The following is a 72089-nucleotide window of genomic DNA, read 5'->3' as shown; positions in this document are numbered from 1 at the left end:
CAAGAAGAAAGACATTTCTTAAAGATATCCATAAAAAGTGTCATTTAAAGTTTGCCACAAGCCACCTGGGAGACACACCAAACATGTGGAAGAAGGTGCTCTGGTCAGATGAAACCAAAATTGAACTTTTTGGCAACAATGCAAAACGTTATGCTTGGCGTAAAAGCAACACAGCTCATCACAATGAACAGACCATCCCCACTGTCAAACATGGTGGTGGCAGCATCATGGTTTTGGCCTGCTTTTCTTCAGCAGGGACAGGGAAGATGGTTAAAATTGATGGGAAGATGGATGGAGCCAAATACAGGACCATTCTGGAAGAAAACATGATGGAGTCTGCAAAAGACCTGAAACTGGGACGGAGATTTGTCTTCCAACAAGACAATGATCCAAAACATAAAGCAAAATCTACAATGGAATGGTTCAAAAATAAACACATCCAGGTGTTAGAATGGCCAAGTCAAAGTCCAGACCTGAATCCAATCGAGAATCTGTGGAAAGAACTGAAAACTGCTGTTCAACAATGCTCTCCATCCAACCTCACTGAGCTCGAGCTGTTTTGCAAGGAGGAATGGGAAAAAATTTCAGTCTCTCGATGTGCAAAACTGATAGAGACATACCCCAAGCGACTTACAGCTGTAATCGCAGCAAAAGGTGGCGCTACAAAGTATTAACTTAAGGGGGCTGAATAATTTTGCACAACCAATTTTTCAGTTTTTGATTTGTTAAAAAAGTTTGAAATATCCAATGAATGTCATTCCACTTCATGATTGTGTCCTACTTGTTGTTGATTCTTCACAAAAAAATACAGTTTTATATCTTTATGTTTGAAGCCTGAAATGTGGCAAAAGGTCGCAAAGTTCAAGGGGGCCGAATACTTTCGCAAGGCACTGTATATATTCTACAATGCAGGTGAATTGTTTGTCATATTAGAAATTGCAACATTCTTCAGACATTTGGAGACTGTGTGAATCAGAGGAGACTGCGTGAATCAGGCCTTCATGGTCGAATTACTGCAAAGAACCCACTACTAAAGGACACCAATAATAAGAAGATACTTGCTTGGGCCAACAAATACGAGCAATAGACATTAGACTGGTTGAAATCAATCCTTTGGTCTGATGAGTCCAAATTGGAGATTTTTGGTTCTAACCGCCGTCTTTGTGAGATGCAGAATTGGTGAACGGAGGATCTCTGTATGTGTAGTTCCCACTGTGAAGCATGGAAGAGGAGGAGGTTTGATGGTGCGGGGGTGCTTTGCTGGTGACAATGTCAGTGATTTATTTAGAATTCAAGGCACGCTTAACTCGCATGGCTACCGCAGCGATACGCCATCCCATCTGTTTTGCGCTTAGTGGTACTATCATTTCTTTTTGAACAGGACAATGACCCAACACATCTCCAGGCTGTTTAAGGGTTACTTTACCAAGACGGAGAGTGATCACAATCACCTGACCTCAACCCAATTGAGATAGTTTGGGATGAGTTGGACCGCAGAGTGAAGGAAAAGCAGCCAGAATTGCTCTGCATATTTGGGAACTCCTTCAAGACTGTTGGAAAAGCATTCCAGGTGAAGCTGGTTGAGAGAATGCCAAGCATGTGCAAAGCTGTCATCAAGGCAAAGGGTGGCTACTTTGAAGAATCTAAAATCTAAAATATATTTAGATTTGTTTTACACTTTTTTGGTTACTACATGATTCCAGTGGGAGCTGTTGTCGGGATCTTCATGAAATGGGTTTCCATGGCCGAGCAACCACACACAGGGGAAAACGCTCAGCTCTGCCTCTGTATGGACAAATACTTCTTGTTTTGTTGCACGCAACTTCCTTGACACCATCAACACTTGGGGGAAGAAAGTCCCATATTTCATATCCTTTTAAAGAGGAGTTGCACAATCTTGGGCTTGGCAGTCAGAATGGCAAAAAAGGAAACTGAACTGGTATCATTATCTGATGCTCATGCTTAGTACCCCAGTGATCATCACTTTGGAAGTTATACCCTCTTTCTGTTGACTGGTAACTGATTTTGAATGACAGACAATCAGATAATGTAACCAGCCATGACAGTGGCCTTACAGGTCCTGATTGGAGCCCTGGGGGATGGGGAAGAAACCCAAATGGTACAATCCAGACTTGATTCACTTTAGGGCTCTGAAAGAGCTGAGTGTTTCTGTCAGAGCTGCAGATAAAGACACACGACCCGTGAGGAGTTAGCGTGAGCTGGGCCTATATTGAATTATGCTTTGCCTGAAATGAACAGAGGCAAGGAAAAGAAAGTAGACCGATTTGGCTTGCTAAATCACAGACATGTGACTAGTGCGCTTGAAGGAACTCGGTGTAGAGAGTTGGCTGTTTGTTGAAGGCCCTCCCCACTGGTATTAGTTTTAAGATGGCTTTTCAAATTGAGAATGTTGAAGAAATTCTCAAAACCCACATATAGACAGTTGCTCAACTACTCAGAGAAAAAGAGAGCACTTTTGGAAAAGCTACTTGGAAAATATAGTTTACCAAGATACCAATGACTTTATGCTGGGAGAAGATAAAGGAAAATGTTTTGAAGCTGTAACTTTCAAAATACAGAAATCATCCCTGTGTGATGCATTTTGCATTATGTGATGCTGCGTTTTGCAGAATGTGATGCTGCGTTTTGCAGAATGTGATGCTGCGTTTTGCAGAATGTGATGCTGCGTTTTGCAGAATGTGATGCTGCGTTTTGCAGAATGTGATGCTGCGTTTTGCAGAATGCAGAACTTATCTATCTTGAAAAATTAATTTGTTGCCAAGCAAAACAGTTTGGGACTATGTCAACAATGGACTAATGAAACAAATATGTACAGATGGTTTTAGGGTGGAATTTCCCTTTAAGCTACGCTCAAGCTACCCACTAGAAAAAGATAGCTTATAACTGAAGTTACTTTGAAAAAGTAGTTCACTACATCCAAACTACTTTGTGGAGTATTTTCACATCTTAAGTCGGAACTATTATAGAAATCAAAATGCAAAAACATATGTGAATGTGTAATTTAGCCTATTAAACACAATAACAATGTTTCAAGTGACAATTAAGCAGGTCTGATGCCAAACAAGAATGGACATTATTGCCTACTTCACATATATTTTATTTTTGCAAAAACATATCGTGTAGTTTCAGTAGTTAGCTACAGTACAGCGCTACATGGAAAAAAAAGTCATTAATTACTGATGAAAACACTACCTAGATTTGAAGCTACTGCAAAATGTAGTTTTATTACTTATAGTTCACTACTCCCCAACACTGCTTTTGACAGACTGTAGAATTTACCCCACTGTCTGTCACCCACCCTCTAGCCTGTTTACTCAGTGGTGATTGAGGAGTGACCGCTTTCATAAAATAACACCACGGCACTCTACAATAAATTTCCCATAAATACCTGCAAAACACACCAACATGGGTTATCTCATACCCTGACACTTCTTTAAACACGAGATCACTTTTAAACCGAGAGAAACAGTCTACATGGTATACAGTACCGTTCATAACATATATGAGTTACATTGTATTAGATAAAGCATAATTAGTCATGCACAACTCTGTAGTTACCTTCTGCACGAGTAAGAAAGTGGTGTCGAACTTCTGTTGTTGTTGCACCCTCGCTGGCGGCAGGGCAAAGTGAAAGGGGAAGAGAGGCACATGGCCTTTAATTCACTTCTCTGAACCAGGAAGAGTTGTTTGAGAAATGCATTTACTGAGACTACCCATTCTGTGGATAATGGAGAGGATGGAGTGAATTTTGTGCAAAGAAGGACAATCTAGTGAATGTTAGCTGTTCCCTTAGTTATGTTAACAGACTAATTCATACCATTCAGAGAGGGATTTGTTCAGGATTTACAGTAAAGAAAGAGTAAACAATGGAATGTTTATGAGTACCAATGGAATGTTTATGAGTACCAATGGAATGTTTATGAGTACCAATGGAATGTTTATGAGTACCAATGAAACCTGGTAACATGGTTTGATGCAAAGCCAACTAATAATTGCAGTAGTAATGTCTTGTAGTGTACCATTCCGTCATTGACTCTTATCAAGAACATTAGAATTACTGCGGTCTGGCTTTTTAAAGGAAGACTGGTATTCTTGCAATACCCTAAGATGTTGATTGTGACACTGAATAACCATCCAAGCAACCAAAACCGGCTTGTGGAAATGAGATATTTTAGGATGTAAAAATGGCTTATTTTGGTTACAGTAGATGGTAGTCTAACACCATCTGCCCATAATTTCTGAGCCAACCTCCGCATCAAGTCCATCTCTGGTGTCCGGAGTACAACTTGTAATGCAATTTAAACCATTAGGTGTAGGTGCTCTTAATAACCCATGATTGCTTTAGCCTAATAGATAATTTAATACATTATTTGTAAATATTGATATTGACTTTCTTGTTACTTCACTATTCTGCCCACCCAGATGCAGACACGTTGACTTGACAGGGGCAGGAAATTGACAGGTCAAGGCAGGCAGGAGTCAGTAAACCAGAGGTGGGGCAACGGTACTGGACGGCAGGCAGGCTCAGGGGCAGGGTAGGCAGAGGTCAACAATCCAGAGGTGGGGAAAAGGTACAGGTTGGCAGGCAGGCTCAGGGGCAGGCAGAGTGATCAGGCAGGCGGGCTCAGAGTCAGGACAGGCAAGGGTCAAAACTAGGAGATCAAGAAAAAGAGAGACTGGGAAAAGCAGGAGCTGAGACAAAATGCTGGTTGACTTGACAAACAAGACAAACTGGCAACAGTCAAACAGAGAACACAGTGGATAATGGGGAAGATGGGCGACACCTGGAGGGGGGTGTAGACAATCACAAGGATAGGTGAAACAGATGAGGGTGTGATCAGGATGATCTTGGTGACAATGGTAACAATATGTACGGTATAAGATTATTTCAGATTATCAGGCTTTAATTCAATGTAAATATCATACTAAGCAAATATCAAGATGACTGGAATGATGACTGAAAATACATGTAAAATAGGGATATCAGCAACAAACTAAAAAACAGTCATGCCTCCATAATTATGAATAATTATCGCTCTATAATTCATTTCACATGTCAAATAAAACAAATGAATGTAAACTCATTATGTATGGATAGAAATGTGTCTGAACTTGTATCTTACTTGCAGGGGCGTAAAGAACTTATATCAAAAATACTTTAAAATACTACTTAAGAAGTTTTTTAGGGTATCTGTACTTTACTTTTCTATTCATATTTTTGACAAATTTTACATTTACTCAACTACATTCCTAAAGACAATATGTAGTTTTTACTCCCGTACATTTTCTCTGGCACCCAAAAGTACTCGTAACATTTTGAATGCTCAGGCAGGACATCAATATTGTCCAATTGTCACGACTTCCGCTGAAGTCGGTTCCTCTCCTTGTTCGTGAGGCGGTCGACGTCGCCGGTCTTCTAGCCATCGCCGATCCACTTTTCATTTTCCATTGGTTTTGTCTTTGTTTCCCACACACCTGGTTTTCATTTCCCAATTACTGGTCCTGTATTTAACCCTCTGTTTTCCCCCATTGTCTTTTATGTGTGATTATTTATTGTTCAGGTCGGTACGTTTCCGGCTGGTTTTGTCCAGGTGCTGTTTTCACCCATGTTTTGTGGGAACCGTTATTGTTCGCACATTGGTACTGTTACTTTGTGCTATTTTCTTAAGTAAAGTGCGTTGTTCACTAATCTCTGCTCTCCTGCTCCTGACTTCATGCACCAGCTACACCCACCACCTGACACCAATTCACGCACTTCTCAATATAACACATTGTCATCCCTACAGCCTCTGATCTGGCGGACTGATTAAACACAAATACTGTTTGCAAATTATGTCTGAGTGTTGGAGTGTGTCTTGTCTGTCCATAATTTAAAAAAACAGCAACATCGTTACTTCTGGTTTGCTTAATGTAAGGAATTGATGTATAGAATTTACTTATGACAAGTACGACAATTTAATACTTTTCCACCACTGATTACTTGGTTGATTTTGAATGAAGCACCCAGAGGTATGTACAGTAGATTCAGGGTTGTATTCTAATGCTTTCTAGATCATTGTTTTGGGTCAATGTAGGCTTTCTTGCTTTTACACATGGAACATCAGAAATCAGAAATGTAACCATGTTGGAAACTTCTCAGAAGAGGAGAATGAAGTAACAGACAAGAACATTTCATTTGATGATTTGTGTATTTATTCAGACTGACTCACTGAGTCACATCATTGAATACCTTAATTTAAGGTAAATATTTCAACAGAAATAAAGTGATTAAACATCACAACAAGATCTTGAACAAATCTCCAAGATATGATACTCTATCAGAGTATAGGATACACAGTTACTGTCTTTATAAAATGCAATATAAATGTTTTTTTTAAAACAAGGTTTTTCAATGCAATATACAAACTATTAATTTAATGTGAGCAACATTTTCTGAAAAACAGATAAAATATTGTTAATCACAGAGTGATGATAACAGGTAAAATACCCAGTTTGGGTAAATAATCCTCACAGAGGAACATTGATGCTGTAGCTCAAGTTGATCAATATCAAATATATAACTGATACATGCTTCACAGAAGATGCTCAATACAATGTCAATGTGACTATATCACTACACAAATGTAGAGGCAATGAGTTTTTGTCTTATATATTTTGACCTTCAAAAAAATCAGTCATAGATAATCACAAACAGACTGATTATATAATATCTATTGTGGGTTAAAAGTTCTCATGGAGGAGCATAAAAGTTATTGTTGATCATGAATATAAAAACAAGATTAATATAATCAACATGTTTCACAAAACATTAACGTTATTTCAATTATCGATTTGATCATTTTCTCAGAGAACGTTAACTTGTTCAGTACAAACTCCTTAAAAACTCTTACATAAGCAGAATATGAATATATTTTATTATACTCATTACTGTCATGAAATTAATCTTAGACCAACATGGTCCATCCGTTAGACAGGAAGTGAACATTCACATGGACACACCTGGAGTAACCCTGATTGACAGGTGCTGAGCAGGAGGAGGAGCTCACTAGCTCGTTCTGTTGCTGTCATCTCAGGAAGCAAACTGTAATCTCAAGGATGTTGGCTTTGTCCAGCTTGGAGTCGGGCTGCTGGTTGAGGATCTCTGGAACCAGGAGACATTTGAGCTGCTCAATGCTGTTGTTGATACGATCTCTGTGTAACTTCTCCACCACTGGCTTTCTTAGCTGCAAGAAGAGACAAGGAGAGGCATTAATAACCTTATTCTGGTGTATGACATTATTGAAGCAGATTAACAATCAATCAAATGTAATTCATTTCCTTGAATTTGAATCTTAAGTTTACCTTGTTTGTCAGAGTCAGGTGCTCCTTAGAGTAGATCATAGTTGAAGTGATTGTAGGTACCATGGCTGGATCTCTGTGCTGTAGAGGTCTGTGTAGAGAGAATCTGATCTCTACTGGCTTCATCTCTCCTATATATTGTCCCAAATCTGCATATGAATGTGTGGGTCTTGGGCTTGTTGGAGTTTCTCACAGTCTGTAGCCAATGGGAGAGCTTGGGAGGACAGTGAGGAGTGTGGAGCTGCCACATGCTCAGTGTTCTTATTGCTGGGGGACAATGGTCACGTCTCAGGGGAACAGGTGGAGGGGTGGGGGTGATGGAGAGTGACTGACAGAGCGCTGTGTGAATCTGGGAAAGTGGTGACCCCTAGATCTGCTGCCTGATGTTGGGATCAATGACACTGACAGAGCACACGCTCATCATCACAATTTACACTTGTGGGACTGACGCAGATTCTCTAAATAAAAGAACAGTGTTATTAATCTCCACCTCTAAGGACATTGTTGAATGTAATATTCTGTATCAAAGCTTCATCACTGACTTAGAAACATTTTATTCTCTCCATGGATATGACTTTTGAAATTAATGAATGACTACAATATGGTTTTACTTCGCACATACCGGTAGTTACATTTAACAATATGATGATGTGTGACAATGTTTCACAATTTGAATTCCTGTTTAAATTCATACATATTTATATTTTCAGTCAGTCAGAATGTTTAGGAATATATACGATTTTAGTCAACATTAACAGGTGAGTGGATAGATACCAGGATAATGTATACCTTGGTTTTCAGTATTTTAGGGGTCATCAGTATCAATAGCAAGGGTTCTCTTAACTCAGTATTAGTAGTTATAAGGTCAAGCATTCTGGAGTTCAAACGTAGCAGATGTGTCCACTGTCTTGAGGCCACTGGTCAGTGTGAGTAGAGAGCTGATCTGAGTTTCCCACACTGAGTCCTGTGTGCTGTGATCAATGCATTACAAAAGCTGCTCCGTGGACCATTAGTGACGGCTATTGACTCTGTGTTGTACTAAAGACAGAGGCTGATGTCACGGACCTTCTGGATTCTGGAGGGAAAGATCAGCACTGGCAAGATTATACTAACAGGACATACCTTTATAAATAAATATTCCCCCTGTCACGGCATAGAACACATGATTTTGAGTAATCTGTTGAAAATGATTGTCTGTGATTTGTTTCATTATAAATCAATGAAGGGTTAACTTTTGTATGACTAATTGGAATTGAGAGCTGTTCCCTGTTTATCACACAAACAACTGAACTATGTAAACGTACTGAATACAACTCTGTCCATCATCAAGAAAGAGAAAGCCTATCATAACTTTACAGAACAACTATGACAGTAAAATAATAATGTTTGTCTAGAAATGTCTCTTAACTTTGATATTACTCGGTAGATTTTGAATGAAGCACCTCGAGATAAAAACGAATATATTGATTCAATTGAGTGTTGCATTCCAATGCAGTCAATATCATTCTGCATAGTCTTTGGTCATCATTGTTATTGCATTTTAATCAGCCACTTATTCTATGTGGAGTTTCATAAATCAGTAATTTAACCATTTAATGATGTTGGAGGATTGTCTTGGTCAAGAAAAGAATGAAGCAACAGACAAAAATATTTCATTTGATGATTTGTGTATTTATTCAGACTGACTCAATGAGTCACATCATTGAATGCCTTAATTTAAGGTAAATATTTCAAGAGAAATACAGTGATTAAACATCACAACAAGAGCTTGAACAAATCTCCAAGATATGATACTCTATCAGAGTATAGGATACACAGTTACTGTCTCTATAAAATACAAAATAATTGTTTAAAATAAACAAGGGTTTTTCAATTAGACATTTCTTTCTCCCATTTGCAATAAACACATTATTCAAATAACATGATCGATAATTTCACAAATGAAGTTCGATCTTTAAACAAATCAAATATTGTTTATCACAGAGTGATGATAACAGGTATAATACCCAGTTTGGGTAAATAATCCTCACGGAGGAACATTGATGCTATAGCTCAAGTTGATCAATATCAAATATATAACTGATACATGCTTCACAGAAGATGCTCAATACAATGTCAATATGACTATATCACTACACAAATGTAGTGGTAAAAAATTACTCAAATTTTTAGACCATAAAAACAGATTATTCAAATACAATCACTAACAGATTGATGATATAGCATCCATTTTGGGTTAGAAGTTCTCATAGAGAACCATTAGTTATTGTTGATCATGAATATAAACACATGATCAATATAATCTACATGTTTCACAAAACATAAAGGTTATGATGCTTTCAATTAACACTACAAAAATGTAGTTTTCAAAGATCAGATTGTTTTCTAGGAAAATGTTTTTAACTTCAGTACAACTGAAATGAAAAGTCTCAATCACAGCAAGACTTTAAAAAACTCCTGCATAAGCAGAAAACAAAGAAGATATTTTCTTATACTTATTACTGTCCATGAAATTAATCTGAGACCAACATGGTCCATCCATTGTGTTTGTCTGAGTGGAGCTCCAAACTGTAGGTCTCTACCAGGGCCTCCAGGGGGCGATGTTGACTGGACTCTTCTCTTTGCTGATGCTGTGCTGGGCTGGGGAGTTCAGCTGAGGACCGTCAATCTCACTCCTGTTCTTATCAGATGATGGCTGCAGGCTCTGGAAGTGGCTCAGCAGTCTTCTCTGGGACTGTGTCTTCAGCTCATCATTAGACAGGAAGTGAGCATTCACTTGGACACACCTGGAGTAACCCAGATTGACAGGTGCTGAGCAGGAGGAGGAACTCGCCAGCTCGTTCTGTTGCTGTCGTCTCAGGAAGCAAACTGTCATCTCCAGGATGTCGGCTTTGTCCAGCTTGGAGTCCGGCTGCTGGTTGAGGATCTCCGGAACCAGAAGAGACTTGAGCTGCTCAATGCTGTTGTTGATGCGATCTCTGCGTAATTTCTCTACCCCTGGCTTTCTTAGCTGCAAGAAGAGACAAGTAGAGGCATTAATAACCGTATTCTGGTGTATGACATTATTGAAGCAGACTAACAATCAATCAAATGTAATTCATTTCCTTGAATTTGAATCTTAAGTTTACCTTGTTTGTCAGAGTCAGATGCTCCTTAGAGTAGATCATAGTTGAAGTGATTGTAGGTACCATGGCTGGATCTCTGTGCTGTAGAGGTCTGTGTAGAGAGAATCTGATCTCTACTGGCTTCATCTCTCCTATATATTGTCCCAAATCTGCATATGAATGTGTGGGTCTTGGGCTTGTTGGAGTTTCTCACAGTCTGTAGCCAATGGGAGAGCTTGGGAGGACAGTGAGGAGTGTGGAGCTGCCACATGCTCAGTGTTCTTATTGCTGGGGGACAATGGTCACGTCTCAGGGGAACAGGTGGAGGGGTGGGGGTGATGGAGAGTGACTAACAGAGCGCTGTGTGAATCTGGGAAAGTGGTGACCCCTAGATCTGCTGCCTGATGTTGGCATCAATGACGCTAACAGAGCACACACTTATCATTACAACTTTCACGTGTGAGACTGACAGTCATCCTTCACATTAAAACAGATGCTGCTGCCCATGTCCATTTGATTGTTGTTGTTGAATACCATTGTTTTTGTTACAGTGCAGGTTCAGTCACATTTAAACACTTGAAGATGGGTTTGACCTCTGATTGCACAGTTATGAATGTGCTATGGTCTGTTCCAGTTTCATTTCAAGGTATGGGTGCTCATCAAACATTTGGATCACAGTTCACAGGCTATCCTTTGTCAAGTTCCTCTTACAAATGTGTGTTAAATACCAGACCCCCCCCCCCATTCATTGCACTCAAGCTATTTAAGATAAATGATAAGACCATTTAAGTGGCTTCTAATTGATAATGATTGAACTGATCGATTATTGGTTTTCTCCACAGTGGGTTGGTGGCCCCTTCATTCGGGAGAAATTGCTCGTGGTAATGACTGGAGCTGAATATATGGAATGGTAACAAATCCATCAACACGTGGTTTCCAGGTGTTTGTGATGCCATTCCGTTCCCCCCTCAGCAGCCTCGTGGTTTTCTCATTAGAGAGATCAAGTCTTGTAGCAGCACACATTCACTATTTCTTTATTTTGAGAGTGAAGGCAATTAACCCTCACTTTGGGAGTCCAGAGGTAGCAGATGTGTCCTCTGTCTTGAGGCCACTGGTCAGTGTGAGTAGAGAGCTGATCTGAGTTTCCCACACTGAGTCCTGTGTGCTATGATCAATGCATTTCAAAAGCTGCTCAGTGGACCATTAGTGACGGCTATTGACTCTGTGTTGAACTATAGTCAGAGGCTGACATCACAGACCTTCTGGATTCTGGAGGGAAACACCCTAACACTGGCTTTAATCTTAAAATTGTGCTGCAAAACATATACTGTATATGTGTACACTTAGAATGTATTTTTATTTCAGAAGCCGGAAAAGGGGACGCAGATCGGGGATCCTTCTGAGAATCTGGAGGCGAGCGAGTAAACTCCCAATGCCTTCCGATCTTCGTGCTAACGTGCAATCGTTAGAAAATGAAATTGATGACCTAATATTAAGATTATCCTAACAACGGGACATTAAAAACTGCAACATCCAATGTTTCACCAAGATGTGGCTGAACGAAGAAACTGACAATATAAGGCTGGCGGGATGTTCCATGCACCGGCAGAACAGAGATGCTACCTTTGGTAAGACGAGGGGTTGGGGTGTGTGTCTTTTTGTCAATAACAACTGGTTTAAGAAGTCTCGAGGTATTGCTCTCCTGAGGTAGAGTACCGTATGATAAGCTGTCAACATCTACCTGTCACGTTCTGACCTTTATTTCCTTTGTTTTGTCATTATTTAGTATGGTCAGGGCATGAGTTGGGGTGGGCAGTCTATGTTTGTTTTTCTATGATTTGGGTATTTCTATGTTTCGGCCTAGTATGATTCTCAATAAGAGGCAGGTGTCATTAGTTGTCTCTGATTGAGAATCATACTTAGGTAGCCTGGGTTTCACTGTGTTTGTGGGTGATTGTTCCTCTCTGTGTTTGCACCAGATAGGGCTGTTTAGGTTTTTTCACGTTTATTGTTTTGTTAGTCTATTCATGTATAGTTTTCTTCATTAAAAGAACCATGAATAGAAACCACGCTGCATTTTGGTCCGCCTCTCCTTCACCACAAGAAAACCGTTACACTACCAAGAGAGTTCTGATCTGTATTATTTGTCGCCGTCTATTTACCACCACAAAGCAAATCTGGACCGCGCTCAACCAACTCTATAAGGCCATAAGAAAATAAGAAAATGCTCATCCAGAAGCGGCGCTCCTAGTGGCCGGGGACTTTAATGCAGGCAAACATTAATCAGTTTTACCACATTTTTTTTACCAGCATGTCACATGTGTAACCAGGGGGGGGGAATCCTAGACCTCCTTTACTCCACACACAGAGATGCATACAAAGTTCTCCCCTGCCCTCCATTTGGCAAATCTGACCATAATTCTATCCTCCTGATTCCTGCTTACAAGCAAAAACTAAAGCCGGAAGTACCAGTGACTCGCTCAATACGGAAGTGGTCAGATGACGCGGATGCTACACTACTGGACTCTTTTGCTAGCACAGACTGGAAAATGTTCTGGGATTCATCCAATGGCATTAAGGAATACACCACCTCAGTCATCTGCTTCAACAATAAGTGCATCGATGATGTCGTCCCCACAGTGACTGTACGTACATATCCCAAACAGAAGCCATGGATTACAGGCAACATCCACATCGAGCTAAAGGCTAGAGCTGCCGCTTTCAAGGAGCAGGAGACCTATTCGGACGCCTACAAGAAATCCCGCTAAGCCCTCAGACGAACCATCGAACAAGCAGAGCGTCAATACAGGATTAAGATTGAATCCTACTACACTGGCTCTGATGCTGGTCGGATGTGGCAGGGCTTGAAAACTATTACGGACTATAAAGCGAAACCCAGACGCGACCTGCCCAGTGACGCGAGCCTACCAGATGAGCTAAATGCCTTTTATGCTCGCTTCGTGGCAAGCAACTCTGAAGCATGCACGAGAGCACCAGCTGTTCTGGATGACATTGTGATAACGCTCTCGGTAGCCGATGTGAACAAAACCTTTAAAAAGGTCAACATTCACAAAGCCGCTGGGCCAGACGGATTACCAGGATGTGTACTCAAAGCATGCGCAGACCAATTGTCAAGTGTCTTCACTGACATTTTCAACCTCTCCCTAACCGAGACCTACAATACCTACATGTAATACCTACATACCTACATGTTTCAAGCAGACCACCATACTCCCTGTGCCCAAGAAAGCAAAGGTAACCTACCTAAATGATTACCGCCCTGTGGCACTCACGTCGGTAGCCATGAAGTGCTTTGAAAGGCTGGTCATGGCTCACATCAACAGCATCCTACCAGACACCCTAGATCCACTCCAATTCGCATACCGCCCCAACGGATCCACAGATGACTCAATCTCAATCGCACTCCACACTGCCCTTTCCCACCTGGACAAAAGGAACACCTATGTGAGAATGCAGTTCATTGACTACAGCTCAGCGTTCAACACCACAAAGCTCATCACTAAGCTAAGGACTCTGGGACTAAATACCTCCCTCTGCAACTGGATCCTGGACTTTCTGACGGGCCGCCCCCAGGTGGTTAGAGTAGGCAACAACACGTCTGCCACACTGATCCTTAACACTGGGGCCCCTCAGGGGTGTGTACTTAGTCCCCTCCTGTATTCCCTGTTTACCAAAACACAACTCCAACACCGTCATTAAGTTTGCTGATGACACAATCGTGGTAGGCCTGATCACCGACAACGATGAGACGGCCTATAGGGAGGAGGTCAGAGAATTGGTAGTGTGGTGCCAGGACATCAACCTCTCCCTCAATGTGAGCAAGACTTAGGAGCTGATTGTGGACTACAGGAAAAGGCGGGCCGAACAGGCCCCCATTAATATTGACAGGGCTGTAGTGGAACGGGTCGAGATTTTCAAGTTCCTAGGTGTCCACATCACCAACAAACTATCATGGTCCAAACATGCCAAGACAGTCGTGAAGAGGGCACGACAAAACCTTTTCCCCCTCAGGAGACTGAAAATAATTGGCATGGGTCCCCAGATCCTCAAAATTTTCTACAGCTGCACCGTCGAGAGCTGCCTGGTATGGCAACTGCTCGGCATCTGACCATAAGGCGCTACAGAGAGTAGTGCAAACGGCCCCGTACATCACTGGTGCCAAGCTTCCTGCCATCCAGGACGGGAAGCGGTACCGGAGCGCTAAGTCAGGACCAAAATGCTCCTCAACAGCTTCTACCCCCAAGCCGTTAGACAGCTGAACATTTCATGTAAATCGCCACCGGACAATTTCCATTGTCCCCCCCCTCTATGTTACCTATGCATAGTCACTTCGCCCCAACCTACATGTAAAGGTTAACTCAACTAGCCTGTACCCCTGCACACTGACTCAGTGCCGGTGCCCCCTGTATTTAGCCTTGTTATTGTTATTCTTACTGTGTTACTTTTTATTACTACTTTTTATTTTAGTCTACTTGGTCAATATTTTCTTCTTCTTGAACTGCACAGTTGGTTAAGGGCTTGTAAGTAAGCATTTCATGGTAAAGCATTTCATGGTCTACACTTGTTGCATTTGGCGCATGTGGCAAATAAAGTTTGATTTGATTGCTGGTGGGACTGATGATGATGAGAATCAACTGTGACTCTGCTCTCCAGAGCTTTCCCACACTCTGCCCATTGAGAGAACTTCCACTAAACAATAGAAGTGTGCCTTGATAAATGGTAATTCATCTCTACAAAAGCAGTTCCCATCAAGCCCTTGGTGGTAAAAATAGAATTCCTTAAATATTTATCTTAAGAAACAGACTCACTCTTACAGTGAATCAATTACATCTGTAAGTGTGTTTCTGTATGCAAACAAATGGCATGTTTAAACCATGCCCCACATACAAACAGAATAAAAACGGGATTAATTGCAATAATCCTGGAGAAAATTTAAGCACTGGGCTCCAAAAAAGCTAATCAAAATATGATGTCTTGAACCTTTTTGGAAAATGTATATATTTGATCAGATTTCTTCCTGCAAGACACACAATGCAGGACATTTATGGAATCATTAGAGACAGATTCATTGATTTCCCCATAGAGACACAGTCCCCCACTCTAACCTCTGACAGTCCAGGGTCGAGGTCCCAGTCTATTGTCCTGAAGGGGCCCTGTGAGTGAATTCTCCTCGGCATCCCACATTCTCTCCATTCACTGCTTTGAATAGAGGAACAATAGAAGTGTGTCTTAAAACACATCACATTATGCAGCCCGCAGCTCTAAACGTTTAGAGCGCAAAAATGTCAGCAGCAGTTCTGGCCTAACACCTTGAATTCCTGATATGTCAATGTACATATTCAAAATCATGGAATGCAAATGCTATCGCAATACATTCTGATATATTTAAAATACATTTATGAAAAACAGATGTTTCAGTAAAAACAACACAGCCATGTCTCTGGGAACTCACATGACCGATTATCTCTTTCACGCCTCGTTACATTTAAGTGATATCATAGGTCAAATAAACAGCCTAAATAATTAGTCAGCAATTTCTGACGACATCAAACCAAATCATGTGAATTAATAAAGTATGGCTAGAAATGAATTTTATTTTACTCTGTAGGTTTTCAGAGAAGCACGAAGAGGAATATGATATACCTGTATAGTGTCATTTTTTCTTGGCTCAAAGTAGGCTCTTTCTTATTTAGTCCCATATACTGTAGTCTATCTAGTAGCTACAGTTCAAGTCGGAGGTTTACATATATCTTAGCCAAATACATTCAAACTCAGATTTTCACAGTTCCTGACATTTAATCCTAGTAAAAATGATTCTATGGGATTGAGGTCAGGGCCTTGTGATGGCCATTCCAATACCTTGACTTTGTTGTCCTTAAGCCATTTTGCCACAACGTTGGAAGTATGCTTGGGGTCATAGTTCATTTGGAAGACCCTTTTGCGACCAAGCTATAACTTCCTGACTGATGTCTTGAGATGTTGCTTCAATATATCCACGTAATTTTCCTTCTGCATGATGCCATTTATTTTGTGAAAAACACCAGTCCCTCCTGCAGCAAAGCACCCCACAACATGATGCTGCCACCCCCATGCTTCACGGTTGGGATACTGTTCCTCGGCTTGCAAGACTCCCCTTTTTTCCCTCCAAACATAACGATGGTCATTATGACCAAACAGTTCTATTTTTGTTTCATCAGACCAGAGGACATTTCTCCAAAAAGTACAATCTTTGTCCCCATGTGCAGTTGTAAACCATATTCTGTCTTTTTTCTGGTGGTTTTGGAGCAGTGGCTTCTTCCTCGCTGAGCGGCCTTTCAGGTTAAGTCGATATAGGACTCGTTTTACTGTGGATTTAGATACTTTTGTACCCGTTTCCTCCAGCATCTTCACAAGGTCCTTTGATGTTGATCTGGGATTGATTTGCACTTTTCGCACCAACGTACTTTCATCTCCAGGAGACAGAACGCGTCTCCTTCCTGAGCGGTATGACGGCTGCATGGTCCCATGTCGTTTATACTTGCATACAATTGTTTGTACAGATAAACGTGATACCTTCAGGCATTTGGAAATTGCTCCCAAGGATGAACCAGACATGTGGAGGTCTAGAATTGTTTTTCTGAGGTCTTGGCTGATTTCTTTAGATTTTCCCATGATGTCAAGCAAAGAGGCACTGATTTTGAAGGTAGGCCTTGAAATACATCCACAGGTACGCCTCCAAATGATTCAAATGATGCCAATTAGCCTATAATAAGCTTCTAAAGCCATGACATCATTTTCTGGAATTTTCCAAGCTTTTTAAAGGCACAGTCAACTTAGAGTATGTAAACGTCTGTCCCACTGGAATTGTGATACAGTGAATTATAAATGAAATAATCTGTATGTAAACAATTGCTGGAAAAATAACTTGTGTCATGCACAAAGTAAATGCCCTAATCGACTTGCCAAAACTATAGTTTGTTAGCAAGAAACTTGTGGAGTGGTTGAAAAAAATGTTTTAATGAATCCAACCTAAGTGTATGTAAACTTCCCACTTCAACTGTATATGTGAAATATCATGTCAGTAACATAACTCTATTGGAAGCTTATTTCAGTGGAGAAAAGAGTGAAGTAAAAGACGAGAATGTTTCACTTGAAGATTTGTGTATTTATTCAGACTGACTGAATGAGTCACACCACCAAAACATTGAATACCTTCATTTAAGGTAAATATTTCAAGAGAAATAAAGTGATTAAACATCACAGCAAGAACTTGAACAAATATCCAATACATGATACTCTATCAGAGTATTGCATACAAAGTTACTGTCTTTATAAAAGACAACAGAATTGTTTAAAATAAACAAGGGTTTTTCAATTAGACATTTCTTTCTCCCATTTGCAATAAACACATTATTCAAATAACATGATAGATAATTTCACAAATAAAGGTTGATGTTACAACAAATCTAATATTGTTAATCACAGAGTGATGATAACAGGTATAATACCCAGTTTGGGTAAATAATCCTCACGGAGGAACATTGATGCTGTAGCTCAAGTTGATCAATATATAACTGATACATGCTTCACAGAAGATGCTCAATACAATGTCAATATGACTATATCACTACACAAATGTAGAGGCAATGGGCTTTTGTCTTATACATTTTGTCCTTTAAACAGATCGGTAATAGATAATCACAAACAGACTGATTATATCAAATCTATTGTGGGATAAAAGAAGCGAACTGTCATCTCCAGACTTTGGCTTTGTCCAGCTTGGAGTCGGACTGCTGGTTGAGGATCTCTGGAACCAGGAGAGACTTGAGCTGCTCAATGCTGTTGTTGATACGATCTCTATGTAACTTCTCCACCACTGGCTTTCTTAGCTGCAAGAAGAGACAAGGAGAGGCATTTAATAACCTTATTCTGGTGTATGCCATTATTGAAGCAGATTAACAATCAATACAATTGAATAAATGTTGTTTAATTTGAATCTTCAAATTACCTTGTTTGTCAGAGTCAGGTGCTCCTTAGAGTAGATCATAGCTGAAGTGATTTTAGGTGCCATGGCTCGATCTCTGTGCTGTAGAGGTCTGTGTAGAGAGAATCTGATCTCTACTGGTTTCGTCTCTCCTATATATTGTCCCAAATCTGCATATGAATGTGTGGGTCTTGGGCTTGTTGGAGTTTCTCACAGTCTGTAGCCAATGGGAGAGCTTGGGAGGACAGTGAGGAGTGTGGAGCTGCCACATGCTCAGTGTTCTTTACTGCTGGGGGACAATGGTCATGTCTCAAGGGAACAGGTGGAGGGGTGGGGGTGATGGAGAGTGAATAACAGAGCGCTGTGTGAATCTGGGAAAGTGGTGACCCCTAGATCTGCTTTCTGATGTTGGGATCAATGACACTGACAGAGCACACGCTCATCATTACAACTTACATGTGAGACTGACACAGATTCTCTAATTTAACGTAGTGTTGTTCATCTCCACCTATAAGAACATTGTTGAATGTAATATTCTGTATCCAAGCTTCATCACTGACTTAGAAACATTTATTCTCTCCAGGGATATGACTTCTGAAATTAATTAACAACTCTACAATATGGTTTTACTTCGCACATACCGGTAGTTACATTTAAAAATATGATGATGTGTGACAATGTATCACAATTTTAATTCCTGGTTATTTTATGCATGATTGTATTTGTCAGTCAGAATGTTTGGGAATATATAAGATTTTAGTCAACATTAACAGGTGAGTGGATAGATACCAGGATAATGTATACCTTGGTTTTCAGTATTTTAGGAGTCATCAGTATCAATAGCAAGGATTCTCTTAACTCAGTATTAGTAGTTATAAGGTCAAGCCTTCTGGGGTTCAAAAGTAGCAGATGTGTCCACTGTCTTGAGGCCACTGGTCAGTGTGAGTAGAGAGCTGATCTGAGTTTCCCACACTGAGTCCTGTGTGCTGTGATCAATGCATTACAAAAGCTGCTCCGTGGACCATTAGTGACGGCTATTGACTCTGTGTTGTACTAAAGACAGAGGCTGACATCACAGACCTTCTGGATTCTGGAGGGAAAGATCAGCACTGGCAAGATTATACTAACAGGACATACCTTTATAAATAAATATTCATCCTTTGTAACGGTTTTCTTGAGTCGAAGGAGAGACGGACCAAAATGCAGCGTGGTTGAGGGTCATGTTTTTTAATAAGAACTAAACATGAACATAATACAAAACAATAAACGTGGAAAAACCGAAACAACCCTATCTTTTTTTTAATAAAAAATAATTTATTACCTTCAATACCATTCATTCTTTACAACTCATAATTTTCATTCAAACTCAAATAATGGTATTTTAATTTAACTAAACAAAAACCCCAAACAAAACCTCAGGGGAGTATCTTCCCTCCCCGTCACCCTACAAACTACCTGTCCCTATCTCCCCGTCCCTAATCTATCCCCTTACAAATCTAAATGACACCCAGCCCTAAACCCCCCTTCCACCTCTCCCGAGCAGCATGCTGCCCCCACTTCCTCTTCATCCTCCCCCTCTAATCTCCTTCCACCCTCCTCACTATCCCTTCCACCCCCCAAGAAACAGAAACCTGTCCCTATCCGTCCCTCTTTCTCTCCCTACACCTCTCTCTAACCTGACCCACGTCAATACAAAATCCCCCTTTCGAAACCTAACAACACCCGTGCCCTAGCCCATACTACTCCGGCAAAGGCACAGTCCCAAAAGACATGGCGCACAGTCTCCTCCCTGCCACAAGAGGATCTTGGACAGGTGGGGGATTGCACCAAACTATACCGGTACATGATGGAACGTACCGGCAAGCACTTATGGAGGCTCAACCAATTCAGGTCCTTGAGCCTGTTGTCCAGACCCCGCGCCTGCACTCCCTCCCAGACCACTTCCGAGATGCCCACTACAGGAGCCGGATTCCCTGCCTTTCTGACCTCCTCGTACAGGTGCCTGTGATCTAAACCAACTCGGGCAACTTCAACCTCAGGGTGCGCACGCAGCCACTTGGCCGCATGACCAAAGTGCCACGGCAGCTGTTCCGCCCGAGGACCCGTGTTAGACCACACCATTACGCTTCTCGCCTGATGCGAGAAGAACACCCGCAGGAGGTAACTGGACGGGTGTATCACTGGATGAGCAAGCTCCGTTAACAAGAAAGAAACAAAAATTGCGTCCAGCTTGAAGGGGAAATGTGGTACCCCCCTACCTCCCTCCCTGATGGGACAGAGCATGCGTGCCCTGGCGACCCACTCGCACCTGCCACTCCACATGAACTGAAACACAAGCCTCACTAGAGGCCTCCTCAGACAAGCCGGCAATGGGTAGATGTATGCCAAATACAAAAGAGACGGCAACACATCCACCTTTAGGACCAGGAATTTGCCCATAAAAGACAAATACCTAGCCTTCCACATTGCTAGCTTCCTCTGTACCACTGCGATACGCATGTTCCAGTTTAGCGTCGCTGAGCCGGAGGTCTCAAAATGGACCCAGAGAATCCTCAGGGCCCCCTCACAGAGAGATAACCCCCCGGGCACATCCGTTCTACCGCACCATCTTCCGAAAAACTTGACGGAAGACTTTGCATGGTTCAGAACCGCTCCCGACGCTCGGGTGAAATCCCCAAAGATGGCAAGGGACCTAGTCAGGCACGAGTCCTTGCACAGCAGCACGGAAGTGTCGTCGGCGTACTGCGTCATCTTAACACGCAGCCCACCACTTCCAGGGATCAACAAGCCTTCCACCCCTGTGTCTGCCCTAATGGCAGCCCCCAGAGGCTCCATGTACAGAACGAAGAGGAGAGCTGAGAGTGGGCACCCCTGCCTGACCCCAGACGAGAGGTCAAAATCATCACCCAAGTGACTATTTACACTAACTCGGCACACCGCTCCGACATATAATGTACAAATCCATCCTATAAACTTCTCCCCAAATCCTAATCGACCTAACACTCTGAATAAAAAGGATCTATTCACGCGATCAAAGGCTTTCACCTGATCTAGAGCTGCTACCATAAAAGGCAGTCCTCTATCTTCAACCCAAGCGATGGAGTCCCTGATTAACTGTAGGTTCCATCTAATAGAGCGGCCCTCTACCCCGCACGTCTGATCCTCATGGACGACGTAGGGAAGGGCTGTGCGCAACCGGTCTGCTAAAACCTTTGCAAGTAGCTTGTAATCTACACACAGCATGGTCAACGGCCGCCAGTTGCCAAGGTCTGTTACTTTCCCCTTCTTATATAAAAGTGACAGCACACCAACAACCATTGATCCCCCCGGGACCCCCGTCTCAAGGATGGCCATTCAAGACTTCGAGGACCACTGGTCCATGTATACCCCAAAACTTTAGATAAAACTCAGCCGGCAGCCCATCCATCCCAGGCACCTTCCCTTTGCCCATCCTCCTAAGAGCGCTCTCAACCTCTTCTCGTGAGATCTGGGCCTCCATCACTTCTCTAATGTCCTCCGGCAACCGCCTGGACAAGTGTTCTAAAAACAGATTTCCCTGCTCTACATCTATTTCCCTTTCCTTAACCTCTTGAAACTCCCCATCCCGGATCCGGGATTGTGACTAAGCCTCAGGCTCATTAGCATAACGCAACGTTAACGATTTCTGAAAATCGCAAATAAAATTAAAATAATGCGTTTGCTCTCAAGCTTAGCCTTTTCTTAACAACACTGTCATCTCAGATTTTCTAAATATGCTTTTGAACCATAGAAATTGACTAATTTGTGTAAGAGTATGCAAAGCTAGCATAGCATTTTGTGTAGCATGTAGCACGCAACATTTTCACAAAAGCCAGATAACCAAATAAATAAAATCATTTACCTTTGAAGAGCTTCTGATGTTTTCAATGAGGAGACTCCCAGCCACATACCAAATGCGCAGTGTTTCCTGAAAGCGTCTGTGTGTAGGAGAAATCGTTCCGTTTTCTACATTGCGCCTTCATCTTGAAATCGAACTGAAAATGCAGTCACCTACAACGTGAAACTTTTTCCGGATTAACTACATAATATCGACCGAAACATGGCAAACGTTGTTTGGAATCAATCCTCAAGGTGTTTTTTCACATATCTCTTCATTGACATGCAGTTCGTGGAAGCTTGCTTCTCTCTCTGTGCCCCATGGAAAAATACTGGCAGGTGACTTTTGCGCACCAATTTCGGCGCAGGACACCGGGCGGACACGTGGTAAATGTGGTCTCTTATGGTCAATCTTCCAACGATCTGCCTACAAATACGTCACAATGCTGCAGACACCTTGGGGAAACGACAGAAAGGGCAGACTCATTCCTCTTGCGTTCACAGCCATATAAGGAGATCATGAAAGACAGAGCCTCAAAAATCCTTGTCATTTCCTGGATGCCAAGTCATCTTGGTTTTGCCTGAAGCTCACGTTAAAGGGCACGAAAAGAGAAGATATTTGTATTTCTGGACACGTCAGAGTGTTTTCTTTCGAACAGTAGCAATTATATGCATAGTCGAGCATCTTTTTGTGACAAAATATCTTGTTTAAAACGGGAACGTTTTTCTTCCAAAAATGAAATAGCGCCACCATAAGTGTAAGAGGTTAAATAAACATTGAAAATGATCAGTTGTCACACTGACCATATCCTCTGGTTCTCTAACTATACTACCATTTTCTTCCCTAACGCCATGCATTACCTTCCTACTCTGTCTGGCCCTAACCGACTTAAAGAACATAGCAGAACAAGTCTCATTATGTTCTAGAAAGCCACTATGCGCACGCTCCAGGAAAGCTCGAGCCTTCCGCTCCTGCAACTCCCTGAGCTGCGCCTTTAGGGTTGCGGATCTCTCCCAGTCAAATGACCCGCCGAGGTTGCCTGCCTCGTATTCGAGTTCAATTAACCTTTGGATACGATCCACCTCCCTCCTCTCCTCCCTTTTTTTCCTCTTGCAATATCCTATTATAAAAGCCCTAATCTTCACCTTATCTAATTCCCACCACTCTAACACCCCCTCGCACATGGACCGGAGGCCTTCAAGCCTCCAAAAGAAACCATAAAACCCGTCAACAAAAGCCTGCTCCTCCAGCACATCCCGATCTAACTTCCAGTACCCCCTACCAAATAGGCAGACTGGCGACCCCACTTGCAGGAGCACCCCGTCATGATCCGAAAAGAAAACAGGCAACAGCCGCCCAGACAACTTACCCAAAGACCTGGGTACAAAAATATAGTCGAGCCTCCGCTCAACCCCCCTGGAGTTGCGCCATGTAGGACCGGCCATTTTCGGAGTAGTGTGCAGACCACCATCTACCAGACCATGGCAAGCCATTAGCCCGGCAATGGCGCCTGCACTGCTATCCCCCCCTATTCCTCAATCTGTATTAAAATCCCCCTATCACTAATTTCCTATTTGTGACACACAGGGGCGTCAGACAGTCCACCATCTCCCTCCTGTCTGCCACCACCTGTGGCCCATACACCACCACTAATCTAAATTTACAATCCCTTATCGTGACATCCACCCCTATAACCCTCCCCTGCATTACCACAAAAGAATCCTCCACTTTTACCTCCCTGTGCCCACACAAAATCCCTACCCCCAATGAGTGCACCCCCCCTATACCCCAAACCGACTCCCTCTTGTCCCACTCCCTCTTAAACCTACTAACATCCCCTCCATCCCTCAGGTGAACCTCCTGTAATAAACAAAAATCAAACCCCACACCCTCCAAATAACTAAAAACCACCCTCCTCTTAACAAAATCCCTTAAACCCCTTACATTTAAACTAACAAAAGTCAAATTAGACCCCATGAAAGAATAAAATAAAACATGTAATACACTCAAATTCTAAACCCAGACAGAAAAAAAACAAAAACAGGAGACTCACCCGATGCTCCCCTGCTCCATATCTACCGGTGAGAACACCATCCGTACTCCCGACATCCCCCCCTCTTCCTCCATCTCACCAACCCAGGATGCAGGAATAGCGTTTGGCTCCGGGGTGCCCTGCACCCTGGGTCTACCCCCACAATCCTCCCCCTCCCCAGTGCTGCAGCTGGATTGGAAAAAAAAATTGGGGAGGCTGAGTCCCCAAACAAAAAACTCCCCACCTCCTCCTGTACGCAGTCCTGAGTCTTGTTAGGTGTGTCCCCACCCAACAGAAGTTGAGGGCCTGGGGAAACCAGCAGCAACCCAGAAGATTCTCCCACCCCCATCACTCTCTTGGCTATCCCCTCCCTCTCACTGTCGGCCAATCGCACCCTCCTCTTCATTCTCTTCTTTGGTGATGGCGGCAGTGGAGAGATACCACCCTCCCCCCCGCCAGCTCCTCCACCATACCCCTCATCTCTTCCACCAGGGCACTTTCCCCCCAGTCCACTTGCTCTTCCACCGTCTCCTTCTCCAACACTCCTCCCTCGCTTTCTTCTCTCTCATGCTCCTCCACTCGGTTGCCTTCTTCCGCCACTTTTCCTGTTTCTCCTACTCCCGTGACTTCCGTTTCCTTCTCTCTTCCATCCGCCGCTTCTTGCTCCTCTTCCTTCCTTGCGGCCTTCCCCTCTGGACCTGTACTCTGGTCATGAGGCGTGCTTCATTCCCCTCCTCTTCTTCCCCCATCCCCGCTCCTGCTCCCCCCCCAGCCGCAGACGCATATGACCTCTGACGGGCCAGGCACCCCCGCCACAGGTGTGCTGACGAGCCACACCCGTGGCACGCCTTAGGCTTGTCACAATCCTTCGCCTCGTGCTCCCCAGATCCACAAAATCTGCATTTTCTTGTGCTGCACGAGGCGAAGATGTGGCCGTAAGCCATACAGCGCCTGCAAAATGGGGGCTGACGTGCATAAAACAACGTCCCCCTGTCAGCCCCTAGGGAGAACATAGCAGGAGGATGGAGGTAGCCACCATGTCCCTTTGGGTCCTCCCTGAGGAGGGCCTGGAAGCCTCTCCTCCCATTCCAAAACCCAAGGGAGTCTTTGAGGTGCCTTGCTGAGGAGACGTTATCCATGTATCTCCCCAGAAAGGCCCTCACCTCTTCGTCCTTAACGTATGGGTTGTACATGTTGACAGTTACAACCCTAAAGTTGTTCCTCGCCAGGCTTGTTATTTCATAGTGGCTCATCGGCCTCTCACCTCCCACTGCTCTTGCCCTTCTCAGGATATCATCGTGTTTCTCCTCTGTATATAGTGCCACGTCGTATGCTCCCTCCAACGAGTTGCCTTGGAAACAAAACGCGTCCTTCACCGTCAGCTTTAGAATCCCCATCAATATTATCTTTCCAAAAGTTTCCCGTCCTAAAGGCTCCAACTCCTTTTCCTTCCAAGCAAACCAAATCGTGTTGGCCAGCCCAATCTCAGGGACCGACCGTGTTGATGTATTTTGCACCATCTCCGCAAGGAGAATGGCGCTCGTTCTCTTCTCTTCCAAAACAAGGAAAAAAAGAAAAACCAACGTTACTGAGCCTATCTTGTGCAAACTAACACAGAGACAGGAAACAATCACCCACAAAACCCAACACCAAACAGGCTACCTAAATATGGTTCCCAATCAGCGACAATGACTAACACCTGCCTCTGATTGAGAACCATATCAGGCCAAACATAGAAATAGATAAACTAGACATGTAACATAGAATGCCCACTCAGATCACACCCTGACCAAACAAAACATAGAAACATACAAAGCAAACTATGGTCAGGGTGTGACATCCTTTAATGGTGTAAAACACATGATATTGAATATGATTGTCTGTGATTTGTTTCATTATAAGTTGACAAAGGGGTAACTCTTGTATGCCTAATTGGATTTGAAAGCTGTTCACTTTTTATCACACAAACAACTGAACTGTATAAATGCACTGAATAAAACTGTCCATCAACAAGATAGAGAAAGCCTATCATAACTTGGGTAAATATATCAGAATTTGCTTTATTTAATAATTATTGTATTTCCCTCCTAAGAAAGAGTAAGAAATAACCCAATATACCCCTTCCCACCCATTCTATCCCCTGAAAAATAGAAGTGTGCCTATTCACCATAGAGAATCACAGGTGCTGGTGGGACTGATGAGGACACTAAACTGTGACTCTGCTCTCCAGAGCTTTCCCACACTTTTCCCATTGAGAGAGCTTCCACCAAACAACACAACTGTGCCTTGTTAAATGCTAATTCATCTCTACACAAGCAGTTCCTATCATTCCCTTTGGGGGTGAAGCTCAATACACATATATGTATCCTAAGCAACAGATAAAGATTCACTGTTACAGAGAATTCTCTGTTTATACAAAGAAATATAATGTTTTCAACCATTCCCCACATAGAAACAGAATAAAAACATCCTTAATAACTGCATTAATTTTGAAGAAGGGGAAGGTACTGCTTAAAAGTGCTTTCAAAATGCAAAAAAAAAAAGATATCTTGAACTGTTTTTTAAAACATATGTTTTAGCAGATTTCTAAATTCAAGACCCAAATAGTAAACATTAAATGTGGGATTATCAGAAACATATCTATTGTTTCCCATAGAGACACAGTCCCCCACTCTAACCTCTGACAGTCCAGGGTCAAGGTCCCAGTCTATTGTCCTGAAGGGGCCCTGTGAGTGAATTCTCCTCGGTTTCCCACATTCTCTCCATTCATTGCTTTCAATGGAGGAACAATAGAAGTGTGTCTTATTACACATCACATTAGCTATTGAGTTTGAGGGGCACAGCTGCTCTAAACATTTAAAGCATTACGATTACAGTACTAAATCACTGGAATCACTGATATATTATGACTAAACTAAAATAATTGATCACATTCTGAAACACTGAAAATACATTTATTTAAAACAGGTGCATCAATAAAAAACATATGAGTCATGTCTCCTAAGGAAGTCAGAATGATGATCACTTACATCTCTATAGTTCATTACACCTTTACTACAACAAGATATGATATGACTGTTATGTTTTATATAAAAACAATTACTGTAAAATAATAATGTATGACTAGAAATGTCTCTTAACTTTGATATTACTCTGTAGATTTTGAATGAAGCACCTAGAGATAAAAATGAATATATTGATTCAATTGAGTGTTGCATTCCAATGCAGTCAATATCATTCTGCATAGTCTTGGGTCATCATTGTCTATCATTGTCTCTAATCTATGTGGAGTTTCATAAATCAGTAATTTAACCATTTAATGATGTTGGAGGATTGTCTTGGTCGAGAAAAGAATGAAGCAACAGACGAAAATATTTCATTTGATGATTTGTGTATTTATTGACTCAATGAGTCACATCCTTGAATATCTTAATTTAAGGTAAATATTTCAAGAGAAATACAGTGATTAAACATCACAACAAGAACTTGAACAAATCTCCAAGATTTGATACTCTATTAGAGTATAGGATACAAAGTTACTTTCTTTATGAAAGACAAAATAATTGTTCAAAATAATCGTGTTTTTCAATTAGACATTATTATCACATTTGCAATAAAATTATTATTCAAATAACATGATTGATAATTTCACAAATGAAGTTCGATCTTTAAACAAATCAAATATTGTTTATCACAGAGTGATGATAACAGGTATAATACCCAGTTTGGGTAAATAATCCCCACGGAGGAACATTTGATGCTGTAGCTCAAGTTGATCAATATCAAATATATAACTGATACATGCTTCACAGAAGATGCTCAATACAATGTCAATATGACTATATCACTCCACAAATGTAGAGGTAAAAAATTACTCTTAATTTTTACACCATAAAAACAGATTATTCAAATACAATCACAAACAGATTGATGATATAGCATCCATTTTGGGTTAAAAGTTCTCATAGAGAACCATTCAAGTTATTGTTGATCATGAATATAAACACATGATCAATATAAGCAACATGTTTCACAAAACATAAAGGTTATGATGATTTCAATTAACACTACAAAAATGTAGTTTTCATCGATCAGATTGTTTTCTTGGAAAAACGTTTTACCTTCAGTTCAACTGAAGTGAAATGTCTCAATCACAACAAGACTTTAAAAAACTCCTGCATAAGCAGAAAACAACAAATACATTTTATTATACTCATTAATGTCCATGAAATTAATCTTAGACCAACATGGTCCATCCATTGTATTAGTCTGAGTGGAGCTCCAATCTGTAGGTCTCTACCAGGGCCTCCAGGGGGCGATGTTGACTGGACTCTTCTCTTTGCTGATGCTGTGCTGGGCTGGGGAGCTCAGCTGAGTACGTTCAATCTTCCTCTTGTTCTCATCAGAAGATGGCTGCAGGCTCTGGAAGTGGCTCAGCAGTCTTCTCTGGGACTGTGACTTCTGCTCACATTTAGATAGGAAGTGAACAATCTCTTGGACACACCTGGAGTAACCCTGATTGACAGGTGCTGAGCAGGAGGAGGAGCTCACTGGCTGGTTCTGTTGTTGTTGTCTCAGGAAGCAAACTGTCATCTCAAGGATGTCGGCTTTGTCCAGCTTGGAGTCGGGCTGCTCTTTGAGGATCTCTGGAACCAGGAGAGACTTGAGCTGCTCAATGCTGATGATCACTGCGTAACTTCTCCACCACTGGCTTTCTTATCTGCAAGAAGAGATGAGTCATCAAAACCTTGTTCTGTAATATGGCATTACTGAAGCAAATAAACAATCAATCAATACAATAACCTTATTCTGGTGTATGACATTATTGAAGCAGATTAACAATCAATCAAATGTAATTAATTTCCTTGAATTTTAATCTTAAATGTACCTTTTTTGTCAGAGTCAGGTGCTCCTTAGAGTAGATCATAGTTGAAATGATTGTAGGTACCATGGCTGGATCTCTGTGCTGTAGAGGTCTTTGTAGAGAGAATCTGATCTCTACTGGCTTCATCTCTCCTATATATTGTCCCAAATCTACATATGAATGTGTGGGTCTTGGGCTTGTTGGAGTTTCTCACAGTCTGTAGCCAATGGGAGAGCTTGGGATGACAGTGAGGAGTGTGGAGCTGCCACATGCTCAGTGTTCTTATTGCTGGGGGACAATGGTCACGTCTCAGGGGAACAGGTGGAGGGGTGGGGGTGATGGAGAGTGACTGACAAAGCGCTGTGTGAATCTGGGAAAGTGGTGACCCCTAGATCTGCTGCCTGATATTGGGATCAATGACACTGACAGAGCGCACGCTCATCATCACAATTTACACTTGTGGGACTGACACAGATTCTCTACATGAGAATGTTGTAACACATAATCCCTTCTGATAGTTGTATTGCAAAATAAAGTGTCAAATTTGACAGTAAAATATTTTAATATAGATTTTTAATATAGATTTCCAGCTATAATCAACAGAGACTTTAAGAACATTGTCACCTTTGAAACCTAATATTGTATAGTCATAAGTTAATAAGGTAACTGCCAAAATAAAGGAAACACCAACACAAATTGTTTTAATAGTATGTTGGATCACCACGAGCCAGAACAGCTTCAATGTACCTTGACATAGATTCTACAAGTGTCTGGAACTCTATTGGAGCAACGCGACACAATTCTTCTACAATAAATTCCATCATTTGGTGTTTTGTTGATGGTGGTGGAAACGCTGTCTCAATTGCCGCTCCAGAATCTCCTGTAAGTGTTCAATTGGGTTGAGATCTGGTGACTGAGACACCCATGGCATTTGGTTTACATCGTTTTTATGCTCATCCAACCATTCAGTGACCACTCGTGCCTTGTGGATGGGGGCATTGTTGTCCTATTTGGCCATAGTCATGGTAGCCAAAACAATGGCCTGCCCAGCATTTCTATACATGAACCTAAGCATGATGGGATGCTAATTGCCTAATTCATTCAGCACACCTGTGTGGAAGCACCTGCTTTCGATATACTTTGCATGCCTCATTTACTCAAGTGTTTCCATTATCTTGGCAGTTACCTGTATGTTGCATTGCTATACTGCTCTTGTGTCTGTGTATTTGAAGATTTGGTAGACTACTGCCAGAGTAGAGTTCAAACGTAGCAGATGTTTCCTCTGTCTTGAGGCCACTGGTCAGTGTGAGTAGAGAGCTGATCTGAGTTTCCCACACTGAGTTCTGTGAGCTGTGATCAATGCATTACAAAAGCTGCTCAGTGGACCATTAGTGACAGCTATTGGCTCTATGTTGTACTAAAGACAGAGGCTGACATCACGGGCCATCTGGATTCTGGAGGGAAACTACCACTGGCTCCTTCCGTACTGTTGCATATATTGATTTAATTTTATTCAGATATTCAAATGTTTCAGACTACATTACTGAATATCTTTTTTCATCTTTTTTTGTGGACAATTTTATTGTTATTTGTTGTTATATTGATGCAAAGAATGAAGCTGCCAAAGACCTTAAACTGTGACTCTGCTCTCCAGAGCTTTCCCACACTTTGTCCATTGATGGAAATATCTTTAAACAATAGAAGTGTGCCTTGTTAAATGCTAATTCTTCTCTTCATACAACCAATTCCCCAAAGGTGCCTGGTGAGAAACTTGGTAGTTAAATGTGCCTCCATTTCAGTATGACTCAACTGTAAGTGTGCTAGGCACAAGAGTGAAACAACAGCCATGCGACAGCCATGATCAATTATCACCTAATTACTGATGCATTTTTTAATCAGGAAACCAATTAGTGCAATGTTGTGATTTATCAGAAGTTGAGCATGTTACTGACTTGACCTTTGACCCGACAACATCTGTTTAATCTGATACACATCTTAAAAGAATAGTTAATATAATATATCCCATTTAGCAGACGCTTTTGTCCAAAGCGACTTACAAGTCGGCTGGGGCCACTTTTGTATATGGGTGGCCCCAGTGGGAAACGAACCCACGACGCTTGGCGTTGCAAGCGCCATGCTCTACCGACTGAGCCACACAGGACCCTATCTTGGTATGTTATTCACTTATGTTATGTCAGTTTTTTTTTAACACACCGGGCCTGGACTGTAAGGTATTCACTTCCTGGTTTCTTACTTTCCATTTGATGCTTTCTTGTGCTATAAAATGTACCAAATGTTGGCTTGTTGACTGTCCAAGTTCACAAGCTACTGTAGAGGTATGAATGGCCCTTTAGTATGATATACTTTCCCATTTTTCTGTCACTTCATGTCAGGAGCATAAAACGGAGAGAAGAAATCATTCCTACATGAGATATAACATACAGTATGTACCTAATGCCGTCATCCCTCTGGGGTTTGCCAATGGAGGGATGTGTTTTGAAGACAACACGTGAAATATATGCTGAAAATATTTATTTAGTCTTTGAATTAAACACTTTAGGTACATTTAAAAACACTTTAGGCACATTTGTGTATTAGGCACATTTATATGTGTGTGAAGCCATTCATTAGTAGTTGAAAACAAAATAAACAGTACATTTTAAAATAACAATCATAACATTTCCTCTTAGTGTAAAGGCTAGCACGGTTCAAATCCGACATTGACTCACATACCCTAAGAAAGTGGGATGAACCAATGGGCACATTGTCCATACTTCTACATTGTAACAAGAGTGCCCAGCACTCGCTAACTCAATCTCTGAGGACAAGTGTTTACAATCAGAGTAACCCGCTCTGCTTTCTTCCAGGTAGCAGAGATCAACAAACACATCCAAGGTTGACTTTCTCATAGAAAGGATAGAGCAGTACGACTGCTAATAACAAATGCATGCAAATGCATTTCTAAATCATTTCGACAGAATTGAAATATACACAAACTAACCTTCACAAAATCCCTGTAATTTTAGACAAAACCTATTTTGGACTTATTATTCAACTATGTCTCTCTGTCAGTTGCGATCCAGTGTCGGCCAATCAGTTGCAGTCTATAGCAGCGCCTCAAGCGAATACATTAAGCCAACGCCACAGTAAATGTCAGCAGGGTCCTTGACCTCTGAACTGGAACCTACACGTCCATGCATCTCTCCACTCATTGTTCAAAGCAGAGTGGTACAATGTCCTCCTCTGGAGTGGGGAAGAGACGCAGTATGTCCCTGGAATATTTGGAATAGCCCGTGGGTGACAGCAAGGCCTTCTTCGGAGTGAAAAAGGACACCGTTTTCTCCAGAATAGGAGAAATAGGAGATGTAGGGATCCCGTTCTGGAGGTGTTCTCCAATAACTATCTTCAGTTTCTCCACACCGCTGCTGCACTTCCTCTCCAGCAGAGAGAGTTTACACCTGAAAAACAACACAAGACAATCATGAACACCTCTTCTCGCTCACAGAGTTTGTATTCGTTTATTACTCTTACGACCTGAAGCATTTCAATGAAATTCGTCATGAGTTTACCTAATGTGCTGATCTTTCACGTTCGTGCTGTTCTGAAGCGCAATGTCCAAGTAGGCGGGCATTTTCAGATGTTTTGCCTTGAGTTTGCAGCTTGTCAATAAAGTGGAGATGTTGTTCTTGGTCGGTCTTGATGGTGGTCTAGAGTTTGTGTTCTGGTAGCTCCTCTGTTCTGCTCTGTCGCGGCTGGTCTTGGGTCAGCTGATGCTTAGAGAGTCTTCATTAGGGAGCTCTGCATCTCCATGTCGTATTTATGTGCCTCCTTCTGCGCTTTCTCACGCTCTGCAGCCAATCAGAGTGCTCCGATGGTGGGACAATGGTCAGTGGGAATAATAGCTGATTCCTCACAGGACAGGTGGGATTTTTTTAATATTATGCCTTATGCCAAAGAGGTCGGCCACATTAGTCCCTGGGAACGTGTCTATGCCCATGAGTACACAGACAAATCATGTTCCCATGTCAAGTTGTGATACAAATCAACAAAATACAAATATGACACGTATGCTAGCATCACAAGTCTTTCTGCTCCTGGCCAACTATCATTGCAGTAGATTACAATAATATATGTGTGCACTATATCTCCGATATGGCCTTTTTACAGAAAGTTGGTCATGTCAAGATTCTAATAGATAACCTAGGCAATTTTATTTGTTGATATTAATTGGGAAATCTTTGGTCGCTGACTGTTGAGATACATAATCAACTTTCCTGGTATCCATAATATGGGGTCAATTTGTAAACTTAATCTTCAGAGTACATAGTACACACACATATAATTTTAAGAGTTTCTTTGGCAAAGATCTTGTCAAAATATTGTGCAATTCCTTAAAGTGTTTCCAAATGGAGTTATATGGAATCCAGATAATTTGGCTGTAGGCAATGGTGGAAAAAGTACCCAATTGTCATACTTGAGCAAAAGTAAAGATACCTTAATAGAAAATGACTCAAGTAAAAGTAAAAGTCATCCAGTAAAATACTACTTGAGTAAAAGTCTAACATTTTTTTATTTGAAATATATTTAAGTATCAAAAGTAATTGTAATTCAAAATATATACTTACGTATCAAAAGTAAAAGTAAAAGTATAAATCATTTTTAAAATGTACAGATAGTCAGGGGCACACTCCAAAACTCAGACATATTTTACAAAGGAAGCATTTGTGTTTAGTGAGTCCGCCAGATCAGAGGCAGTAGGGATGACCAGGGATGTTCTCCTGATTGATAAGTGCGTGAAATTGACAATTTTCCTGTCCTGTTAAGCATTCAAAATGTAACGAGTAGTTTTGGTGTCAGGGAAAATGTATAGAGTAAAAAGTACATTATTTTCTTTAGGAATGTAGTGAAGTAAAAGTAAAAGTTGTCAAAAATATAAATAGTATAAAAGTACAGATAACACCCCAAAACTACTTAAGTAGTACTTGAAAGTACTTTTACTTAAGCATTTACAGCACTGTAGGTACTAGATTGCCTTATAAACCAATCCCCTCCCTTAATTTCTGTGCAAGGGCACAGCCAGTGGGGCTTTGTAAGAGCAGACACACTTCTATTGTGTGTCAGGGCTCAGCAGACGGCATGCAGAAGTGTGGGAAGCCGTGTGTCCCTTTGGCTCCCAGCTCCAGGAAACGGAGGGCGTGTGACTGGGGCAAGCTCAGCGTTGTGCAGGGAGCCAGCTGTGCTGTGGAGCTCAGAGGAGGGAAGTTTGCTGCCTGGGGCTTCTATGAAACCTGAGCCTGTACATAGACAGAAGATCATCATCGCCTCAGAGTTGCTGCACTTAGATGGAGTCACATTAGCTCGTAATCTGCTAGAGACAGATCGGTGTGAAATGACTCCAATCTGATTGATACTATTTCTCAAAGACTGTCAGCAAAAACTTTAAGAAAAATGAAATACAATTTCAGTAGCAAACAAGCATTTTATATAACGTGCTGTATTCCGAAAACATTTTAGAGACTTGTCAGTCTCACACGTGTAAGTTGTAATGATAAGTGTGTGCTCTGTCAGTGTCACTGATCCCAACAACAGGCTGCAGATCTAGGGGTCACCACTTTCCCAGATTCATACAGTGCTCTGTCAGTCACTCTCCATCACCCCCACCCCTCCACCTTGTCCCCTGAGACGTGACCATTGTCCCCCAGCAATAAGAACACTGAGCATGTGGCAGCTCCACACTCCTCACTGTCCTCCCAAGCTCTCCCATTGGCTACAGACTGTGAGAAACTGCAACAAGCCCAAGACCCACATATTCATATGCAGATTTGGGACAATATATAGGAGAGATCAGATTCTCTCTACACAGACCTCTACAGCACAGAGATCCAGCCATGGTACCTACAATCACTTCAACGATGATCTACTCTAAGGAGCACCTGACTCTGACAAACAAGGTAAACTTAAGATTCAAATTCAATTAAATTAACTACATTTGATTGATTGTTAATCTGCTTCAATAATGTCATACACCAGAATAAGGTTATTAATGCCTCTCCTTTTCTCTTCTTGCAGCTAAGAAAGCCAGTGGTGGAGAAGTTACGCAGAGATCGTATCAACAACAGCATTGAGCAGCTCAAATCTCTCCTGGTTCCAGAGATCCTCAACCAGCAGTCCGACTCTAAGCTGGACAAAGCCGACATCCTGGAGATGACAGTTTGCGTCCTGAGACGACAGCAACAGAACCAGCCAGTGAGCTCCTCCTCCTGCTCAGCACCTGTCAATCAGGGTTACTCCAGGTGTGTCCAAGAGATTGTTCACTTCCTTTCTAAAGATGAGCAGAAGTCACAGTCCCAGAGAAGACTGCTGCGACACTTCCAGAGCCTGCAGGCATCCTCTGATAAGAACAGGAGTGAGATTGACGGTCCTCAGCTAAGCTCCCCAGCCCAGTACAGCATCAGCAAAGAGAAGAGTCCAGTCAACATCGCCCCCTGGAGGCCCTGGTAGAGACCTACAGATTGGAGCTCCACTCAGACAAACACAACGGACGGACCATGTTGGTCTAAGATTAATTTCATGGACAGTAATAAGTATAATAAAATATATTCTTCATCTTCTGCTTATGCAGGAGTTTAAGTCTTGCTGTGAGACGTCTAATTAAAGTTGTACTGAACAAGTTAACGTTCTCTGAGAATATGATCAAATCGATAATTTAAATAACGTTAATGATTTATGAAACATGTTGATTATATTAATCTTGTTTTTATATTCATGATCAACAATAACTTTAACGCTCCTCCATGAGAACTTTTAACTCACAATAGATATTATATAATCAGTCTGTTTGTGATTATCTATGACGGATCTGTTTGAAGTTCAAAATGTACAAGACAAAAACCTATTGCCACTACATTTGTGGAGTGATATAGTCATATTGACATTGTATTGAGCATCTTCTGTGAAGCATGTATCAGTTATATATTTGATATTGATCAACTTGAGCTACAGCATCAATGTTCCTCCGTGAGGATTATTTACCCAAACTGGACATTATACCAGTTATCATCACTTTGTGATTAACAATATTTGTTTTGTTTAAAGATCGAACTTCATTTGTGAAATGATCAATCATGTTATTTGAATATTTTTATTGGAAATGTGATTTTTAAAAAATGTCTAATTGAAAAACATGATTATTTTGAACAATTATTTTGTCTTTCATAAAGAAAGTCACTTTGCATCCTATACTCTGATAGAGTATCATATCTTGGAGATTTGTTCAAGTTCTTGTTGTGATGTTTAATCACTGTATTTCTCTTGAAATATTTACCTTAAATTAAGGTATTCAATGATGTGACTCATTGAGTCAGTCTGAATAAATACACAAATCATCAAATGAAATATTTTTGTCTGTTGCTTCATTATTTTCTTGACCAAGACAATCCTCCAACATCATTACATTATTAAATTACTGATTTATGAAACTCCACATAGAATAAGTGGCTGATTCAAATACAATAACAATGATGACCCAAGACTATGCAGAAATTATATTGACTGTATTGGAATGCAACACTCAATTGAATCAATACATTCATTTTTGATCTCTAGGTGCTTCATTGAAAATCTACAGATTAAGATCAATGTTAAGAGACATTTCTAGTCAAACATGATTATTTTACTGTCATTGTTTTTATATAAAACATAACAGTCATATCATATCTTGTTGTAGTAAAGGTGTAATGAACTATAGAGATGTAAGTGATCATCATTCTGACTTCCTTAGGAGACATGACTCATATGTTTTTTATTGATGCACCTGTTTTAAATAAATGTATTTTCAGTGTTTCAGAATGTGATCAATTATTTTAGTTTAGTCATAATATATCAGTGATTCCAGGTGTTGGACAAAACTAGTACTGTCATCTTAATGCTTTAAATGTTTAGAGCAGCTGTGCCCCTCAAACTCAATAGCTAATGTGATGTGTAATAAGACACACTTCTATTGTTCCTCCATTGAAAGCAGTGAATGGAGAGAATGTGGGAAATCGAGGAGAATTCACTCACAGGGCCCCTTCAGGACAATCGACTGGGACCTCGACCCTGGACTGTCAGAGGTTAGAGTGGGGGACTGTGTCTCTATGGGAAATCAATGGATATATTTCTGATAATCCCACATTTAATGTTTAATATTTGGGTCTTGAATTTCGAAATCTGCTAAAACATACTGTATGTTTCAAAAAAAAGATCAAGATATCGTTTTTTTTCATTTTGAAAGCACTTTTAAGCAGTACTTGCCCCATCTTCAAGATTAATGCAATTAATGATGTTTTCATGCTGTTTGTATGTGGGGCATGGTTGAAAACATGATATTTCTTTGTGTAAACATACAATTACAGCTTGAATTGATGAACTGTTGCTTAAGATAAATATTTCTGTAATGAGCTTCACCCCCCAAGGGATTGATAGGAACTGCTTGTGTAGAGATGAATTAGCATTTAAACAAGGCACAGTTGTGTTGTTTGGTGGAAGCTCTCTCAATGGGAAAAGTGTGGGAAAGCTCTGGAGAGCAGAGTCACAGTTTAGTGTCCTCAGCAGTCCCACCAGCACCTGTGATTCTCTATGGTGAATAGGCACACTTCTATTGTTCAGGGGATAGAATGGGTGGGAAGGGGTATTTTGGGTTATTTCTTACTCTTTCTTAGGAGGGAAATACAATAATTATTAAATAAAGCAAATTCTGATTTATTTACCCAAGTTATGATAGGCTTTCTCTATCATGATGATGGACTTGGCTGTATTCAGTAAATGTATGTAGTTCAGTGATTTGTATGATAAACAATGAACAGCTTTCAAATCCAATTAGGCATACAAAAGTTAACCCTTTGTCGATTTATAATGAAACAAATCACAGACAATTATTTTCAGCAGAGTACACAATATCATGTGTTTTATAGCATTAAAGGATGAATATTTATTTATAAAGGTATGTCCTGTTAGTATAATCTTGCCAGTGCTGATCTTTCCCTCCAGAATCCAGAAGGTCCATGACGTCAGCCTCTGTCTTTAGTACAACACAGAGTCAATAGCCGTCACTAATGGTCCACTGAGCAGCTTTTGTAATGCATTGATCACAGCACACAGGACTCAGTGTGGGAAACTCAGATCAGCTCTCTACTCACACTGACCAGTGGCCTCAAGACAGAGGACACATCTGCTACGTTTGAACTCCAGAATGCTTGACCTTATAACTACTAATACTGAGTTAAGAGAATCCTTGCTATTGATACTGATGACTCCTAAAATACTGAAAACCAAGGTATACATGATCCTGGTATCTATCCACTCACCTGTTAATGTTGTCTAAAATCTTATATATTCCTAAATATTCTGACTGAATGAAAATATAAATATGTATGAATTTAAACAGGAATTAAAATTGTGGAACATTGTCACACATCATCATATTTTTAAATGTAACTACCGGTATGTGCGAAGTAAAACCATATTGTAGAGTCATTCATTAATTTAGAAGTCATATCCATGGAGAGAATAAAATGTTTCTAAGTCAGTGATGAAGCTTGGATACAGAATATTACATTCAACAATGTTCTTATAGGTGGAGATGAACAACACTACGTTACATTAGAGAATCTGTGTCAGTCTCAGACCTGTAAGTTGTAATGATGAGCGTGTGCTCTGTCAGTGTCATTGATCCCAACATCAGAAAGCAGATCTAGGGGTCACCACTTTCCCAGATTCACACAGCGCTCTGTTAGTCACTCTACATCACCCCCACCCCTCCACCTGTTCCCCTGAGACGTGACCATTGTCCCCATGCAAAAAGAACACTGAGCATGTGGCAGCTCCACACTCCTCACTGTCATCCCAAGCTCTCCCATTGGCTACAGACTGTGAGAAACTCCAACAAGCCCAAGACCCACACATTCATATGCAGATTTGGGACAATATATAGGAGAGATGAAGCCAGTAGAGATCAGATTCTCTCTACACAGACCTCTACAGCACAGAGATCCAGCCATGGTACCTACAATCACTTCAACTATGATCTACCCTAAGGAGCACCTGACTCTGACAAACAAGGTAAATTGAAGATTCAAATTCAATTACATTTATTCTATTGTATTGATTGATTGTTAATCTGTTTCAATAATGTCATACACCAGAATAATCTTATTAATGATTCCTCTTCTCTTCTTGCAGCTAAGAAAGCCAGTGGTGGAGAAGTTACGCAGAGATCATATCAACAACAGCATTGAGCAGCTCAAGTCTCTCCTGGTTCCAGAGATCCTCAACCAGCAGTCCGACTCTAAGCTGGACAAAGCTGACATCCTGGAGATGACCGTCTGCTTCCTGAGACGACAGCAACAGAACCAGCCAGTGAGCTCCTCCTCCTGCTCAGCACCTGTCAATCAGGGTTACTCCAGGTGTGTCCAAGAGATTGTTCACTTCCTTTCTAAAGATGAGCAGAAGTCACAGTCCCAGACAAGACTGCTGCGACACTTCCAGAGCCTGCAGCCATCCTCTGATGAGAACAGGAGGGAGATTGACGGTCCTCAGCTGAGCTCCCCAGCCCAGCACAGCATCAGCATAGAGAAGAGTCCAGTCAACATCGCCCCCTGGAGGCCCTGGTAGAGACCTACAGATTGGAGCTCCACTTAGACAAACAACGGATGGACCATGTTGGTCTAAGATTAATTTCATGGACAGTAATGAGTATAATAAAATATATTCTTCATCTTCTGCTTATGCAGGAGTTTTTTAAGTCTTGCTGTGAGACGTTTAATTAAAGTTGTACTGAACAAGTTAACGTTCTCTGAGAAAATGATCGAATTGATAATTTAAATAACGTTAATGTTTTATGAAACGTGTTGATTATATTAATCTTGTTTTTATATTCATGATCAACAATAACTTTAACGCTCCTCCATGAGAACTTTTAACCCACAATAGATATTATATAATCAGTCTGTTTGTGATTATCTATGACTGATCTGTTGGAAGTTCAAAATGTACAAGACAAAAACCTATTGCCACTACATTTGTGGAGTGATATAGTCACATTGACATTGTATTGAGCATCTTCTGTGAAGCATGTATCAGTTATATATTTGATATTGATCAACTTGAGCTACAGCATCAATGTTCCTCCGTGAGGATTATTTACCCAAACTGGGTATTTTACCTGTTATCATCACTCTGTGATTAACAATATTTTATTTGTTTAAAGATCGAACTTCATTTGTGAAATTATCAATCATTTTATTTGAATAATAATTTTATTTCAAATGTGATTAAAAAAAAGTCTAATTGAAAAACATGATTATTTTGAACAATTATTTTGTCTTTCATAAAGACAGTAACTTTGTATCCTATACACTAATAGAGTATCATATCTTGGAGATTTGTTCAAGTTCTTGTTGTGATGTTTAATCACTGTATTTCTCTTGAAATATTTACCTTACATTAAGGTATTCAATGATGTGACCCAATGAGTCAGTCTGAATAAATACACAAATCATCAAATGAAATATTTTTGTCTGTTGCTTCATGATTTTCTTGACCAAGACAATGCTCCAACAACATTACATTATTAAATTACTGATTTATGAAACTCCACATAGAATAAGTGGCTGATTCAAATACAATAACAATGATGACCCAAGACTATGCAGAATGATAGTGTCTGCATTGGAATGCAACACTCAATTGAATCAATATATTCATTTTTTTCTCGAGGTGCTTCATTGAAAATCTACAGATTAAGATCAATGTTAAGAGACATTTCTAGTCAAACATGATTATTTTACTGTCATTGTTTTTATATAAAACATAACAGTAATATAATATCTTGTTGTAGTAAAGTTGTAATGAACTATAGAGATGTAAGTGATCATCATTCTGACTTCCTTCGGAGACATGACTCATATGTTTTTTATTGATGCACCTGTTTTAAATAAATCTATTTTCAGTGTTTCAGAATGTGATCAAATATTTTAGTTTAGTCATAATATATCAGTGATTCCAGGTGTTGTGTAATGGTTTTCTTGTGGGGAAAGAGAGGCGGACCAAAATGCAGCGTGGTTAGTTTTGTGCATCTTTAATAAAGATGAAAGTACAACAATCTACAAAACAAGAAAAAACCAAAACAGTCCTATCTGGTGCCACAAACACAAAGACAGGAACAATCACTCACAAAACCCAACACAAAACAGGATACCAAAATATGTTTCCCAATCAGCGACAATGACTAACACCTGCCTCTGATTGAGAACCATATCAGGCCTAACATGGAAATGGACAAACCAGACACACAACATAGAATGCCCACCCAGCTCACGTCCTGACCAACACTAAAACAAGGAAAACACACACGAACGATGGTCAGAACATGACATGTTGGGCAAAAACTAGTACTGTCATCTTAATGCTTTAATTGTTTAGAGCAGCTGTGCCCCTCAAACTCAATAGCTAATGTGATGTGTAATAAGACACACTTCTATTGTTCCTCCATTGAAAGCAGTGAATGGAGAGAATGTGGGAATCCGAGGAGAATTAACTCACAAATCAAAATGAAATGAAATCAGATTTATTTATATAGCCCTTCGTACATCAGCTTATATCTCAAAGTACTGTACAGAAACCCAGCCTAAAACCCCAAAAAACAAGCAATGCAGGTGTAGAAGCACGGTGGCTAGGAAAAACTCCCTAGAAAGGCCAAAACCTAGGAAGAAACCTAGAGAGGAACCAGGCTATGTGGGGTGGCCAGTCCTCTTCTGGCTGCGCCGGGTGGAGATTATAACAGAACATGGCCAAGATGTTCAAATGTTCATAAATGACCAGCATGGTCGAATAATAATAAGGCAGAATAGTTGAAACTGGAGCAGCAGCACTGCCAGGTGGACTGAGGACAGCAAGGAGTCATCATGTCAGGTAGTCCTTCGGCATGGTCCTAGGGCTCAGGTCCTCAGAGAGAGAGAAAGAAAGAGAGAAAGAGAGAATTAGAGAAAGCACACTTAAATTCACACAGGACACTGAATAGGACAGGAGAAGCACTCCAGATATAACAAACTGACCCTAGCCCCCCGACACATAAACCACTGCAGCATAAATACTGTAGGCTGAGACAGGAGGGGTCAGGAGACACTGGGGCCCCATCCGAGGACACTCCCGGACAGGGCCAAACAGGAAGGATATAACCCAACCCACTTTGCCAAAGCACAGCCCCCACACCACTAGAGGGATATCTTCAACCACCAACTTACCATCCTGAGACAAGGCTGAGTATAGCCCACAAAGATCTCCGCCATGGCACAACCCAAGGGGGGGGGCGCCAACCCAGACAGGATGACTCACAGGGCCCCTTCAGGACAATAGATTGGGACCTCGACCCTGGACTGTCAGAGGTTAGAGTGGGGGACTGTGACTCTATGGGAAATCAATGGATATATTTCTGATAATCCCACATTTAATGTTTACTATTTGGGTCTTGAATTTAGAAATCTGCTAAAACATATGTTTCAAAAAAAAAGATCAAGATATCATTTTCTTTGCATTTTGAAAGCACTTTTAGGCAGTACTTGCCCCTTCTTCAAGATTAATGCAATTAATTATGTTTTTATGCTGTTTGTATGTGGGGCATGGTTGAAAACATGATATTTCTTTGTGTAAACATACAATTACAGCTTGAATTGATTATCTGTTGCTTAAGATAAATATTTGTGTAATGAGCTTCACCCCCCAAGGGATTGATAGGAACTGCTTGTGTAGAGATGAATTAGCATTTAACAAGGCACAGTTGTGTTGTTTGGTGGAAGCTCTCTCAATGGGAAAAGTGTGGGAAAGCTCTGGAGAGCAGAGTCACAGTTTAGTGTCCTCATCAGTCCCACCAGCACCTGTGATTCTCTATGGTGAATAGGCACACGTCTATTGTTCAGGGGATAGAATGGGTGGGAAGGGGTATTTTGGGTTATTTCTTACTCTTTCTTAGGAGGGAAATACAATAATTATTAAATAAAGCAAATTCTGATTTATTTACCCAAGTTATGATAGGCTTTTTCTATCATGATGATGGACTTGGCTTTATTCAGTAAATGTATTTAGTTCAGTGATTTGTATGATAAACAATGAACAGCTTTCAATTCAAATTAGGCATAGAAAAGTTAACCCTTTGTCGATTTATAATGAAACAATTCACAGACAATTATTTTCAGCAGAGTACACAAAATCATGTGTTTTAGGTTAAAGGATGAATATTTATTTATAAAGGTATGTCCTGTTAGTATAATCTTGCCAGTGCCGATCTTTCCCTCCAGAATCCAGAAGGTCTGTGATGTCAGCCTCTGTCTTTAGTACAACACAGAGTCAATTGCCGTCACTAATGGTCCACGGAGCAGCTTTTGTAATGCATTGATCACAGCACACAGAACTCAGTGTGGGAAACTCAGATCAGCTCTCTACTCACACTGACCAGTGGCCGTTTGAACTCCAGAATACTTGACCTTATAACTACTAATACTGAGTTAAGAGAACCCATGCTATTGATACTGATGACCCTTAAAATACTGAAAACCAAGGTATACATTATCCTGGTATCTATCCACTCACCTTGTAATGCTCAATGAATGAGTGCGTGGAGTCAGGCGCAGAGAGCAGAGGATGTGGGAAAAAACACGCTTTAATGTCCAAAATCAAAAGAACAAAATAGTATATACCCAACACAGGCGTAACTATTAAAACAAATAGTACCCTTTGGTAAAATACTAGGACAGCGAAAAAACCCAACACGAATACTAACACCTCTCACAATTACAGTAGAACAAGCCCGCACAAACAGAAGCGGGCTAAACAAACTTAAATAACCCCACCCTAACAACCAAACAAGGAACAGGTGAAACCAATTAGACAAAAACAAACGAACACAGAACAAAGGATCGGTGGCAGCTAGTAGACCGGCGACGACGACCGCTGAGCGCCACCTGAACCAGAAGGGGAGCCAACATCGGTAATATTCGTGACAGTACCCCCCCCCCCCTGACTTGCATCTCCCGCAGCGCGCCGACACCGGCCTCGGGGACGACCCGGGGGCCGAGGCGCAGGACGATCCGGATGGAGGTGATGGAACTCTCTCAACATGGATGGATCCAGAATATCCCCCATTGGGACCCAGCACCTCTCCTCCAGACCGTATCCCTCCCAGTCAACAAGGTACTGCAGGCCCCTCACCCGGCATCTTGAGTCCAGAATAGCTCGTATCGTGTACGCCGGGGACCCCTCGATGTCCAGAGGGGGCAGAGGGACCTCCAGAACCTCACCTTCCTGCATGGGACCAGCTACCACCGGCCTGAGGAGAGACACATGAAACGAGGGGTTAATGAGATAATACGAAGGAAGTAATAATCGATAACAAACCTTGTTTATTCTCCTCAGGACTGTAAATGGCCCTACACACTGCGGACCCAGCTTCCGGCAGAGCAAGCGGAGGGGCAGGTTTCGGGTCGAGAGCCAGACCCTGTCCCCCGGTGCAAACACGGGGGCCTCACTGCGGTCAGCGCTCTTCTTCTGCCGTCCACTCGCCTGGCGTAATGACTCCTGGACGGCCCTCCAGGTCTCCTTAGAGCGCTGCACCCACTCCTCCACCACAGGAGCCTCGGTCTGGCTCTGATGCCATGGTGCCAGGACCGGCTTGTACCCCAACACGCACTGAAACGGTGACATGTTGGTAGAGGAGTGGCTTAGTGAATTCTGGGCCATTTCAGCCCAGGGGATGTATCTCGCCCACCAGTACTTCCCCCTAAGACTTCGCACTGTCCTCGAAATACCCGGGTGACCCGACGAGGGTAGACTATGAGCCCATCTAATCAATTGATCACGAACAGCGAGCGGCACGTACCTACGACCCTCCGGACACTGTGGAGGCGCAGGTTCCTCCCTTAGCGCCCGCTCGATTTCCGCGTCCACCTCCCATACTACTGGTGCCACCAGCTTAGCCGCCGGAATGATGGGAGTAGGATCGATGGACCGGTCCCCAGTGTCATAGAGGCGGGACAGCGCGTCGGCCTTAGTGTTGAGGGAACCTGGTCGATACGAGATTGTAAAATGAAATCTGGTGAAATACATGGCCCACCTTGCCTGACGAGGATTCAGTCTCCTAGCTGATCGAATGTACTCAAGGTTACGGTGGTCAGTCCAGATGAGGAAAGGGTGCTTAGCCCCCTCAAGCCAGTGTCTCCATACCTTCAGAGCCTTAACCATAGCCAACAACTCCCTGTCCCCCACATCATAATTCTGCTCCGCTGGCCCGAGCTTCTTAGCAAAAAAAGCACAGGGGCGGAGCTTCGGTGGCGTACCCGAGCGCTGTGAGAGCACTGCTCTAACCCCAGCCTCGGATGCGTCCACCTCTACTATGAACGCCAAAGAAGGGTCCGGATGCGCCAACACCGGCGCCTCAGTGAACAGCGCCTTCAACCTACGGAAAGCTCCGTCCGCCTCTGCTGACCACTGCAGACGCATCGCCCCCCTTCAGCAGTGAGGTAATAGGAGCTGCTACCTGACCAAAACCCTGGATAAACCTCCGGTAGTAATTGGCAAACCATAAGAACCGCTGCACCTCCTTTACCATAGGTCGGAGTCGGCCAATTACGCACGGCCTTGACGCGGTCACCCTCCATTACCACCCCCGAGCTGGAAATGCGAATATGCACTCCTGAGATCCAGTTTTGTGAAGAACTGTGCTCCGTGAAATGATTCCACTTCCATAGCGATGAGGGGTAGTGGGTAACTAAAACCCACCGTGATGGAATTGAGACCTCGATAATCAATACACGGACGCAAACCACCATCCTTTTTCTTCACAAAAAAGAAACTCGAGGAGACTGGTGACATGGAGGGCTGAATGTATCCCTGTCCCAGAGCTTCCGTGACATATGTCTCCATAGCCATCGTCTCCTCCTGGGATAAAGGATACACATGACTCCTGGGGAGTGCAGCGTTTACCTGGAGGTTTATCACGCAATCCCCCTGTCGATGGGTTGGTAATTGGGTCGCTTTCTTTTTTACTGAAAGCGATAGCCAAATCGGCATACTCAGCGGGAATGCGCATGGTGGAAACCTGGTCTGGACTCTCCACCGTTGTCGCACCGATGGAAACTCCTACACACCTGCCTGAACACTCATCAGACCACCCCTGGAGAGATCCCTGTTTCCACGAAATCATCGGATTGTGAATAGCCAGCCAGGGAATCCCCAGCACCACCGGAAACGCAGGTGAATCGATAAGGAACAGACTAATCCGCTCCTTATGATTCCCCTGCGTAATTATCTCCAAAGGAACTGTGGCCTCCCTGACCAGCCCTGACCCTAATGGTCGACTATCTAAAGAGTGCACGGGAAAAGGGGGGGTCTACTTTTACTAACGGAATCCTCAACCTCTGAGCGAGTCCGCGATCTATAAAGTTCCCAGCTGCGCCTGAATCGACGAGCGCCTTATGCTGGAGAGAGGGAAAAAATTTAAGGAAACAAATTAATAAAAACATGTGACCAACAGGAAACTCTAGGAGAGGGTGGTGCTGACTCACCTGGGGTAACCCGAGGAGTGTTCTGCCTGCCCTCTCGACTCCCAGAGGAACTCCTCCAGCACCGACCTGAAGTGTGCCCTATCCGGCCACAACTGGTACAAGAGGAGCCTCCTCCTCCGATCTCCCTAGATGCGGCCCTTCCTAGCTCCATTGGGATAGGAGCGGGAGGGTCAGGAGGTGGAACCAACAGGACCCTTTCAGAAAATCCACGAGCAGCTAGCAGATGGTCTAACCCACATATGTCAGAGTCAAGGCCCGCGGGCCACATCCGGCCCGCGAGAAGGTTTTTTACGGCCCCTGGGATGATCTTGATTTATTATTAGAACCGGCCCGCAGACCGCAGCAAGCCGGCAGCCCGCAGATCTTTTACACGCACCAATACTACATTTCCCACAATGCAACGGTGACGCACCGAGCAGTAGGCTGCTTCATTTCAATATTTATTGGCACAGCAGTCGTCAGCATCACAGTAAAATTAACTTTCAGATACCCATCAAAAATGGCAAAACGGAAGGTGGACACTGAGAACCGGGGTTTCAAACAAGGTGGGAGTCGGAGTATATGTTCACGGAGGTAGCTGGAAAACCTGTGTGTCTTCTGTGTGGAGAAAGTGTGGCGGTACTGAAAGAGTATAATCTGAGACCACATTATGAAACGAAACACGCGGACAAAAACAAGAATATGGACATGGAACAAAGGCTACAAAAGGCAGAGGAATTAAAACGAGGCCTCAAATCTCGACAGGCTCTGTTCAAAAAAGCCAAATCACAAGGCCAGGCTGCTGTCAAGGCCAGTTTTATTTTGGCAGAAGAGATCGCTAAATCAGCCCGGCCATTTACGGAGGGGGATTTCATCAAAAACTGCATGATTAAAGTTTGTGACGAAGTTTGCCCAGAAAAAAGGCAACTCTTTTTAAATGTGAGTCTGAGCAGAAACACCATTGCCGAGAGAGTAGACCAGTTGTCCATCAATCTAAAAGAGCAGCTTGTGAAAAAGGGAAAAGATTTCATTGCATATTCCTTGGCTGTGGATGAGAGCACCGACATTTCTGACATTGCCCAGTTGTCAATTTTCATCCGCGGAGTGGACTCCAGCCTAAGCGTGACAGAGGAGTTTTTGGCTTTACGTCCTATGCATGGCACAACTACGGGGCATGATTTGTATGAAGAGGTGTCAAGATGTGTAAATGAGATGGAGCTGCCTTGGGAAAAACTCGTGGGTTTGACAACCGACGGAGCACCTGCGATGTGTGGACACAGGAGCGGACTGGTGGCGAAGATACGGGAAAAGATGCAAGAGGAAAACGCGACAGGTGAGCTGACAGCTTATCATTGTATCATACACCAGGAAGCGTTGTGCGGTAAAGCCTTGAAAATGGAGCATGTAATGAGCATCATCACGCGCACAGTTAACTTTATCAGAGCCAAAGGTTTGAATCACCGCCAGTTCAAGGCATTTCTGACGGAGTTAGAAACGGAGCATGGTGATTTGCCTTATCACACAGAGGTGCGATGGCTAAGCCAGGGAAAGGTGCTTCAAAGATGTTTCGAGCTTCGTGAGGAGATTTGTCTGTTCTTGGACAGCAAAGGGAAAGACACAACACAACTCCGAGACAAAATGTTTCTGTGTGAAATGGCTTTTCTGTGTGACATTACGAGTCATCTGAATGCAATGAACTTGCAGCTGCAGGGTCGGGATCATGTCATCTCTGATATGTACAGTACAGTGAAGGCATTTAAAACCAAACTGACTCTGTGGGAGACGCAGATGCGGAAAGAAAATTTGAGCCACTTTCCCAGCTGCCAGACCATGAAAGAGAAGCTCTCTACCAGTGCGTTCCCGAGCGCACAGTTGGCTGATAAAATAGGTATGCTTGCCGCTGACTTTCGACGCCGATTTGCTGACTTTGAAGCACAAAAAGCAGGTTGGAACTGCTCGGTAACCCATTTGCTGTTGACGTGGAAAGCTCACCACCAAACCTCCAAATGGAGTTGATTGACCTCCAATGCAATGATGCACTGAGGGCAAAATATGCGGCAGTGGGTGCTGCGGAGTTCGCCCGTTTCCTCCCCGACACAATGCCCCAGCTGCGCATCCAGGCTGCTCAAACGTTGTCTATGTTTGGCAGCACATACCTGTGTGAACAACTTTTTTCTTTGATGAACCTGAACAAAACATCACACAGAAGTCGACTTACTGCTGAACACCTCCACTCAATTCTGAGGATTTCCTCAGCTCAGAGCCTTACCCCGAACATTGATGAACTTGTGGAAAAGATGGGACACCACCAAGTATCACCCTCAACCTCAAACAAGTGAACATTACTGTGCAATCACATATTTAGAGTTTTTACTCAGTTCAAGTTTAAAAGTTAAAGTTTAATATTTGTTTTCACTGCATGTTACTTCTCCTTAAACAAAGTGTTGTTTTTGATTAATAGATTTTTGCACTTTATTTTATTGTATTTCAATCCAATTATATTTTAAAAATATTTCAGTTGAGTGGATGATAGAAAATTGCTATTATTGTTTTTTTCTTTGAAGTAAATTTAGCCCACTTTTGCTAAAATAGAAAATATAGGCTACTGATGGTGCCTTGAATACCGGTTTCTTTCATTTAATGTTCATGTTATGGGGATTTTTATATAAAGGAAATTTGTCTTTTGTGTCTGTTGAAAATTAAAGATTACTGACAGAGCCATAAGAAAATATTGCTTTATTTATCTGATCATATTGGAATATATTTGTTAGGTTTTCAGTAGGTTCAATTAGGTTCACTAGACTATATGCGTCATTTAAAATTTTTTCAATGAACATTCGAACAGTCCGGCCCTCGGCTTGTAGCTAAATTTTTTATTTGGCCCTCCGTCCATTTGACTTTGACACCCCTGGTCTAACCGGACCGACAAGTCTATCAGTTCATCCAGGCTAAGCGTAGTGTCCCGACAAGCCAGCTCTCTGCGGACGTCCTCTCTCAGGCAACACCTGTATCAGGGCCCTGTCGTTCCACCCTGCTCCAGCGGCCAAGGTCCGGAAATCCAGCGCAAAGTCCTGCGCGCTCCTCGTCCCCTGCCTGAGATGGAACAACCTCTCACCTGAACTCCGGGTAGTTGCCCCTCGCTGAGTCGGGCCCGTTCCATACAGCATTGGCCCACTCCAGGGCTCTACCCGTAAGGCAAGAGATGAGGACACTCACGCTCTCCTCTTCCGAGGGAGCCAGCCGAACGGTGGCCAGGTAGAGGTCTAGTTGGAGTAAGAATCCCTGGCACCCCGCCGCTGCTCCATCGTACTCCCTCGGAGGCGTAATGCGCAGAGCGCTGGGACCGGATTCCGATGCGGGAGATGGTAGAGTTGCTGGTGGGAGGGTAGGTGGGGTAGTAGGGAGACCACTCCTCTCCCAACGATCCATCCTCTCCATCATTTGATCCATTGCTGATCCTATGCGATGGAGGTTGGACGTGTGATGAAGGACTCTCTCCTCCATGGTGGGGAGAGGGGTGGTCGCTGCTCCTGCTGACTCCATCTCTGATGTTGCGGGCTTCTGTAACTCTCAATGAGTGAGTGTGTGTGGAGTCAGGCGCAGAGAGCAAAGGATAAAACACTCTGATTTATTTACCTAAGTTATGATAGGCTTTCTCTGTCATGATGATGGACAGAGTTTTATTCTTTACATTTATGTTGTTGAGTTACTTGTGTGAAAAACAATTAACAGCATTCAATTCTAATAAGGCGTGCAAAAGTTAACCCTTTGTCGATTTATAATGAAACAAATCACAGACAATAATTTTCAGCAGAGTACTCAAAATCATGTGTTTTATAGCATTAAAGGATGACTATTTATTTATAAAGGTATGTCCTGTTAGTATAATCTTGCCAGTGCTGATCTTTCCCTCCAGAATCCAGAAGGTCCGTGACATCAGCCTCTGTCTTTAGTACAACACAGAGTCAATAGCCGTCACTAATGGTCCACTGAGCAGCTTTTGTAATGCATTGATCACAGCACACAGGACTCAGTGTGGGAAACTCAGATCAGCTCTCTACTCACACTGACCAGTGGCCTCAAGACAGTGGACACATCTGCTACGTTTGAACTCCAGAATGCTTGACCTTATAACTACTAATACTGAGTTAAGAGAACCCCTGCTATTGATACTGATGACCCTTAAAATACTGAAAACCAAGGAACACATTATCCTGGTATCTATCCACTCACCTGTTAATGTTGTCTAAAATCTTATATATTTATAAACATTCTGACTGACTGAAAATATAAATATGTATCAATTTAAACAGGAATAAAAAATGTGATACTTTGTCACACATCATCATATTGTTAAATGTAACTACCGGTATGTGCGAAGTAAAACCATATTGTAGAGGCATTCATTAATATCAGAGGTCATATCCACGGTGAAAGAATAAAATGATCTAAATCAGTGATGAAGCGTGTGTAACCGGTGCTGTCCTGCACCGCTGTAGCTCTGCGTTGTGTGTGGTTGATTGAGACTATTGTAACGACGTTCTTCGTTTGTAGAAAGAGAGTCGGACCGAAATGCAGCGTGTTGGTTACTTATGGTTTTTAATGAAACAAATAACGATTACAAGAAAATACTGAGAAAAATACAAAACAACAAAACGGAACGTGAAACCTATTACAGCCTATCTGGTGAACACTACACAGAGACAGGAACAATCACCCACGAAATACACAGTGAAACCCCGGCTACCTAAATATGGTTCCCAATCAGAGACAACGAGAATCACCTGACTCTGATTGAGAACCGCCTCAGGCAGCCAAGCCTATACAACACCCCTACTCAGCCGCAATCCCAAATACTACAAACCCCAATACGAAAATACAATATATAAACCCATGTCACACCCTGGCCTGACCAAATATATAACGAAAACACCAAATACAATGACCAAGGCGTGACAACTATAGACGTGGACTTTGGAGATCAGGTCATTTTAATCAAGCAGAATTCTCTCTCTGCCTCCTGCATCTGCATCCATAAGGAAATAAAACATTTGCAGAACACATATGTTCCGCGTATCGTCGCCTCTTTCTCTCATAGTGCATCAAAATGATTTGAGCACGAACACGCAGGGCAAAACATAAGTACACACTCCCCTACTCCCAGGATGCAGGCATGCATAATAACAAATCAACATGCCATATTAATATATGAACCTGGTGAAATTCACACAGTACGTTAACAACTGTTACATGTGGATACAGAATACTACATTCAGCAATGTCCTTACAGGTGGAGATTAATAACACTGTTTGTTTAATTAGAGAATCTGTGTCAATCTCACACCTGTAAGGTGTAAGTTGTAATGTTGAGCGTGTGCTCTGTTAGTGTCATTGATGCCAACATCAGGCATCAGATCTAGGGGTCACCACTTTCCCAGATTCACACAGCGCTCTGTCAGTCACTCTCCATCACCCCCACCCCTCCACCTGTTCCCCTGAGACGTGACCATTGTCCTCCAGCAATAAGAACACTGAGCATGTGGCAGCTCCACACTCCTCACTGTCCTCCCAAGCTCTCCCATTGGCTACAGACTGTGAGAAACTCCAACAAGCCCAAGACCCACACATTCATATGCAGATTTGGGACAATATATAGGAGAGATGAAGCCAGTAGAGATCAGATTCTCTCTACACAGACCTCTATAGCACAGAGATCCAGCCATGGTACCTACAATCACTTCAACTATGATCTACCCTAAGGAGCACCTGACTCTGACAAACAAGGTAAATTGAAGATTCAAATTCAATTACATGTATTCTATTGTATTGATTGATTGTTAATCTGTTTCAATAATGTCATACACAAGAATAATCTTATTAATGATTCCTCTTCTCTTCCTGCAGCTAAGAAAGCCAGTGGTGGAGAAGTTACGCAGAGATCGTATCAACAACAGCATTGAGCAGCTCAAGTCTCTCCTGGTTCCGGAGATCCTCAACCAGCAGTCCGACTCCAAGCTGGACAAAGCCGACATCCTGGAGATGACAGTTTGCTTCCTGAGACGACAGCAACAGAACCAGCCAGTGAGCTCCTCCTCCTGCTCAGCACCTGTCAATCAGGGTTACTTCAGGTGTGTCCAAGAGATTGTTCACTTCCTTTCTAAAGATGAGCAGAAGTCACAGTCCCAGAGAAGACTGCTGCGACACTTCCAGAGCCTGCAGCCATCCACTGATAAGAACAGGAGGGAGATTGACGGTCCTCAGCTGAGCTCCCCAGCCCAGTACAGCATCAGCAAAGAGAAGAGTCCAGTCAACATCGCCCCCTGGAGGCCCTGGTAGAGACCTACAGATTGGAGCTCCACTCAGACAAACACAACGGATGGACCATGTTGGTCTAAGATTAATTTCATGGACAGTAATGAGTATAATAAAATATATTCTTCATCTTCTGCTTATGCAGGAGTTTTTCAAGTCTTGCTGTGAGACGTTTAATTAAAGTTGTACTGAACAAGTTAACGTTCTCTGAGAAAATGATCAAATTGATAATTTAAATAACGTTAATGTTTTATGAAACGTGTTGATTATATTAATCTTGTTTTTATATTCATGATCAACAATAACTTTAACGCTCCTCCATGAGAACTTTTAACCCACAATAGATATTATATAATCAGTCTGTTTGTGATTATCTATGACTGATCTGTTTGAAGTTCAAAATGTATAAGACAAAAACTCATTGCCACTACATTTGTGGAGTGATATAGTCATATTGACATTGTATTGAGCATCTTCTGTGAAGCATGTATCAATTATATATTTGATATTGAACAACTTGAGCTACAGCATCAATGTTCCTCCGTGAGGATTATTTACCCAAACTGGGTATTATACCTGTTATCATCACTCTGTGATTAACAATATTTGTTTTGTTTAAAGATCGAACTTCATTTGTGAAATTATCGATCATTTTATTTGAATAATAATTTTATTTCAAATGTGATTTAAAAAAAAATCTAATTGAAAAACATGATTATTTTGAACAATTATTTTGTCTTTAATAAAGACAGTAACTTTGTATCCTATACTCTAATAGAGTATCATATCTTGGAGTTTTGTTCAAGTTCTTGTTGTGATGTTTAATCACTGTATTTCTCTTGAAATATTTACCTTAAATTAAGGTATTCAATGATGTGACTCATTGAGTCAGTCTGAATAAATAAACAAATCATCAAATGAAATATTTTTGTCTGTTGCTTCATTATTTTCTTGACCAAGACAATGCTCCAACAACATTGCATTATTAAATTACTGATTTATGAAACTCCACATATATTAAGTGGCTGATTCAAATACAATAACAATGATGACCCAAGACTATGCAGAAATGATATTGTCTGCATTGGAATGCAACACTCAATTGAATCAATACATTCATTTTGATCTCCAGGTGCTTCATTCAAAATCTACAGAGTAATATCAAAGTTAAGAGACATTTCTAGTCAAACATGTTTATTTTACTGTCATTGTTTTTATATAAAACATAACAGTCATTTCATATCTTGTTGTAGTAAAGGTGTAATGAACTATAGAGATGTAAGTGATCATCATTCTGACTTCCTTAGGAAACATGACATGTTTTTTATTGATGCACCTGTTTTAAATAAATGTATTTTCATTGTTTCAGAATGTGATCAATTATTTTAGTTTAGTCATAATATATCAGTGATTCCAGGTGTTGGACAAAATTAGTACTGTCATCTTAATGCTTTAAATGTTTAGAGCAGCTGTGCCCCTCTGATGTGTAATAAGACACACTTCTATTGTTCCTCTATTGAAAGCAGTGAATGGAGAGAATGTGGGAAACCGAGGAGAATTCACTTACAGGGCCCCTTCAGGACAATAGACTGGGACCTCGACCCTGGACTGTCAGAGGTTAGAGTGGGGGTGTAACGGTTCTCGTTTGGTGAAGGAGAGTCGGACCAAAATGCAGCGTGGTATTTTTGAGACATGTTTAATGAGGAATGAAAAAACAAACGATACAAAAAAAACAAACGGCACGTGAAAACCTATACAGCCTATCTGGTGACAACAAACACAGAGACCGGAATAATCACCCACGAAATACTCAAAGAATATAGCTGCCTAAATATGGTTCCCAATCAGAGACAATGATAATCACCTGACTCTGATTGAGAACCGCCTCAGGCAGCCATAGACTATGCTAGACACCCCCAAGACAAAACACACCACAATAAACCCATGTCACACCCTGGCCTGACCAAATAAATGAAGACAAACACAATATAATAAGACCAGGGCGTGACAGGGGGACTGTGTCTCTATGGGAAATCAATGGATATATTTCTGATAATCCCACAACATCTTTTTGCATTTTGAAAGCACTTTTAGGCAGTACTTACCCCTTCTTCAAAATTAATGCAGTTATTAATGATGTTTTTATTCTGATTTTATGTGGGAATGGTTGAAAACATTACATTTCTTTGTATAAACAGAGAATTGATTTTCTGTAACAGTGAATCTTTATCTGTTGCTTAGGATACATATATGTGTATTGAGCTTCACCCCCCAAGGGATTGATAGGAGCTGCTTGTGTAGAGACGAATTAGCATTTAACAAGGCACAGTTGTGTTGTTTGGTGGAAGCTCTCTCAATGGGAAAAGTGTGGGAAAGCTCTGGAGAGCAGAGTCACAGTTTAGTGTCCTCATCAGTCCCACCAGCACCAGTGATTCTCTATGGTGAATAGGCACACTTCTATTGTTCAGGGGGTAGAATGGGTGGGAAGGGGTATTTTGGGTTATTTCTTACTCTTTCTTAGGAGGGAAATACGATAATTATTACATTTAAAACACTGATTTATTTACCTAAGTTATGATAGGCTTTCTCTGTCATGATGATGGACAGAGTTTTTTTCTTTACATTTATGTTGTTGAGTTATTTGTGTGAAAAACAATTAACAGCATTCAATTCTAATAAGGCGTGCAAAAGTTAACCCTTTGTTGATTTATAATGAAACAAATCACAGACAATAATTTTCAGCAGAGTACTCAAAATCATGTGTCATTAAAGGATGACTATTTATTTATAATGGTATGTCCTGTTAGTATAATCTTGCCAGTGCTGATCTTTCCCTCCAGAATGCAGAAGGTCCGTGACATCAGCCTCTGTCTTTAGTACAACACAGAGTCAATAGCCGTCACTAATGGTCCACTGAGCAGCTTTTGTAATGCATTGATCACAGCACACAGGACTCAGTGTGGGAAACTCAGATCAGCTCTCTACTCACACTGACCAGTGGCCTCAAGACAGTGGACACATCTGCTACGTTTGAACTCCAGAATGCTTGACCTTATAACTACTAATACTGAGTTAAGAGAACCCTTGCTATTGATACTGATGACCCTTAAAATACTGAAAACCAAGGAACACATTATCCTGGTATCTATCCACTCACCTGTTAATGTTGTCTAAAATCTTATATATTCGTAAACATTCTGACTGACTGAAAATATAAATATGTATCAATTTAAACAGGAATAAAAAATGTGATACTTTGTCACACATCATCATATTGTTAAATGTAACTACCGGTATGTGCGAAGTAAAACCATATTGTAGAGGCATTCATTAATATCAGAGGTCATATCCACGGTGAAAGAATAAAATGATCTAAATCAGTGATGAAGCGTGTGTAACCGGTGCTGTCCTACACCGCTGTAGCTCTGCGTTGTGTGTGGTTGATTGAGACTATTGTAACGACGTTCTTCGTTTGTAGAAAGAGAGTCGGACCGAAATGCAGCGTGTTGGTTACTCATGTTTTTTAATGAAACAAATAACGATTACAAGAAAATACTGAGAAAAATACAAAACAACAAAACGGAACGTGAAACCTATTACAGCCTATCTGGTGAACACTACACAGAGACAGGAACAATCACCCACGAAATACACAGTGAAACCCCGGCTACCTAAATACGGTTCCCAATCAGAGACAACGAGAATCACCTGACTCTGATTGAGAACCGCCTCAGGCAGCCAAGCCTATACAACACCCCTACTCAGCCGCAATCCCAAATACTACAAACCCCAATACGAAAATACAATATATAAACCCATGTCACACCCCGACCTAACCAAATATATAACGAAAACACAAAATACAATGACCAAGGCGTGACAACTATAGACGTGGACTTTGGAGATCAGGTCGTTTTAATCAAGCAGAATTCTCTCTCTGCCTCCTGCATCTGCATCCATAAGGAAATAAAACATTTGCAGAACACATATGTTCCACGTATCGTCGCCTCTTTCTCTCATAGTGCATCAAAATGATTTGAGCACGAACACGCAGGGCAAAACATAAGTACACACTCCCCTACTCCCAGGATGCAGGCATGCATAATAACAAATCAACATGCCATATTAATATATGAACCTGGTGAAATTCACACAGTACGTTAACAACTGTTACACGTGGATACAGAATACTACATTCAGCAATGTCCTTATAGGTGGAGATTAATAACACTGTTTGTTTAATTAGAGAATCTGTGTCAATCTCACACCTGTAAGGTGTAAATTGTAATGTTGAGCGTGTGCTCTGTTAGTGTCATTGATGCCAACATCAGGCATCAGATCTAGGGGTCACCACTTTCCCAGATTCACACAGCGCTCTGTCAGTCACTCTCCATCACCCCCACCCCTCCACCTGTTCCCCTGAGACGTGACCATTGTCCTCCAGCAATAAGAACACTGAGCATGTGGCAGCTCCACACTCCTCACTGTCCTCCCAAGCTCTCCCATTGGCTACAGACTGTGAGAAACTCCAACAAGCCCAAGACCCACACATTCATATGCAGATTTGGGACAATATATAGGAGAGATGAAGCCAGTAGAGATCAGATTCTCTCTACACAGACCTCTACAGCACAGAGATCCAGCCATGGTACCTACAATCACTTCAACTATGATCTACCCTAAGGAGCACCTGACTCTGACAAACAAGGTAAATTGAAGATTCAAATTCAATTACATGTATTCTATTGTATTGATTGATTGTTAATCTGTTTCAATAATGTCATACACAAGAATAATCTTATTAATGATTCCTCTTCTCTTCCTGCAGCTAAGAAAGCCAGTGGTGGAGAAGTTACGCAGAGATCGTATCAACAACAGCATTGAGCAGCTCAAGTCTCTCCTGGTTCCGGAGATCCTCAACCAGCAGTCCGACTCCAAGCTGGACAAAGCCGACATCCTGGAGATGACAGTTTGCTTCCTGAGACGACAGCAACAGAACCAGCCAGTGAGCTCCTCCTCCTGCTCAGCACCTGTCAATCAGGGTTACTTCAGGTGTGTCCAAGAGATTGTTCACTTCCTTTCTAAAGATGAGCAGAAGTCACAGTCCCAGAGAAGACTGCTGCGACACTTCCAGAGCCTGCAGCCATCCACTGATAAGAACAGGAGGGAGATTGACGGTCCTCAGCTGAGCTCCCCAGCCCAGTACAGCATCAGCAAAGAGAAGAGTCCAGTCAATATCGCCCCCTGGAGGCCCTGGTAGAGACCTACAGATTGGAGCTCCACTCAGACAAACACAACGGATGGACCATGTTGGTCTAAGATTAATTTCATGGACAGTAATGAGTATAATAAAATATATTCTTCATCTTCTGCTTATGCAGGAGTTTTTTAAGTCTTGCTGTGAGACGTTTAATTAAAGTTGTACTGAACAAGTTAACGTTCTCTGAGAAAATGATCAAATTGATAATTTAAATAACATTAATGTTTTGTGAAACATGTTGATTATATTAATCTTGTTTTTATATTCATGATCAACAATAACTTTAATGCTCCTCCGTGAGAACTTTTAACCCACAATAGATATTATATAATCAGTCTGTTTGTGATTATCTATGACTGATCTGTTTGAAGTTCAAAATGTATAAGACAAAAACTCATTGCCACTACATTTGTGGAGTGATATAGTCATATTGACATTGTATTGAGCATCTTCTGTGAAGCATGTATCAATTATATATTTGATATTGAACAACTTGAGCTACAGCATCAATGTTCCTCCGTGAGGATTATTTACCCAAACTGGGTATTACACCTGTTATCATCACTCTGTGATTAACAATATTTGTTTTGTTTAAAGATCGAACTTCATTTGTGAAATTATCGATCATTTTATTTGAATAATAATTTTATTTCAAATGTGATTTAAAAAAAAAATCTAATTGAAAAACATGATTATTTTGAACAATTATTTAATAAAGACAGTAACTTTGTATCCTATACTCTAATAGAGTATCATATCTTGGAGTTTTGTTCAAGTTCTTGTTGTGATGTTTAATCACTGTATTTCTCTTGAAATATTTACCTTAAATTAAGGTATTCAATGATGTGACTCATTGAGTCAGTCTGAATAAATAAACAAATCATCAAATGAAATATTTTTGTCTGTTGCTTCATTATTTTCTTGACCAAGACAATGCTCCAACAACATTGCATTATTAAATTACTGATTTATGAAACTCCACATATATTAAGTGGCTGATTCAAATACAATAACAATGATGACCCAAGACTATGCAGAAATGATATTGACTGTATTGGAATGCAACACTCAATTGAATCAATACATTCATTTTGATCTCAAGGTGCTTCATTCAAAATCTACAGAGTAATATCAAAGTTAAGAGACATTTCTAGTCAAACATGTTTATTTTACTGTCATTGTTTTTATATAAAACACAACAGTCATTTCATATCTTGTTGTAGTAAAGGTGTAATGAACTATAGAGATGTAAGTGATCATCATTCTGACTTCCTTAGGAAACATGACATGTTTTTTATTGATGCACCTGTTTTAAATAAATGTATTTTCAGTGTTTCAGAATGTGATCAATTATTTTAGTTTAGTCATAATATATCAGTGATTCCAGGTGTTGGACAAAATTAGTACTGTCATCTTAATGCTTTAAATGTTTAGAGCAGCTGTGCCCCTCTGATGTGTAATAAGACACACTTCTATTGTTCCTCTATTGAAAGCAGTGAATGGAGAGAATGTGGGAAACCGAGGAGAATTCACTCACAGGGCCCCTTCAGGACAATAGACTGGGACCTCGACCCTGGACTGTCAGAGGTTAGAGTGGGGGTGTAACGGTTCTCGTTTGGTGAAGGAGAGTCGGACCAAAATGCAGCGTGGTATTTTTGAGACATGTTTAATGAGGAATGAAAAAACAAACTATACAAAAACAACAAACGGCACGTGAAAACCTATACAGCCTATCTGGTGACAACAAACACAGAGACAGGAATAATCACCCATGAAATACTCAAAGAATATGGCTGCCTAAATATGGTTCCCAATCAGAGACAACGATAATCACCTGACTCTGATTGAGAACCGCCTCAGGCAGCCATAGACTATGCTAGACACCCCCAAGACAAAACACACCACAATAAACCCATGTCACACCCTGGCCTGACCAAATAAATGAAGACAAACACAATATAATAAGACCAGGGCATGACAGGGGGACTGTGTCTCTATGGGAAATCAATGGATATATTTCTGATAATCCCACAACATCTTTTTGCATTTTGAAAGCACTTTTAGGCAGTACTTACCCCTTCTTCAAAATTAATGCAGTTATTAATGATGTTTTTATTCTGATTTTATGTGGGAATGGTTGAAAACATTACATTTCTTTGTATAAACAGAGAATTGATTTTCTGTAACAGTGAATCTTTATCTGTTGCTTAGGATACATATATGTGTATTGAGCTCCACCCCCCAAGGGATTGATAGGAGCTGCTTGTGTAGAGACGAATTAGCATTTAACAAGGCACAGTTGTGTTGTTTGGTGGAAGCTCTCTCAATGGGAAAAGTGTGGGAAAGCTCTGGAGAGCAGAGTCACAGTTTAGTGTCCTCATCAGTCCCACCAGCACCAGTGATTCTCTATGGTGAATAGGCACACTTCTATTGTTCAGGGGGTAGAATGGGTGGGAAGGGGTATTTTGGGTTATTTCTTACTCTTTCTTAGGAGGGAAATACTATAATTATTACATTTAAAACACTGATTTATTTACCTAAGTTATGATAGGCTTTCTCTGTCATGATGATGGACAGAGTTTTATTCTTTACATTTATGTTGTTGAGTTATTTGTGTGAAAAACAATTAACAGCATTCAATTCTAATAAGGCGTGCAAAAGTTAACCCTTCGTCGATTTATAATGAAACAAATCACAGACAATAATTTTCAGCAGAGTACACAATATCATGTGTTTTATAGCATTAAAGGATGACTATTTATTTATAAAGGTATGTCCTGTTAGTATAATCTTGCCAGTGCTGATCTTTCCCTCCAGAATCCAGAAGGTCCGTGACATCAGCCTCTGTCTTTAGTACAACACAGAGTCAATAGCCGTCACTAATGGTCCACTGAGCAGCTTTTGTAATGCATTGATCACAGCACACAGGACTCAGTGTGGGAAACTCAGATCAGCTCTCTACTCACACTGACCAGTGGCCTCAAGACAGTGGACACATCTGCTACGTTTGAACTCCAGAATGCTTGACTTTATAACTACTAATACTGAGTTAAGAGAACCCCTGCTATTGATACTGATGACCCTTAAAATACTGAAAACCAAGGAACACATTATCCTGGTATCTATCCACTCACCTGTTAATGTTGTCTAAAATCTTATATATTTGTAAACATTCTGACTGACTGAAAATATAAATATGTATCAATTTAAACAGGAATAAAAAATGTGATACTTTGTCACACATCATCATATTGTTAAATGTAACTACCGGTATGTGCGAAGTAAAACCATATTGTAGAGGCATTCATTAATATCAGAGGTCATATCCACGGTGAAAGAATAAAATTATCTAAATCAGTGATGAAGCGTGTGTAACCGGTGCTGTCCTGCACCGCTGTAGCTCTGCGTTGTGTGTGGTTGATTGAGACTATTGTAACGACGTTCTTCGTTTGTAGAAAGAGAGTCGGACCAAAATGCAGCGTGTTGGTTACTCATGTTTTTTAATGAAACAAATAACGATTACAAGAAAATACTGAGAAAAATACAAAACAACAAAACGGAACGTGAAACCTATTACAGCCTATCTGGTGAACACTACACAGAGACAGGAACAATCACCCACGAAATACACAGTGAAACCCCGGCTACCTAAATATGGTTCCCAATCAGAGACAACGAGAATCACCTGACTCTGATTGAGAACCGCCTCAGGCAGCCAAGCCTATACAACACCCCTACTCAGCCGCAATCCCAAATACTACAAACCCCAATACGAAAATACAATATATAAACCCATGTCACACCCTGGCCTGACCAAATATATAATGAAAACACCAAATACAATGACCAAGGCGTGACAACTATAGACGTGGACTTTGGAGATCAGGTCGTTTTAATCAAGCAGAATTCTCTCTCTGCCTCCTGCATCTGCATCCATAAGGAAATAAAACATTTGCAGAACACATATGTTCCGCGTATCGTCGCCTCTTTCTCTCATAGTGCATCAAAATGATTTGAGCACGAACACGCAGGGCAAAACATAAGTACACACTCCCCTACTCCCAGGATGCAGGCATGCATAATAACAAATCAACATGCCATATTAATATATGAACCTGGTGAAATTCACACAGTACGTTAACAACTGTTACACGTGGATACAGAATACTACATTCAGCAATGTCCTTACAGGTGGAGATTAATAACACTGTTTGTTTAATTAGAGAATCTGTGTCAATCTCACACCTGTAAGGTGTAAGTTGTAATGTTGAGCGTGTGCTCTGTTAGTGTCATTGATGCCAACATCAGGCATCAGATCTAGGGGTCACCACTTTCCCAGATTCACACAGCGCTCTGTCAGTCACTCTCCATCACCCCCACCCCTCCACCTGTTCCCCTGAGACGTGACCATTGTCCTCCAGCAATAAGAACACTGAGCATGTGGCAGCTCCACACTCCTCACTGTCCTCCCAAGCTCTCCCATTGGCTACAGACTGTGAGAAACTCCAACAAGCCCAAGACCCACACATTCATATGCAGATTTGGGACAATATATAGGAGAGATGAAGCCAGTAGAGATCAGATTCTCTCTACACAGACCTCTATAGCACAGAGATCCAGCCATGGTACCTACAATCACTTCAACTATGATCTACCCTAAGGAGCACCTGACTCTGACAAACAAGGTAAATTGAAGATTCAAATTCAATTACATGTATTCTATTGTATTGATTGATTGTTAATCTGTTTCAATAATGTCATACACAAGAATAATCTTATTAATGATTCCTCTTCTCTTCCTGCAGCTAAGAAAGCCAGTGGTGGAGAAGTTACGCAGAGATCGTATCAACAACAGCATTGAGCAGCTCAAGTCTCTCCTGGTTCCGGAGATCCTCAACCAGCAGTCCGACTCCAAGCTGGACAAAGCCGACATCCTGGAGATGACAGTTTGCTTCCTGAGACGACAGCAACAGAACCAGCCAGTGAGCTCCTCCTCCTGCTCAGCACCTGTCAATCAGGGTTACTTCAGGTGTGTCCAAGAGATTGTTCACTTCCTTTCTAAAGATGAGCAGAAGTCACAGTCCCAGAGAAGACTGCTGCGACACTTCCAGAGCCTGCAGCCATCCACTGATAAGAACAGGAGGGAGATTGACGGTCCTCAGCTGAGCTCCCCAGCCCAGTACAGCATCAGCAAAGAGAAGAGTCCAGTCAACATCGCCCCCTGGAGGCCCTGGTAGAGACCTACAGATTGGAGCTCCACTCTGACAAACACAACGGATGGACCATGTTGGTCTAAGATTAATTTCATGGACAGTAATGAGTATAATAAAATATATTCTTCATCTTCTGCTTATGCAGGAGTTTTTCAAGTCTTGCTGTGAGACGTTTAATTAAAGTTGTACTGAACAAGTTAACGTTCTCTGAGAAAATGATCAAATTGATAATTTAAATAACGTTAATGTTTTATGAAACGTGTTGATTATATTAATCTTGTTTTTATATTCATGATCAACAATAACTTTAACGCTCCTCCATGAGAACTTTTAACCCACAATAGATATTATATAATCAGTCTGTTTGTGATTATCTATGACTGATCTGTTTGAAGTTCAAAATATATAAGACAAAAACTCATTGCCACTACATTTGTGTAGTGATATAGTCATATTGACATTGTATTGAGCATCTTCTGTGAAGCTTGTATCAGTTATATATTTGATATTGATCAACTTGAGCTACAGCATCAATGTTCCTCCGTGAGGATTATTTACCCAAACTGGGTATTATACCTGTTATCATCACTCTGTGATTAACAATATTTGTTTTGTTTAAAGATCGAACTTCATTTGTGAAATTATCGATCATTTTATTTGAATAATAATTTTATTTCAAATGTGATTTAAAAAAAAATCTAATTGAAAAACATGATTATTTTGAACAATTATTTTGTCTTTAATAAAGACAGTAACTTTGTATCCTATACTCTAATAGAGTATCATATCTTGGAGTTTTGTTCAAGTTCTTGTTGTGATGTTTAATCACTGTATTTTTCTTGAAATATTTACCTTAAATTAAGGTATTCAATGATGTGACTCATTGAGTCAGTCTGAATAAATAAACAAATCATCAAATGAAATATTTTTGTCTGTTGCTTCATTATTTTCTTGACCAAGACAATGCTCCAACAACATTGCATTATTAAATTACTGATTTATGAAACTCCACATATATTAAGTGGCTGATTCAAATACAATAACAATGATGACCCAAGACTATGCAGAAATGATATTGTCTGCATTGGAATGCAACACTCAATTGAATCAATACATTCATTTTGATCTCCAGGTGCTTCATTCAAAATCTACAGAGTAATATCAAAGTTAAGAGACATTTCTAGTCAAACATGTTTATTTTACTGTCATTGTTTTTATATAAAACATAACAGTCATTTCATATCTTGTTGTAGTAAAGGTGTAATGAACTATAGAGATGTAAGTGATCATCATTCTGACTTCCTTAGGAAACATGACATGTTTTTTATTGATGCACCTGTTTTAAATAAATGTATTTTCAGTGTTTCAGAATGTGATCAATTATTTTAGTTTAGTCATAATATATCAGTGATTCCAGGTGTTGGACAAAATTAGTACTGTCATCTTAATGCTTTAAATGTTTAGAGCAGCTGTGCCCCTCTGATGTGTAATAAGACACACTTCTATTGTTCCTCTATTGAAAGCAGTGAATGGAGAGAATGTGGGAAACCGAGGAGAATTCACTTACAGGGCCCCTTCAGGACAATAGACTGGGACCTCGACCCTGGACTGTCAGAGGTTAGAGTGGGGGTGTAACGGTTCTCGTTTGGTGAAGGAGAGTCGGACCAAAATGCAGCGTGGTATTTTTGAGACATGTTTAATGAGGAATGAAAAAACAAACGATACAAAAAAAACAAACGGCACGTGAAAACCTATACAGCCTATCTGGTGACAACAAACACAGAGACCGGAATAATCACCCACGAAATACTCAAAGAATATAGCTGCCTAAATATGGTTCCCAATCAGAGACAATGATAATCACCTGACTCTGATTGAGAACCGCCTCAGGCAGCCATAGACTATGCTAGACACCCCCAAGACAAAACACACCACAATAAACCCATGTCACACCCTGGCCTGACCAAATAAATGAAGACAAACACAATATAATAAGACCAGGGCGTGACAGGGGACTGTGTCTCTATGGGAAATCAATGGATATATTTCTGATAATCCCACAACATCTTTTTGCATTTTGAAAGCACTTTTAGGCAGTACTTACCCCTTCTTCAAAATTAATGCAGTTATTAATGATGTTTTTATTCTGATTTTATGTGGGAATGGTTGAAAACATTACATTTCTTTGTATAAACAGAGAATTGATTTTCTGTAACAGTGAATCTTTATCTGTTGCTTAGGATACATATATGTGTATTGAGCTTCACCCCCCAAGGGATTGATAGGAGCTGCTTGTGTAGAGACGAATTAGCATTTAACAAGGCACAGTTGTGTTGTTTGGTGGAAGCTCTCTCAATGGGAAAAGTGTGGGAAAGCTCTGGAGAGCAGAGTCACAGTTTAGTGTCCTCATCAGTCCCACCAGCACCAGTGATTCTCTATGGTGAATAGGCACACTTCTATTGTTCAGGGGGTAGAATGGGTGGGAAGGGGTATTTTGGGTTATTTCTTACTCTTTCTTAGGAGGGAAATACGATAATTATTACATTTAAAACACTGATTTATTTACCTAAGTTATGATAGGCTTTCTCTGTCATGATGATGGACAGAGTTTTTTTCTTTACATTTATGTTGTTGAGTTATTTGTGTGAAAAACAATTAACAGCATTCAATTCTAATAAGGCGTGCAAAAGTTAACCCTTTGTTGATTTATAATGAAACAAATCACAGACAATAATTTTCAGCAGAGTACTCAAAATCATGTGTCATTAAAGGATGACTATTTATTTATAATGGTATGTCCTGTTAGTATAATCTTGCCAGTGCTGATCTTTCCCTCCAGAATCCAGAAGGTCCGTGACATCAGCCTCTGTCTTTAGTACAACACAGAGTCAATAGCCGTCACTAATGGTCCACTGAGCAGCTTTTGTAATGCATTGATCACAGCACACAGGACTCAGTGTGGGAAACTCAGATCAGCTCTCTACTCACACTGACCAGTGGCCTCAAGACAGAGGACACATCTGCTACGTTTGAACTCCAGAATGCTTGACTTTATAACTACTAATACTGAGTTAAGAGAACCCCTGCTATTGATACTGATGACCCTTAAAATACTGAAAACCAAGGAACACATTATCCTGGTATCTATCCACTCACCTGTTAATGTTGTCTAAAATCTTATATATTCGTAAACATTCTGACTGACTGAAAATATAAATGTGTATGAATTTAAACAGGAATAAAAAATGTGCTACTTTGTCACACATCATCATATTGTTAAATGTAACTACCGGTATGTGCGAAGTAAAACCATATTGTAGAGGCATTCATTAATATCAGAGGTCATATCCACGGTGAAAGAATAAAATTATCTAAATCAGTGATGAAGCGTGTGTAACCGGTGCTGTCCTGCGCTGCTGTAGCTCTGCGTTGTGTGTGGTTGATTGAGGCTATAGACGTGGACTTTGGAGATCAGGTCGTTTTAATGAAGCAGAATTCTCTCTCTGCCTCCTGCATCTGCATCCATAAGGAAATAAAACATTTGCAGAACACATATGTTCCGCGTATCATCGCCTCTTTCTCTCATAGTGCATCAAAATGATTTGAGCACGAACACGCAGGGCAAAACATAAGTACACACTCCCCTACTCCCAGGATGCAGGCATGCATAATAACAAATCAACATGCCATATTAATATATGAACCTGGTGAAATTCACACAGTACGTTAACAACTGTTACACGTGGATACAGAATACTACATTCAGCAATGTCCTTATAGGTGGAGATTAATAACACTGTTTGTTTAATTAGAGAATCTGTGTCAATCTCACACCTGTAAGGTGTAAGTTGTAATGTTGTGCTCTGTTAGTGTCATTGATCCCAACATCAGGCAGATCTAGGGGTCACCACTTTCCCAGACTCACACAGCGCTCTGTCAGTCACTCTCCATCACCCCCACCCCTCCATCTGTTCCCCTGAGACGCGACCATTGTCCTCCAGCAATAAGAACACTGAGCATGTGGCAGCTCCACACTCCTCACTGTCCTCCCAAGCTCTCCCATTGGCTACAGACTGTGAGAAACTCCAACAAGCCCAAGACCCACATATTCATATGCAGATTTGGGACAATATATAGGAGAGATGAAGCCAGTAGAGATCAGATTCTCTCTACACAGACCTCTACAGCACAGAGATCCAGCCATGGTACCTACAATCACTTCAACTATGATCTACTCTAAGGAGCACCTGACTCTGACAAACAAGGTAAATTGAAGATTCAAATTCAATGACATTTATTCAATTGTATTCAATTGTATTGTATTGATTGGTTTCCTTTTTGTTTCAATAATGTCACACACCAGAATTTAGGTAATGAATCACTCCTTTTCTCTTCTTGCAGCTAAGAAAGTCATTGGAGAAGTTATACAGAGACCGTATCAACAACAGCATTTAGGTAATTAATCACTAATTTTCTCTTCTTGCAGCTAAGAAAGCCATTGGATAAGTTACACAGAGATCGTATCAACAACAGCATTTAGCAATTCAGGTCTTTTCTGGTTCCAGAGATCCTCAATCAGCAGCCCGACTCCAAGATGGACAATTTCAACATCCTGGAGATTACAGTTTGCTTCCTGAGATGACAGCAACAGGACCAGCCAATCAGGAGGATTTCCTCCTCCTGCTCAGCACCTGTCAATCAGGGTTACTCCAAGTGTGTCCAATCGATTGTTCACTTCCTGTCTAAAGATGAGGTGAAGACACAGTTCCAGAGAAGCCTGCTGAGCCACTTCCAGAGCCTGCAGCCACCCTTTGATAAGAACAGGAGGGAGAGTGACCTGCCTCATCCTCCCAGCCCAGCATCTGCAAATATTAGAGTCCCGTCAACATTGCCCTCTGGAGGCCTTGTTTGAGACCTACAGACTGGAGCTCCACTCAGACAACCACAATGGACAATTGGCATCTATTTTTAATGTGGGGATAATAAGAATTCCCGTTTTGCTGTTGCAGGATGTTTAAAAAGTCTTGCTGTGATTGAGAATTTTACTTCAGTTGTGCTGAAGTAGAAGCATTTTCCTGAGAAAATGATCTGATCTGCAAAAGCTACATTTTTGTAGTGTTAAAATTAAATCATAATAATTTATGTTTCATGAAAAATATGTTGATTATGTTGATCACGTGTTCATTCATGGGCAACATCAGTTGCAATGGTTCTCTTAGAGGACTTCCAACCCAAATGGGTGTTATATAATCAATATATTTTTGATTTCTTTGATTGATCTGTTTTGAAGTTCAAACTCTATAAGATACAAACGTATTGCCTCTACATTTGTGTAGTGATATAGTCATATTGTATTGAGCATCTATCAGTTATATATTTGACATTGATGAACTTGAGCTACGGCGCCAACGTCCCTCCATGAGGATTACTTAACAAAATCACTCTGTGACGAACAGTATTTGATCTGTTTTAAGATCAGTCTTTACATGTGAAAATGTTGCTTACATTACCTGAACAACACATTTTTCTCATTCTAAAACACTTGTTTATTCTTCGAGCCTGTTAGACTTTACATGCACTCGTATCCAGAGCAATTTTCAGTAGTGAAGACATATATTTTCATACGGTGCCCCAATGGGGATTAAACCCATTATCACTGGAGTTTCAAGCACCATGCTCTACCAAGTGAGCTAAGCCAAACAAGTGGAGCACCAGTATCTTTTGGAAATGTATCAAAGTTGCAGTTGTGATGTTCACTTACATTATTTGCGCCTTAAGGTGTTCTCTACAAAGTGATTAATCGAGTCAATTTAAATAAATTGAAAATATATCAAATGAATTATTTTGCTTTTCCCTATCATTGCTATGCTAACATTTCTTCTCAACATGTCAAATACTTCAAATGTTACATTTTGGTCTAAGATGAATGTATTAAGCAGTAATTTAGACGGTGTGAAGATATATCCTTCATCAGAATGTGCAAGGGATTTGTGATGTTATTTAAAGTACTATCTCATAATGTGTAGTCCTACCTGAAATATAACTACACCGTACCATCACAATTACCACGTATGCTGTGGTAACATAATATGTGACGTTAGTGAAAGTGAATGCCACTTGAGACATTGTTTTTAAACATTCAAATGAAGCTGTGTTCTTACATCTCCATTTACACTGGTGTGGGCACAAAAAAACAACAACTTTTTTTCTCAAGAACTAGTGCCATTTAAAGAACAAATTGTTTCGTAACTGATCTTGAGCAATGAGATAAAACCAAAACATGGCTGCTACTTGTTGTTGGACGTGGGCAGAAAACAATAATTTTGTGAGTTAAAAGTAACCAAAATGATTAGCACAAGGCACGATGTTGAAACAATATGTACCAGGCCTTTACATGTACATTTGGAAGTCGGAGATTCCTGTAAATAAGATACAAGAAAAGAAGAAAAGAAAATCGAGAGCAATAAGCTTCATTTGATGATTTACTCAAATGTACACCTGGATTCAATGAATGATCTTAATTTAAGGTAAACATTTCAAGACGAATAAAGTGATTAAACATCACGACAAAAACATATTACTGCCCTGTCGGAGCTAGAAGCAGAAGCATTTCCCTACATCCACAATAACATCCGCTAAACACATGTATGTGACCAATAAAATGTGATTTGATTTGATATCACTACACAAATGTTGTCGGTTATAGACAATCACAAACAGATTCGTTATATAACACCCATTTTAGGTTAAAAGTCCTCAAGGAGGATCGTTAAACCTATTGTTGATTATGAATAAACACATGATCAACATAATCAACACGTTTCCCAAGATTGCGACTTTAATTATAGCGTTTCAAAAATGTCGTTTTCATAGATCAAATTGTTTTTCTTAGAAACGTATCTTCTCCATCTTTTGTTTTTGCAGGAGGTTTTCAAAGTCTTGCTGTGACTGAGACTATTCATTTCAGTTGTGCTGAAGATATCTTCCTGTTCTCATTGCTGTCCTTGACATTTATGTCAGACCAACATGGCCAGTTGTGTTTGTCTTAGTAGGGCTCCTGTCTGTAGGTCTCTACTAGGGCCCCTAGAGGGCGCTATTGACTGGACTCCTCTCTATGCTGATGCTCTGCTGGGCTGTTTCCATAGTTCTGAAAAAAGGCTTTATGAAGTGAGATGGATATTTTGGTCATAAGCTTTCTGGGATAATGAGTAATCATCAAAGCAACCGAAACTGGTTTGTGGATTGTGGATATTTCCAGGAAGGAAATATTTCTTGCCATCGATTAAAGGTTATGAAATGTCTAATTATCATTTTTTAATTGCAATGCTAAAAATCACCAGTAGACTGCAATCTTACAACATCTGTCCGTAATTTCTGAGCCAACCTCCAAATCAAGTCCATCTCTAGTGTCCGGAGAACAATTTGTAAAACAATTAAACCATTAAGTGTAGGTACTCTTAATCACACACGATTGCTTTAGCCTAATAGATAATAGAATACATTATTTGTAAATATTGATATTGACTTTCTTGCTACCTCACTAATGCGTCCACCTGGTACATCAGCACATTTAAGGGCTGATGGTCTTGGTGACAATGGTAATAATATGTCTGTCAGGGGTGCAACTTTGGTTTTAGAAGTGGGGGGGACATAATTATATACACTACCGTTCAAAAGTTTGGGGTCACTTAGAAATGTCCTTGTTTTTGACAGAAAAGCACATTTTTTGTCCATTAAAATAACATCAAATGGATCAGAAATACAGTGTAGACGTTGTTCATGTTGTAAATGACCATTGTAGCTGGAAACGGCTGATTTTTAATGGATTATCTACATTGGCGTACAGAGGCCCATTATCAGCAACGATTACTCCTCTGTTCCAATGGCACCTTGTGTTAGCTAATCCAAGTTACAACGCTGTGTACTACTCCCTTCACAGAACAGTGCAAACTGGCTTTAACCAGAATAGAAAGAGGAGTGGGAGACCCCGGTGCACAACTGAGCAAGAGGACAAGTACATTAGAGTGTCTAGTTTGAGAAACAGATGCCTCACAAGTCCTCAACTGGCAGATTCATTAAATAGTACCCGCAAAACACCAGTCTCAAGGTCAACAGTGAAGAGGCGACTTCTAGGCAGAGTTCCTCTGTCCAGTGTCTGTGTTCTTTTACCCATCTTAATCTTTTATTTTATTTTTATTGGCCAGTCTGAGATATGGCTTTTTCTTTGCAACTCTGCCGAGGAAGGCCAGCATCCTAAAAAATGCTTTCATTGCAGTGTCTCACAATGACAGATTTATATTTAAGTAAATAGTAGCAAATGCAAATTGAGCCATTGGAAACCAAGGGCACTGCTCTCATAGGAAACAGGATGCTTTCAAACGGTTTGGCAGTCCTGTAATGGTGCAGATGGCCTCAAATACCCGTGGTCAGACTGGCCGTGCCAGATCACAAACCGATCTGGCACAATCAGTCTACGTCCTCACATAGACGTTCCCTCATCTCTCTCAGAGTGCAAACTGGGCACTGGGCAGTGCA

General features: G+C 41.1%; 5 protein-coding genes, 1 long non-coding RNA gene and 4 pseudogenes across 6 annotated transcripts in view; 6 read left to right on the top strand and 4 right to left on the bottom strand.

Moving 5' to 3' along the window:
* The window catches only part of LOC135542176 (bactericidal permeability-increasing protein-like), an 8539-nt gene extending 4877 nt beyond the window's left edge, over positions 1 to 3662 (bottom strand). Inside the window, exon 1 of the mRNA XM_064968935.1 lies at positions 3580 to 3662. The gene's annotated coding sequence lies outside the window, so the exon portion shown is untranslated. The remainder of the gene's footprint in view (positions 1 to 3579) is intronic.
* A 2546-nt stretch (positions 3663 to 6208) lies between these two features.
* LOC135541145 (transcription factor HES-5-like) lies at positions 6209 to 7485 on the bottom strand. Its single transcript, XM_064967257.1, has 2 exons — positions 7363 to 7485; positions 6209 to 7244 (listed from the first exon to the last, which is right to left on the bottom strand). The coding sequence occupies exons 1-2, from the start codon at positions 7483 to 7485 to the stop codon at positions 7086 to 7088; spliced, it is 282 nt and encodes a 93-aa protein (XP_064823329.1). The 3' UTR covers positions 6209 to 7085.
* Positions 7486 to 9780: 2295 nt separating this feature from the next.
* Positions 9781 to 10610, bottom strand: LOC135541144 (transcription factor HES-5-like). Its single transcript, XM_064967256.1, has 2 exons — positions 10488 to 10610; positions 9781 to 10369 (listed from the first exon to the last, which is right to left on the bottom strand). The coding sequence occupies exons 1-2, from the start codon at positions 10608 to 10610 to the stop codon at positions 9938 to 9940; spliced, it is 555 nt and encodes a 184-aa protein (XP_064823328.1). The 3' UTR covers positions 9781 to 9937.
* An 18021-nt stretch (positions 10611 to 28631) lies between these two features.
* LOC135541143 (transcription factor HES-5-like) lies at positions 28632 to 29346 on the bottom strand (annotated as a pseudogene).
* A 5572-nt stretch (positions 29347 to 34918) lies between these two features.
* Positions 34919 to 35700, top strand: LOC135541142 (transcription factor HES-5-like; annotated as a pseudogene).
* A 3474-nt stretch (positions 35701 to 39174) lies between these two features.
* Positions 39175 to 40732, top strand: LOC135541141 (transcription factor HES-5-like). Its single transcript, XM_064967253.1, has 2 exons — positions 39175 to 39297; positions 39418 to 40732. Exons 1-2 carry the CDS (start codon positions 39175 to 39177, stop codon positions 39847 to 39849), a joined length of 555 nt encoding a protein of 184 aa, XP_064823325.1. The 3' UTR covers positions 39850 to 40732.
* Positions 40733 to 52430: 11698 nt separating this feature from the next.
* LOC135541140 (transcription factor HES-5-like) lies at positions 52431 to 53752 on the top strand (annotated as a pseudogene).
* Positions 53753 to 57666: 3914 nt separating this feature from the next.
* LOC135541139 (transcription factor HES-5-like) lies at positions 57667 to 58400 on the top strand. Its single transcript, XM_064967252.1, has 2 exons — positions 57667 to 57789; positions 57910 to 58400. The coding sequence occupies exons 1-2, from the start codon at positions 57667 to 57669 to the stop codon at positions 58339 to 58341; spliced, it is 555 nt and encodes a 184-aa protein (XP_064823324.1). The 3' UTR covers positions 58342 to 58400.
* Positions 58401 to 62903: 4503 nt separating this feature from the next.
* On the top strand, positions 62904 to 64211 carry LOC135541138 (transcription factor HES-5-like; annotated as a pseudogene).
* Positions 64212 to 67728: 3517 nt separating this feature from the next.
* LOC135541137 (uncharacterized) lies at positions 67729 to 69387 on the top strand. Its single transcript, XR_010455925.1, has 3 exons — positions 67729 to 67819; positions 67956 to 68009; positions 68120 to 69387. It is a non-coding gene; the product is annotated as an uncharacterized LOC135541137 (long non-coding RNA).
* The last annotated feature ends 2702 nt before the right edge of the window (positions 69388 to 72089 follow it).

The sequence above is a fragment of the Oncorhynchus masou genome, chromosome 6 (genome assembly GCF_036934945.1).
Source record: "Oncorhynchus masou masou isolate Uvic2021 chromosome 6, UVic_Omas_1.1, whole genome shotgun sequence".
In the NCBI taxonomy this organism is placed as follows: domain Eukaryota; kingdom Metazoa; phylum Chordata; class Actinopteri; order Salmoniformes; family Salmonidae; genus Oncorhynchus; species Oncorhynchus masou.
The sequence above is the reverse complement of the archived record's forward strand: the minus strand, read 5'-3'. Positions and strand labels throughout refer to the sequence as shown.

Coding starts and splice junctions, on each gene's coding strand:
- LOC135541145 (XM_064967257.1), bottom strand. CDS start 7,485: ATGAAGCCAGTAGAGATCAGATTCTCTCTACACAGACCTCTACAGCAC. Junction 7,245..7,362: donor ACCTGACTCTGACAAACAAG/GTAAACTTAAGA, acceptor CTCTTCTTGCAG/CTAAGAAAGCCAGTGGTGGA.
- LOC135541144 (XM_064967256.1), bottom strand. CDS start 10,610: ATGAAGCCAGTAGAGATCAGATTCTCTCTACACAGACCTCTACAGCAC. Junction 10,370..10,487: donor ATCTGACTCTGACAAACAAG/GTAAACTTAAGA, acceptor CTCTTCTTGCAG/CTAAGAAAGCCAGGGGTAGA.
- LOC135541141 (XM_064967253.1), top strand. CDS start 39,175: ATGAAGCCAGTAGAGATCAGATTCTCTCTACACAGACCTCTACAGCAC. Junction 39,298..39,417: donor ACCTGACTCTGACAAACAAG/GTAAATTGAAGA, acceptor CTCTTCTTGCAG/CTAAGAAAGCCAGTGGTGGA.
- LOC135541139 (XM_064967252.1), top strand. CDS start 57,667: ATGAAGCCAGTAGAGATCAGATTCTCTCTACACAGACCTCTACAGCAC. Junction 57,790..57,909: donor ACCTGACTCTGACAAACAAG/GTAAATTGAAGA, acceptor CTCTTCCTGCAG/CTAAGAAAGCCAGTGGTGGA.